Here is a 64,118-nt window from a genome sequence, read left to right on the forward strand (position 1 = left end):
TTTGCCTACAGAGCCAACAGGTCTGTGGACGATGCAGTTAACATGGCCCTCCACTTCACCCTACAGCACCTGGACTCCCCAGCATCCTATGCCAGGATCCTGTTTGTGGACTTCAGCTCTGCCTTCAATACCATCATCCCCGCCCTGCTTCAGGACAAGCTCTCCCAGCTGAACGTGCCTGATTCCACCTGCAGGTGGATCACAGACTTCCTGTCTGACAGGAAGCAGTGCGTTAAGCTGGGAACACAAGTCTCTGACTCCCGGTCCATCAGCACCGGATCACCTCAGGGCTGCGTCCTTTCTCCTCTGCTCTTCTCCCTGTACACCAACAGTTGCACCTCCAGTCATCCGTCCGTCAAACTCCTGAAGTTTGCGGACGACACCACCCTTATTGGGCTCATCTCTGGTGGAGACGAGTCTGATTATAGGTGGGAAGCGGCCAACCTGGTGACCTGGTGCAGCCAGAACAACTTAGAGCTCAATGCTCTTAAGACAGTGGAGATGGTTGTGGACTTCAGGAGGAACACAGCCCCACTCACCCCCATCACCCTGTGTGACTCCCCAGTCAACACTGTGGAGTCCTTCCGCTTCCTGGGCACTATCCTCTCCCAGGACCTCAAGTGGGAACTGAACATCAGCTCCCTCATCAAGAAAGCACAACAGAGGATGTACTTCCTTCGGCAGCTGAAGAATTTCAACCTGCCAAAGACAATGATGGTGCACTTCTACTCAGCCATCATTGAGTCCATCCTCACCTCCTCCATCACCGTCTGGTACGCTGCTGCCACTGCCAAGGACAAGAGCAGACTGCAGCGTATCATCCGTACTGCTGAGAAGGTGATTGGCTGCAATCTGCCTACCCTCGAGGACCTGCACACCTCGAGGACCCTGAGGCGAGCGAGGAAGATTGTGGCCGACTCCTCCCACCCTGGACACTCCCTGTTTCAGTCACTCCCCTCCGGCAGAAGGCTGCGGTCTATCAGGACCAATACCTCACGCCACAAAAACAGTTTCTTCCCTTCCGCTGTTGGCCTCTTCAACAAGGCCAAGGGACCACACTGACTCAATGACTTATTGCTTAAAACACTCTGCCTTTGCACTGCACCACAACATGGTATCTTGTACATTTGTATTTTTTGTAATATTTGTATTTTTGTATTTTTATATTGTAATTTACGGCAACTTATATTTTATTGTATATTTGATTCTATTGTAATCCCACTTAGTACTGCTAGTTTATGTACCCTTAGTATAGTTAGTCCACATATTTAAATTTTAGGTATATGTTTATTGTATGCACCTTCCTGCCAAAGCAAATTCCTTGTCTGTGCAAACTTTCATGGTGAATAAATCCCTTTCTGATTCTGATTCTGGTTCTTCCCTTTGGCACTTATTTTGGTTGGTCACAATGTGTGCTTCATGTTTTGGCTACTCGCAATGTTTTGTGGCTATCTTGTTGTTATGATCAGTGACCTATGCACTTTGTAAAGCTCTCTCTTGGAAGTCGCTTTGGATAAAAGCGTCTGCTAAATGAATAAATGTAAATGTAAAAAAAAGATTGTAGAATGAGCAGTGCTTTTACTGTCCGTTCACTGGGGACGACGAGCAAAACTCACTTGCGCACTTCGATCCTGTATTCTTCAACATGTACGTTGAAAAGCACAACTCTGCTGTGCCTTTGCACGTAAATATGTTATGCCAGTAATCCCCTACGTTACGTATCAAACATTGACCAATATTATACTGGACATTTGCGCAGCTAACGTCATTACACCAGCTACATTGTAAGCGTAATCCCCGCAAAATTCGAGTCAAAATGACATGTCGCGGAGTTCTCCAAGCTCGATTTTATTTTAAAAATTAGTTAATAGCAAGAGGTAGGTCTACACCAGACCTAGATGGACTACTGCAGCAAAAGGGACAACGTTTTCGATCGTTTCAAACAGACTGGTATGAAGAAAAGATTGGCTATCTGGCTGTGCTAACAGTCAGCGGCTGTAGGCTACTGCTTGTACTGTTTACCGCGTTTACTGTTTTGACATAGTAGCCTAACAATAAAATATAGCTGCAAGCAGCAATGAGGTGGCCAAGCAGTCATATGACCCAGAAAACATTTTAGACATCCTTAGAACAGGGTTCCGAGTCCCTATGCCAAGTTTGGTGTGAATCCATCAAAGATTTGCTGAGATATGATCCAACTTCCTGTTTGAAGGCTTAACTGCACATTTTGATTGGCTGTAACGGGCAAACGGTTTCGAAAATAAAAAAAACATGTAATGAGCTTTGTGAGGCTTGGTCCGAAGATAATATCTGCCGAATTTGGTGAATATTGGACAACGTTTGTAGGAGGAGAAGAGAAAACGTGTTTTTTCTGTAATTCAAAATGGCGGCTGCATCCCGTGTAAAGGAATCACTTAATAAAGGCAAACAAATCAACAGTTATTGGCCAAAACACATTTTTGGTTCCTGCGGCCACGCCCAGTGATCACATGACACCAAATTGATTGGACAACCTCAGAAGAGGGTTCCGAGTCATTCTACCAAGTTTGGTGTTGATTTCTCAAGGATTTGCTGAGATATTACCAAACTTTCTGTTTGGTGTCTTTGTTGCCAATTTTGATTGGCTGTACCGTACAAACGGTTTTGAAAATCAAAAACCTTTTGAATACTATAGTGAGGGTTGCTCTGACGATGATGTGTGCCAATTCTGGGGAAGATTGGAAACAATTGTAGGAGAAGAAGCGAAAAAACGTGTTTCCTTAAAATTTAAAATGGCGGAAACTTTATAACCGGAAATTGACGTCATAGTGTGTTGAACTCGTCTTGATCCAGGGAATCCAACGGTACCTCATTTTTGAAAATCGGTCATACGGTTCAAAAGTTACGTGTGTAAACACAAGTCCAACTTTGACCCGTTGGTGGCGCTAGAGTGCTCGAATGGGAGACATGAAACTTGGTGAAAATAAAGAGGGGACTTTGCTTAATGAGTGTGCCAAATTTCACAACTTTTTACCATATGGTTCTAGGGGCTGCCATAGACTCCAATGGGAGAAGAAGTGTAATAATAAATATAGCTGCAAGCAGCAATGGAGGGGCCAAGCAGTCCATGGCCTCCATAGCACTTGTGCAACAATTAAGTCACAACAACCTGTTGCACTCATGCAACACACCAAGTTTGGTTGAAATATATGTTTGCGTTCAAGAGTACTCAGAGTTCAAAGTTATTTTTCTGGTATAACACTGCAGGCCTCCTCTGCTCCTCATGGGAACGATGGAACCCATGTTTGGTGACAATCGCGCAAATGGTTGCTGAGATATGCTCTTGCGCCTCGTTTGGCGGCTTCGCCACCGCTTTTGATCGTCTCTACCGAACAAACGTTTTTGAAAATGGAAAATTCATCTGATTGCTTTTGTGAAACTGGGTCTAAAGATCATCTTTGCCATATTTGGTAAACAATGGAAAAATTGGGGCGTGCAAAAGGTTTTTACACTTTTCCATGAAATCCAAAATGGCGGCCACGTCCATTCGAATTTTATGAGAAGTTATTAATAGTCAGGCTTGATATCTCACAAGACATCAACAGACAAAGAAATTACTTTATTAAGGTAAACACTTCAACAGTTATTAGCCAAAACACGTTTATGCATCCGGCCACGCCCCCTTTTAGTCACATGACACAATCTTTGGAGGACATCCTCAGAATAAGGTTCCGAGGCGGCGTACCAAATTTAGTTTCACTGCCTCAAACAACTGCTGAGATATGACTTCACTTCCTGTTTGGCGGCTTTTCTGCTGATTTTGATTGGCTGTCACGGACAAACGGTTGTGGGTATCAAAATGCTCTTCCATAACATTTGTGCGGCTTGGTCTGCACCTAAACCTCATGCGGCCACCGTACCACCTGCACTGGGAAAGAGGGAAACAGCATGGATGGGGAAAGTGTGTGGGCAGAGCAAGCAGTAGTAGTACATAAACTACACACGTCCTTTACTAAAGTGTATTCTGACTTTCATAAAGTTATTGTTGTAATCAAAGCTTTTAAAGAATGGATCTCTGCATGATGGGCCTGACCAGAGCACAGGTGGCCTGATAGAACACGCTTCAAAGTTGTCACTTTCAAAAGGGTGGCATTTTAACCCTGTCAGTCCAAAATGTGAAGAACCCATAATGTCGGCAGCATGGATATTTCTCTACAGTGACAATTTGTGAAGAATTTCAAAAAATAATTTAAAATCAGCCATTGATCAAATTTTCTTGAAATGTTCATGTATGAACATGTGTTTCAGTGTACATGTATGAAATACATGTCTGTGTCATGTCAATTTTGTAATGGTTTGCAATGCTGAGGAGGAACCCGCCATTGCTGCCTGCAGCTATATTTAGGATTCCTCCGTAAGGAGGAAACCTATTGTTATTGTTAGTTTTATTAGGATTCCTCCGTAAGGAGTTTCCCATTATTTTGAAAACGTACAAATATCTTCTTATGAACCATGACTCCAATTGACTAGAAATGTGGTTTGATGTGTAGGCCACACGTAGTTATGCTTGTTTGCGACCACAATAGCTATGGGAATAAGAGTGAATGCAATGAGGAGGATGTTGAAACACAATACTCTGAGTTGGTGCATGTCAGTTTAGGCAGAGGTAGCCTTTTAAACCTCTACAGCCATGCCCCAATTTGCCTATATTCAAAGTGATGCCATTTGCATCCCATTTGTCCCAAAATTCTGAAATTCATTAGATATGCCTTATTTCTCATGAGGAACAAAAAAGCCTCAAGAACCTATAACGGGCGCCATATTGGATTTTTCTGTACAATAAAGATTAAGGAAACACGTTTTTTCGCTACTCCTCCTTCAATTCTGGTGCAATCTTCCCCAGAATTGGCACAGATCATCGTCAGAGCAACCCTCACTCATGTATTCAACAGATTTTTGATTTTCACAACCGCTTGTCTGGTACAGCTCCTCAGCGCCCGCGTGCTCCACGCCTTTCCCTTGACACACGCGCAAGCTTGGCGAGACGCAAACACAACATTTCAGGAGAGTGTGGGCTGACCAAGCCCCCACTCATTGCTTGGTCTTTAGCAAAGGCCCATGTGGATCTTGATGGTATTGCATTTTCGATTTTTTATGCAATGGTAAAAAGTTCTCAAAACCCTAAAACATTGATAGTATAGGCCAAGAGTAACTACCACACCACAAATGGCCCAATATCACCAATAGTTGACGCTACAGGCCACACCCTGATGCACAAAGATACAAGGCTTTCTGGAATGGGTAGGCTCACCATAGACCCTGAAGCCGACGCCAAGTGCCACCAAGCGGTGCCATTTGAGTTTCAGCCAAAGCTAGCTAATATTTTGTAAGCCAAATTGAGCCACCATCTGATATTTTTTGGCTCAGCCAGCTGAAATTATTTGCGTCAAACAATAATTATATCTATCACATAGAGACATACACACACGAAAAGTAAATGATAAAATAAATCAATTTTGCACACCGGATTCGCCACAGTCTTGTGCTCGTTGCTATGATACACAGGACTCACAGTGAATTGATGACCAATTAAAATTGTGCGTTTTCCGATAGTGATGATCATAGACATAGACAGTAAAAGAAGCAATGCGTTTTTCTCTCACGCTGAGCTGAAATGGCGGAAACAACTAGAAAAGGTAATTGATCTGACAATGCTCGCCATTGGAGAAACAGCTGTTTTTAATTATCCAGTTATTGAACTTTGTGTATTCCATGCCTGGGAATGGCTCAATTGGCTGAGATGTTGTGCTGGTAATCAAGGTTCAATACCAGTCAGAGGCATAGTTTTTAATTTTTTATTCTGACCAAACGGTTTCTAGTCTCCCGATAAATCCTCCGGTTGTAAAACATAGCAATGCGTGTTTATTTGAGCCCATCACAACACATCTGTTTAGCGAGACTGTGTAAACCACTGCAACACAAGCCAGGTTCACCACAGTAGCTAGCTACACATGGTAGTGTTAGATTCACAACTGAGTTAGCTCTAATGAAGTATATTGATTATTGAGGTGGACCCCTTGCCTGTTGCGCAAATTATTTCAGTGACCTAAGCTAGGACACACGGCCACTGATGCTAGGCATGATTTGAAATTCTCTTCCATGACTTATGTTGAGTTATGGCACCCCAAACAACCTAATCTAAGCACTATGAGTAATATATTCTTTACAGCAGCAACCAGGTCTAGCCTGACGTTGTCATACTCATAATTCTAGTCAGAATATGAGTCTGAAAACTCTCCGTTGGGCTGTGACTACGGGGCCTGTTTCAACCGAACTCGTAAAACAAATGCCTCTTCGCTCAATTGGATAGACCTACAACCAATCAGAGCAACGTAATATGTTGTTTGTTGAAAACGAATTCAACCCAAGGGCTCTTTCGTGACGTTGTTGATTACGTTACTGTTGATCATCTGTCCATCATCGTATAAAGCCCGCCCTGGCAATTTCATTGGTCCGTCCAGATCCTGGTTTTATGTAGTTGTTCCCAATACGAGACCCTCCAGACCCAACTTCCCGACCAAATTCTTTTGTGGGCGGGGAGAAGTTGGGCTGGCAGCCAGGCTAAACCAGGGGCCCGTTCTCCGTATGTCGCTTATTACATCCTTGATCAAATGACACATCCAAGATGACATCATCTTGCTTATCATGATCTGGCTAATTCGGTTCTTCGAACACACTTGTTGTTTATGATTAGTATAGCTGGATTGAGTTATACGTTGGTCTAAAAGGGGGTATGTATCGATAGTAGAAACCTTGATCAGCAACGCTGCTATTGGCTGCTCACATAAGTCTATGGCTGCTCACCGTGGCCAAAATGAGCGCCCTGTTTTTTCTGCAACAGAGCCAACAGAGCAACAGCTTGCTCGAAGGTTACTCCGAATTTGAAGATTTTATCAGAACGCCAGGGAAAACCTCAAAGTCTGCAAAATCCAAGAAAGAGGGCTGGCAAAAAGTAGCAGACCAAATTAAATGTAGAGGAGTGACGCGTTTTATCGCTTATTACAGTAAGCTAGGCCTATGTTTTTTTTATTTTCATACTTTCATATTTTCATTTATCATCTTTAATGTCATATGATGTGGTTTCAACAAATGTATTATGTAAATGACACCCTCACAAAAAAACGATAGGCTATCCTCTCAAAAAGTATAGGCTAGCATATCGCGCTGTGCTTAAGGAGCCTATCTATCACGCAATGAGCAATTAATTCGGTTTCATGTTAAATTCTGCTAATTATTCTTGCACCTTCTGCAACAGGTTCCTGTAGTAAAAACGGGAAAGACATGTCTGTGACAGACTTCCTGTATCACCTCTGCTTGTAAAGCCTCAATCTAATCGTGTTTACATAAAATAAACCTGCTCCCAAGCAGGTTTAAGCTTACGGACCTGTTGCTATGACAGCAAGTCCAGGATGAGCTTCGAAGAACCGAACAATCCAAGATAATGACAAATCGTCAACAATCAAATCCAGCTAACTGAGTTAGCGACGTACGGAGAATGGGCCCCAGGGGGGTGTTCCATCAACGTCGCTAACGCAAGTCGCGCTAACACGAATAAGTCTCACTTGGGTAAACGTCAATTTAGACTTAAGCCTCAAGCCGTTCCACTAACGTCCCGTTCCACTAACAGGCAACGCTAATTCAAGCTAGACCTCAATAAGCTTAGACTGTGCAGCCCAGATCAGGCGATCGTCGAAAAGAGGAGTTATGTCGCAAAAAGTATAGCGTAAAGCAGCAGAGGTGTGTTGTTTCAGCAGCGTAAATTGATTTTTTGAGTTGTTTTGTTCTCTAAAAGGGCAATGTTGCCGCAATTAACATGGCAAGGGAGACAACTTGTCAAACCATTACGACCGTTAAAATGCATAAATTGTAGACCTACCAAATCTACTTAACATATATATATATATATATGCATTTAGGCCTACTGATAATTAGCGTAATTTGATGAGCTGTCTGAAACCGTTCTGGCAGGCTAGCCTATGGTCGATATTCTCAACAGGAGATTGAGAATAATAGCCCAAAAAAGAACGTGGCAGCAATTGAAAATTGTAGGATACAATTCAAAACACTGAAGAAGGCCATGGTTAATTGCACTTGATGTGGGCTAATAATGTTTTTGTCTTCACATCTTGAACAAAATCAAAAATTACTTCAAAATAACTTTGCCACACACATTTATTAACTGATAGGCTAAATGCTGAGCTTTAAGATAAAAGGGAAAGATAACCATGACTTAAATGGGGATTCACTGAAATGACTAGTATTGCACAGATCCAGCACTGACTTTTTAGATCAGAAGGTGACCCAAACTGCACACTTTGTTTGGCAGAACAGTCATTTAAAATTGCTCAGCATGACTATCATTATTATATTACGAGTATTTCCAATTAACATAGTCTGCCTCCACAGATCCAGAGGGGGCTTGGACAGTGACAGACTGTGGCTGTGCCAAGTGTTGTCACAGCCTCACTTTGGGAAAGCATGCCCTACTGGGAACATTAGGGGAGACTGTTGGGCACAGAATGTAATTGTCTTCTTTGGAAAGGGCAACATTTGGGACACTGTCATGTAGGGGCAGCATAAAGGGCACTTCATAACAGCACCTTTTTCCATTGGAAGTAAGGGCATGGGAAGTCCAATTTAGGCCATTGTAAGGGCACCTTATAGGGTACTGCATCACATTTTCTATACTATAAAGGAACTCTTTTTACATTTATAGAGGGCACACTGTCATTTATTGCATGGGGCATCCTGTGCACTCAAGCATATTTCACAATGTGAATGGCAGACAGTAGGGCACTTGGTCTAATTTTTGCCACTCTGGGCATTTTAGAAACGCTTTCAACCATGGGGGCACCAGGCAGTCACCCCCTGAGTCTTCCAATGGGCCTGGATATACCCATGGGGACAGTATATTGCACCTGTAATATTGGGGAAGCCAGAGGAGAGGTAATATACAGGCTTGTCAACATATAGGCTACTTTAAACAATGAAAATACTTTATACAATTGAATAAAAAGTCCTCCTTGATTCTTTGTGTTTCAAGATTACCAGAAAAACTGATGATAATATTCAGGTACTGCTTTGAAGCAAGGTATACCCTTCATATTTCCTGGCATAGTTGCCCGTTCAAGAATGTCCCACATGCAAAGACATAGACAGATGCAGACAGACTGAACAGTGTCAAGGCTTGGCTACAGTGGGTTTGCTTCCTTGTGTGTGATTCCAGCAGACTACATAGTCTAGGCCTACCTACATAGACTGCAGTCTACTACCCTCCTTTCTACTATTATAGTCTACTCTCCTTTCTATTACTTTTTACAAAGGATGGTAGGCTGCTCTTATGTGTTCATTGCCATCCTTAAGAGTTGCTAAAGTGTTATTTCATATATATATATATTTATGTATTTTTTTTTTTAAGAATGACAATTACATTTATCTAGATAAACTATGCTGGGCCTGCTGAACCTATACTTCTTCCACAGATACTGGTAAGGGAACCATTACTTCTGTCTCTGAAGACCCTTGGGGCTGGTGGGATAAACGCTCTTTGTATAATCTGAGCACCTTCATCCACCACAGGGTTGTCAAAGAACGGATACGCCATAATTGATTGGAACTTGTCTAGAAGCTCTGCTTAGTTTCTAAGTCCTTATTTATAAAAATTATAAATTATAAAAAGTCTGAATTTACGTTTCCGAACACGGACTAAAGTGGATTGCGCGCAGGAATTTACTCTACGGAACTGTCTTTTGAGATTCTGTTTCCGCCTGTTTGAAATTATTTGCAACACATTTTAGTTTAGCTTGACTTTTAGCCTGACACGGATCAGGCTAGTTCCGAAGTATAAGTTACCTTGGTTACGTAGCTAGAACTAAAATAAGCCACCTTAATGGAACGGAACTCTCGCTAAAGTAAGTGAGACTTGGCGAGATAAGTCTAGCTTTTCCTTAATCGACGTTGATGGAACACTCCCCTGGTTGAGACCTAAGCTTGGTGTTGTGTTGTCATTTATGGTCAGAAGAATGGTTTTCTCTCACAATCTGCAGATTGATAAATACGTATTAAAATCCAGAACTCAACTGAACTTAGTCACTCCATTTATGAAGAGACGGACAAACACTTTCTTCATCAGTACCCAGCATGCAGTGCGGCATGTACAAAAACAACAGCTACGCAAGGGATTTCAGTTGTTGTGTTCGTTCAGTTAGATGTTTGTAATGTTATTGTTTGTTAGTTAATATAATCTTGTTGGTCACCTTGAGTGTGCATGCTGTGTAGTTTAATGGGAACAGGGAGTCGGCCATTTTACTATCACAGGCTATACTTGCAAGGAGCTGAACGTGGACTGTGCCCTAGACCAGACCAATTGCCTATGAGGCTAATCTTGATTCTGGATTGACTGAGATTCTGGAAAGAGATCTACTCAAGAAGAGAGGTAATATCTGTGGTTTTCAAGCCATCTTTGAGAAAGTTTGAAAACAATGTTGCGGTTAATATGTTTTGATTGTGGGAGAAAAACTTTTGGACTACACCTAAACCTCATGCGGCCACCGCACCACCTGCACTGGGAAAGAGGGAAACAGCATGGATGGGGAAAGTGTGTGGGCAGAGCAAGCAGTAGTACTACATAAACTACATACGTCCTTTACTAAAGTGTATTCTGACTTTCATAAAGTTATTGTTGTAATCAAAGCTTTTAAAGAATGGATCTCTGCATGATGGGCCTGACCAGAGCACAGGTGGCCTGACAGAACACGCTTCAAAGTTGACACTTTCAAAAGGGTGGCATTTTAACCCTGTCAGTCCAAAATGTCTAAAAGTTGATACGCATGCCTTTTTTGCCAATGGGGAACAAAGAAGTCTCAAGAAACCATAATGTTGGCAGCATGGATATTTCTCTACAGTGACAATTTGTGAAGAATTTCAAAAAATGACTTCAAATCAGCCATTGATCCAATTGTCTTGAAATGTTGTGTACATGTATGAAATACATGTCTGTGTCATGTCAATTTTGTAATGGTTTGCAATGCTGAGGAGGAACCCGCCATTGCTGCCTGCAGCTATATTTAGGGTTCCTCCGGTAGGAGAACCCTATTGTTATTGGTGGTATTATTATTATTATTATGTTTTACCCATGGGAGTCAATGGCAGCCCCTAGACCAGTACCATAAAAAGTTGTGAAATTTGGCATGTTGAAACTGCAGACCATTACTAACTACCATACCAAACATGGGCCATGTGAGACAATAGGTGGCGCTACAGGCCACACCCCAATATGTCAATTTTCAAATTGATGCCATTTGCAGGCCATAAGTCCCAAAATTCTGAAATTCATTACATTTGCCTTATTTCTCATGAGGAACAAAAAAGCCTCTGGAAGCTAAAACGGCCGCCATATTGGATTTTTCTGTACAATAAAGATTAAGGAAACACGTTTTTTCCCTACTCCTCCTACATTTTTGGTCGAATTTTCTTCAAAATTGCCATAGATGATCTCCAGACTGAGCCTCACAAAAGTTATCGTCGGGATTTCTGATTTTCAAAACCGTTTGTCCGGTAGAGCCAATCAAAATCTGCAACAAAGCAACCAAACAGGACGTTTGGTCAAATCTAAGCAAATCTTTGAGATATCAACACCAAACTTGGTATGTCACGTGGAAGACACTACAACATGTTACCATGTGCAAAGGCAACTTCATACCTCTAAAAATGATTGATATAAAGCAAATCGAATTTATCGCTAACGCTAAAATAATGCATTACACATCCGCCGGCCAAAAACTTATACTCTGATCCAATCACAAGGTCATATGAAGACTCTTGAGAATGTTTAGTATACAAATCTGAGAAAAAGTTGACTGTAAGATGAAAAGTCGATTTTTAGTGAATATTTGAAACATGCATGCTTGGCTAATTGCTCCCCTCGCCTGCTCCAAATTCTCACACACTCAGCCTTCCCTTGACACACACGCTTTCTTGAAATTGTGTGCTGACCAAGCCCCCACCCTCGTTTTTAGCCCCTGTTTCATTTCGCTTCCAATTGCAGCTCGCCGTTACGAATATAAATTCTTTTTCGGCGGCCATTGTTGTTTTCAACTGGAGTCCCGTAATAGCCGTGTTTGAGGCAGCCACTTTCGGTAAGTCCTGTTTTTACACATTTTAAGCTAGAATTAATGATTGGGTTTGTGAAAGTACACAAATCTTGAATTATGGTGAAGGTTTAGCACTTTTAGACCTTTTAGATCGTGATTCTGAAGTGACGGAAAACCGAACTCGAAAAGTAGCTATTGTAGCTCTAGCTTTTTTCCTCTGTGTTTTTAATTAATGAGTCATTTTGCATCTCGGCGAATTGTTCATCAAAAAGGTCGAGGAGAGCAGCCTTTAGGAGAAAAAGCAATTCCCCACAGACCTGTCGGCTCATAATTGTGATTTGGGGCGTGAAAGTCTTTGTAATAAGAGTTATATTGCGTCCCGGGGGTACATTGTTTTGACGTTAGCCTCAGAGTCAGGCTCGGCTCGCCCACTGGCAGTGTGTAAACAATTTTGTATTTCACTCAATTCTACTCCAAAAACGTCAGGGAGGACTGCTTTTTGTAGACAAGGGCCTGCTAAAGATAGTCAGTATATCTGATTTTCAAGGCGAGCCTGTTTCATTCGTCATATGCCCTGAGAAAGCGACCTACGTTAGCCAGGCTAGTTTAGCCAATTTCGGTAAGTCAGGCTATTTAAAGGTCTCTGACAGTCAGAATCACTGTTTACAAGCAAAGGTCGAGCTGGTCTTTTGTCAGATGTGTATATATTGACCAGTTTAGAGGTAAATACTCTTGCCAGAGCCTGGAATCGAACCCGTGTTTTGAGTGACTGCATGGGTCTCCATGAGGTCAACACATTTGGATTCAAGTTCAAGTAATGACACTGCATTTCACAGTCAAAACTGAAGTCTGTATCAAGTGTAGATGGGAAAAGCTTCATTTTTCACAACTGACATGGACCCTTTCTTCACTTTGACAGGTCTGGAGGGTCACGCAGAGGCCTGCTCAACAGAGTTCAACAGAGGATGCAACAGACTCGAGGATGGTGAGATCCACACAGACCCCTTGCTGGACTACCCCTCTCTAGCTGGACAGCTTCTCTTCAGACCTGACCCCAGGACAGCTTCATCCAGCTGGCCTGCCTGCCTGCAGGCCCTGCTTGCCCCTGCCTGCCAGCACTCCAGAGACAGTCACCCCACAGACACAGTAGCTCTGCAGCCTGCTTTTTTGAGGACATTGATGAAAAAGGACAAGCCAGCATTACTTTGATGAAAGTCTAAATGTTTAATCCTTTCCATGTGCCAGTATGCCAAGCTGCTGACTTTGTGTCTTAAGTGATGAAACTAGTTCAAGTGATAGACTTTTGACCTGAATCCAATGATTATTCATCTGAATAAAAACCACTCAAGAGAAGTACTGCTTCTTGGATCATTTGTGCTCCACATCAGTACATCTCACACATTTGCCTTTGTTTCCATGGGATTCATGGAATTGTTAGTTTCTGCTCCACCATTTCCACCCTAGTGTAATAATAAGTATAATTTAGGACAGCAATTACATTTTTGTGTTATCCTTCCGCATTAGACACATTTAGTCAATGTTCTTAAACTCAACCGATTATTGTCATTTTACCATACTGTTCATATTGAACAGACAGTGTTTACTTGGAAAGATTACTGTATATTTCCACTTTTGATTTGTATTTCCATCGTAAGTTTGGTCTTTAATTTCATTTGGAAGTGGTATTAAAAGGTCTTACATTTAACTTGTTTATACCTGTAGACACCCTGTGAAGCCCCCACCCCCCACTCCAGAGACAGTTGGTGACAGAGAGGTGCAGACATTAAGTTAAACATGCCTTAAGAGTAGAGTAACAAATAGAGACTAAATGGCTGTTGAAACTCAGTTCTCCGAGTTGGTGCATGTCAGTTTAGGCAAAGGTAACCTTTTAAACCTCTGGGGCTGGGTTGCACCAACATGGATTAAATTAATCCTGGTTTAGAGTTAATCTAGGGTTAGTAAATCTATGTTTAAACTGGTTTATAATTAATCAGAGATGTGTTGCACATCTTAATTTTAACCTTGGATTAGTGAAACTAGTTTAAACAAGGGTTAAAACAGGATTAGTTTATGTTCAATGTCCGCCATGATGGATTCCGACGAAATGTAAACAAATTCACAACGTATGTTTAACAAATAGCCTACGGAACTAAATAGCCCTAGATGAATGCATGCGCTCTTTTTCCTATAGCAGCTTTTTGAATAAATGCCGTTACTGATACCGTTAGTTACCGTTTATAGCCTAGGCTACCACTACAGCGGCTATAATAAAATACGTTACAAATAGCCAGCTAGCTAGCTATGGCACGTCAAAGAGGGTCAAACTTTTCAACATTTGAAAAGATGTTGCTGACTGAATTGATGGAGGAGTTTGGGGTGATAATTTAGGACAAGAGGACTGACAGCAGTACTCTAGAAAAGAAGGAGCGGAACTGGGTCCGGTTAGCTGAGTGCTTCAATGGCTCTACCGGTATTAAAGAGACGAGGGACAGGGCGCAACTTAAAGCCTGCTGGAAAAACCTCAAGACTAAAGCCAAAAAAGATGCGGCGGAAGAGAGGCGTTGCCAATTTCAAACCGGCGGAGGACCACCAATCAATGCTACGGATCCTCTGTCAAAGAAGATCATTGATATGATCCCGCAGCAGATTTCCCCCCTCCCCAACCCCTACGACGATGACGGCGCATTAGATGACAGTACAGCCACAGAAGCTGCAAGTAACTACGAACTCCAACGCCGTTGGTTGCAGCAATAACGTGACAAAAATGACGAAAATAGGCTATAATGTTGCCTACAAAGCATTTGTTAGAGCCTATGTATTACTGTACATACACCTCAGATGTTAATAATTTTCTAATTGAATAGCACATCATACTACAGAAATAACAGTTCCATGTTCTCTTTAGTAGCCTATGGTAATTTATTAAATTAGTTATTTCCTATGTCATTGGACGTCAGAGACCTCAAGAGTAAAGTGCATTGTGCATAGTTGTAGGTAGCCTCCTAATGTTTTTATGTTTTTTTGTTTTGTCTAGCTGACACTATCATCGTACTGGAGCAAGTGGAGCCTCATGGAAACATCGAAGCAGCAGCATCCCCTGCTAAGCACCCTAAGCTTAGCTCTCACCAGGAGCTTCTCACATTAGAGAAGGAGAGATGCATGCTCGACATATAAAATGCAAAAATTAAAAAAGATCAGAATCAGAAAGGGATTTATTCGCCATGAAAGTTTGCACAGACAAGGAATTTGCTTTGGCAGGAAGGTGCATACAATAAACATATACCTAAAATTTAAATTAGTGGACTAACTATACTAAGGGTACATAAACTAGCAGTACTAAGTGTGATTAGAATATAATTAAATATACAATAAAATATAAGTTGCCGTAAATTACAATATAAAAATACAAAAATACAAATATTACAAAAAATACAAATGTACAAGATACCATGTTGTAATGCAGTGCAAAAAGCAGAGTGTTTTAAGCAAGAAGTCATTTGAGTCAGTGTGGTCCCTTGGCCTTGTTGAAGAGAACAACAGCGGAAGGGAAGAAACTGTTTTTGTGGCGTGAGGTATTGGTCCTGATAGACCGCAGCCTTCTGCCGGAGGGGAGTGACTGAAACAGGGAGTGTCCAGGGTGGGAGGAGTCGGCCACAATCTTCCTCGCTCGCCTCAGGGTCCTCGAGGTGTGCAGGTCCTCGAGGGTAGGCAGATTGCAGCCAATCACCTTCTCAGCAGTACGGATGATACGCTGCAGTCTGCTCTTGTCCTTGGCAGTGGCAGCAGCGTACCAGACGGTGATGGAGGAGGTGAGGATGGACTCAATGATGGCTGAGTAGAAGTGCACCATCATTGTCTTTGGCAGGTTGGACTTCTTCAGCTGCCGAAGGAAGTACATCCTCTGTTGTGCTTTCTTGATGAGGGAGCTGATGTTCAGTTCCCACTTGAGGTCCTGGGAGAGGATAGTGCCCAGGAAGCGGAAGGACTCCACAGTGTTGACTGGGGAGTCACACAGGGTGATGGGGGTGAGTGGGGCTGTGTTCCTCCTGAAGTCCACAACCATCTCCACTGTCTTAAGAGCATTGAGCTCTAAGTTGTTCTGGCTGCACCAGGTCACCAGGTTGGCCGCTTCCCACCTATAATCAGACTCGTCTCCACCAGAGATGAGCCCAATAAGGGTGGTGTCGTCCGCAAACTTCAGGAGTTTGACGGACGGATGACTGGAGGTGCAACTGTTGGTGTACAGGGAGAAGAGCAGAGGAGAAAGGACGCAGCCCTGAGGTGATCCGGTGCTGATGGACCGGGAGTCAGAGACTTGTGTTCCCAGCTTAACGCACTGCTTCCTGTCAGACAAGAAGTCTGTGATCCACCTGCAGGTGGAATCAGGCACGTTCAGCTGGGAGAGCTTGTCTTGAAGCAGGGCGGGGATGATGGTATTGAAGGCAGAGCTGAAGTCCACAAACAGGATCCTGGCATAGGATGCTGGGGAGTCCAGGTGCTGTAGGGTGAAGTGGAGGGCCATGTTAACTGCATCGTCCACAGACCTGTTGGCTCTGTAGGCAAACTGCAGGGGGTCCAGTAGAGGGTCAGTGATGGATTTAAGGTGTGCCAGCACCAGGCGCTCGAAAGACTTCATTACCAGGGCGACGGGTCTGTAGTCATTATGTCCTGTTGGCCTTGGCTTTTTGGGCACAGGGATGATGGTGGAGGACTTGAGACAGGCTGGCACATGGCATGTCTCAAGGGAGGTGTTAAAGATGTAGGTAAACACCGGAGACAGCTGGTCAGCGCAGTGCTTGAGGGTGGCTGGAGAGACAGAGTCCGGCCCAGCTGCTTTGCGGGGATTCTGCCTCTTGAAAAGTCTGTTAACTTCACCCTCCTGAATGGAGAGAGTCGTCACTGTAGAGGGGGGAGATGGGAGGCCTCCTGGGTGGGAAGGGGTAGTTCAAGACTGTCCAATTGTCTTTCAAATCTGCAGTAGAACTCATTCAGGTCGTTGGCCAGGCGGGAGTCGTTAGTGGAGTGGGGGGCTCTGGGCTTGTAGTTGGTAATTTGCCTGAGCCCTCTCCAGACAGAAGCAGAGTCGTTTGCAGAGAATTGGTGTTTTAGCCTCTCTGAGTACAGTCGTTTAGCCTCCCTCACCGCCTTGCTAAACCTGTTCTTCGACTCCTTGAAACTGTCTTTGTCCCCACTCCTAAACGCGGCCTCTTTCTCTGACCTCAACCTTCTGAGTTTAGCTGTAAACCAGGGTTTGTCGTTGTTGTAGCTTACCCTGGTGCGTGTTGGTATACAGCAGTCCTCACAGAAGTTGATGTATGATGTCACAGCCTCTGTGAGCTCATCCAGACTATTGGTAGCAGTCGTGAACATGTCCCAGTCAGTGCAGTCCAAGCACGCCCGCAGATCCTCCATAGCTTCACTGGTCCACTGTTTTGATGTCCTCACAGCAGGCTTACAGCGCTTTAGCTTCTGCCTGTATGCAGGAATCAGGTGGACCATGGCGTGGTCAGAGTGACCCAGTGCTGCTCGGGGGACCGCATGGTATGCTTTGCTGATTGTAGAGTAGCAGTGATCCAAGGTGTTTCCTTCTCTGGTAGGGCATTTGATGAATTGTCTATATTTTGGGAGTTCTTGAGTGAGATTGCCTTTGTTAAAGTCGCCTAGCACAATAACCAAGGAATCCGGATTTTCATGCTCCACACTCAGTATCTGGCTGGCGAGCACACGTTGAGCCTCGTCGACGCTAGCCTGCGGAGGCATGTAGACGCCACCCAGAATGAATGATGCAAACTCTCGTGGCGAGTAAAAAGATCTACAGTTACATTTAGTCATTTTTTTCAGTTAATAATAATAACAGTTAATAAAAAATGATTCCAGATCAGGAGAACAGTGCTGCAGAATCACTGTCACATCTTCACACCAGCCACTGTTAATGTAAAAACAAATACCACCGCCTTTCGTTTTGCCAGAGAGCACAGGGTTACGATCCGCTCTCAGCAGTTTGAAACCTGCTAGCTGTAGCGCAGAGTCTGGGATCAGTTCACTCAGCCATGTCTCCGTAAAGCACAAAACGGAAGATGAATGAAAGTCTCTGTTTTTCCACACCAGTAGCTGAAGTTCATCCAGTTTGTTGCTCAGTGAACGCACGTTGGAGAGAAATATCCCCTGTAACGCTGTGCGTGCCCCACGCCGACGGAGTCGCACCAGAGCACCGGCTCGTTTGTGTCAGTATCGCCCCTTGTGCTTAACAATAAAGTCAATTAAACTTTATATGTGTGTCCGACATCCATCACTGATGCACAAAATTCAGGGTAAGGCCATGTGAACATGTCCCATTGACCTCCATTCATTTTGTCTATAAGACAAATGAATGGAGAATCTTGAAAGTTGAATTCTGAGAAATGCCCAAGTTGCCCAAAGGGCAAACAAACAACTTTTACTTTGATAACCCTATAGAGGAAATCAAACCGGTAACCTTCTGATTACTAGCCCGACTCCCTAACCGCTCAGCCACCTGACTCCCAGGAGGTAAATGTTCGGGCATGACAAAGAGCCAAAAAAGGTGGAGCCCCGTTGGGACGTCACAGTGGGGGATTTTTTTTAAACCTATCGTTTCACAGCAGCAGTTACAAATTGTGAGATTTGCATAGGAAAGAGGCGTCAATGGACTTTGAGGTTCACCGTATGTCTATTTTACACACCAAACTGTCATTTTTGAACTATGACAAGGTAAAATCGGTTTTGCAATCAATCGCCCCTTTAAAGATTGTAGACCAATAGGATGCTAGGGCTGAGCACGACCAAAACATATGGGTTAAGTCGGCAGGAGTGTTTCGACACCTGTCGCAGCTTGCATCTGTGTTAGGGTATATTTTAGCAAGTCTGGCTTTGGAGTAGTGGATGCGATGTAAGATCTTAAACTGTATTATGCTTATTTTGGCACATGAAGTGCTGCCATTCACTCTTAGTAAAGCGCTGTCCCAAATGTCTGCTTCCAAGTCCTCTCCCATTTTTAAAAGAAGATATACAGGTATTGATTCTTGAAATAAGTCCTTTAAAGCTGAAGGTAGTTTCTAACAGATCATCTAAACCAGAAGGTGAGGCTAAATAGGGAAAGTTAGGATCCTGATGCTGAAGGAAGTGGCGGACTTTAGAAGTATCGAAACAGGCTAGACCGAGGGAGGCCAAATTTATGTGATAAGTCATCAAAGCTAGCGAAAATATTGTTTATATATGTAACTTTAAATTTAGAAATGCCTTGCCTTTGCCAGAGAGTACATTTGGAGTCCATACATTTCACTTTTAATAAAATGGCAGAGGAAAATGGCCTGAATAATGTGTGCTTTGCTATGGGGCCAGTTTCAATTACTCAACTTGTACAGTCAGATTCAAAGTTTTGATAACTACTATGCACTGCTAAAAGTTAGTGGTGGTCAGATGGCTGAGTAGTTAGGGAGTCGGGCTATTAATCAGAAGGTTGTTGGTTTGATTCCCGGCTGTGCGAAATGATGTTGTGTCCTTGGGCAAGGCACTTCACTCTACTTGCCTCGGGGAGAATGTCCCTGTACTTACTGTAAGTCACTCTGGATAAGAGTGCCTGCTAAATGACTAAATGTAAACAGCTGTATTTTTTAAATGTGAGTTTCCTTTTGGATGGTGCAATTTGAATATCTATCCTCTCTGACTTGGGTCAAAACAAATTATTTTGTGAAATTCACAGGTGGTGACCAACTAGATAGCCTATGCTCCTTGAACATATTTAGCCAATAAGAAGACTTCTCAAATTTCAGTCCTGCCTATGACCGACATTTTGAGGAGAGGACCTCCCAACACATGTTTTTTTGAACACACTCTTCGATAACCCAGAAGGTGCTCTATCCTAAGCGAAAGCATTCTTCTTGACCTGAGTTTTTTGACTGAAAAAAGTGTAGTAAATAGGAGGGATGGAGTGTAGGGAGAGCTTTCTACAATTTCTCAGCTGGGGATTAATCTTTTGTGCACTGGCATATTTTGTCAGGCAGACCAAGACTCACACTCCTTATGGACGCTATGTGGGCTGTGATGGACCTCCAGGGAGAACATGTCCAGCCAAACTTGCCTGGTTCCTTCAGGAGCTACCTTCTTTCCTGGTGCCTGTGCTCCTAGTCCTAACCACCGACTCCCAGCACAGCCTGGGCAGAAACCTGCTTCTCTGGACCTTCTGTCTGCATTACTTTCAAAGGTACAGAACTTTGTGTTGAAACCATGATTCATCGCTTGAAACAGACATAAATTAGTTCCACATAAGGGAATTCAGTGGGGTTGAAGAGTTATGTAAGTTTTCCTAACTGAAATCTAATATGAAATTCTTAACATGCAGTCATGCTCTTGTTTTTTTGCAGCTGTTTTTAGCTTCATAACTGTTATCAGAGCATTGTGTGGAACTAAACTAGGCACTGCTTTTTACTAACACTACTGTAAATGAGATGCCATTGTAAGAATGTAGTTAAGGAATTTATCATTGCTCTGTTCCGTTTATTTTTGATCACCATACTATCACATGCAATCAGAGCATGTGGACCCAATTGTATGACATGGTAGGCAGAAATAACTTAAATAATTCAAACTAGAGAGGGTACAATTTCTGGGGAAATTGTAGGGTGTGCTTGCTTGCGTCGTTTGCAGGTGGGTCCGTCCCCTTAAGTTTTTCTCTTCTAGTGACATTTTTCAAGCATTTAGCCTACTCATTTTGCGTAATTCATTAAGAACCCCCTTTGAAACAAACTACTGTAAAAACGTTGTCACCGGCAGTATTTCAGATGGAATCGCGATTCAAACAGTACCATCTGCTAAGTGAAAATATGCCCCCAAAAACGTAAATAAGCTTGACATCTATTTAGGGAGAATTGGATAATTCAAAAGAGGTTTGCTACGAGCAAGCTAGTTGCGGTGGCTAGCCAAACTTCACTGAGTGAGGGGATTGTTTGAAAGCACCGGAAATGAGAACGTTTCTTTTGACATAAAGTTTAGTCTGTGGCACTGAAGCCAGCGACGCACCACACAAGCTTGAGTTTAAATACATTACATGTTACATTACTTACTGTAAATGCAAGTCTTGATTTGCTTAAATGTACATGTATGATGCCGCTAGTACACCACGGCACGATACTCGCTGTGCAAGCACATCTATGCAAGTTGTATCCATGCGTCGTTGCTAACGTGTGCTGACGTTGTGACGTAGGCTAGCACTGAGTACCCTTTGTTGACACAAGGCACCTTTTGCCACAAAAATTTAAGTTCAGCCTAAACCGTGCAACGGAACGTAAATCCCAATAAAAGCAACGCAATCGTGACCAAGACGAACATTTTCACACCGATGTTGTCTATGTAGTCCAAATATTGACTGATCCTTAGGGGTGGGAAAAAAATAATAACTAGAGAGGGTACAATTTCTGGGGAAATTGTAGGGTGTGCTTGCTTGCGTCGGTTGCACAGGGGTCCGTTTTTGAATGACATTTTTACAACTGATATTTCTGTATATTTTATATAAAAATTAATACTTATTATTTATAAAGATTACATAGATTTAAAAGATTTTTTTTTTTGCTGCTCATTTACAACTGAAAATACGAGTGAAGTGTAGAATGAAATAGATGTCTTCTCATTTCCCCTGCAAGAGGCAGCCTCAACGTTGAATCAAAAGGAATAAATTTGGCAGACCGGTGTAAAAATTGACCTAATCTCTATGACTTAAACGTCATCTTAAGTTTTTCCCTTCTCATGATATTTTCAGGCATTTAGCCTACTCATTGCATTCATTCATTAATAAAGAACCCCCTTTGGAGATTATTCTACGACGTTACCCGGCAGTAGAAGATGGAATCGCGATTCAAACAGTACCATCTGCTAACTGAAAATATGCCTCCCAAAACGTAAATAAGCTTGACATTTATTTAGTGGAAAATCGCTCATTCATAAAAAGTTCACTGGTAGCGATCATTGTCAGTAACAACGCAAAATGCGATATAGCCCTGTGTGGAGAAGCTGCCCCGGTAAATTGTACTACTACGGTAAAGTACTAGACTACTGTTCGTCTTGGTAGCGATTGCGTTGGTTGAATTGGATTTAACGTTCCGTTGTATGGTTTAAGATGAAATTAATTATTTTCATGAACAGATTGACAACGTTTAGGCTGTGGCAATGAAGTTCAGGTTTGTAGTTAGATAGACTTTTGATTTAAGTAAGGGGAGTGCCGAACATGTTCTGTCGCAGTTTGACTTCCTAAACAGCTGTGTACTGTAGATGTTTTTGTAGTGTGTCTCGCGTAAGCTACAGCGTTGCAGTGAGCTACACTGGTTTGAAACCACAGGTAATGGTAATTTCACCAACAAATCGTTTACTAATGTCAGAATAAATCCTACAACGAAAATGTATATGTGAGGAATGTTTATTTTAACGATTGAAAACAGATAACGCTACATCATAGACCACTGTAGTATGTGTTGCCCGGGCAACACAGGCTAATGTCATGATGCTAATACTTCAGTGAAATAGTAGACTACTGTTTCCGAAAGTAGATGTACTTCCTTAATAATATCAGCTTATACTGTACATTACACATCACAATTGTGTGTCATATCACAAAGTAAAATGAGTAAATAGTTATCACCCTGGCCTCTTTTCTTGTGGCGTTTCTGCAGCTGCCTTGCAGTAAAGCTATAGTTAGCCTAGCTATCCCCCAAGTTAACAGATGCGAAACGAATGTTCTGCCAAAGGTAGTCACGCGTGTTTTCGTGACGTTAGTGACGCAGTGACGTTAGTAACGTCAGTGACTGTGGCTAGCAAATTAGCCACCGTTAGCTTCACTTTTCGCCACAAAAACTTAACTTAAGCCTAAACCATGCAACGGAACGTAAATTCCAATAGAAGCAACTCAATCGCTACCAAGACGAAACTTTGGACACCTACGTTGTCTATGTAGGCCAAATATTGACTGAGTTTTAGGGGGGCAAAAAAATAAATAAAAAAATAATAATATATATGTGAGAGAACAAAGGTTGTTCCCTTGCCGAAGGCAAAGCACACCCAATAAGATTCACGAGTTCAGTAATCACACCATCGATTGAATAGATAGCTTTTATTGAAGCTGGGTTGGTAGCAAAGCCAAGCCTAATGCATTGTGGTACAGGCTGGTAGCAGAGCCAAGCCTGAGGCTGGTAGCAGAGCCAAGCCTAATGCAGGGTGTCGCAGGCTGGTAGCAGAGCCGAGCCTTGAGTGGTTGGTGTAGGCTGGTAGCAGAGCCGAGCCCGAGGCGGTTGGTGTAGGCTGGTAGCAGGGCCGAGCCTGGTGCTGATGGAGGCCGGTAGCAGAGCCGGGCCTGGGTTCCTGGGAGGATGAGAGTGTGATTAGGGGATGCAGAGATGGTGGAAGTGATGTGGATGGTGCATGTATAGTTACCGGGGAGGTGATGTGGATGGTTCATGAATAGTTACCGGGTATGGACTCGGTGTGGCGGAGAGTCCTTATGGGTCGCGGCCGAGCAGCGGCTCAATCGGATCCCCCGGGGAGCCTGGATAGACAGGGAGAAGCAGAGAAAAGGGGAGGGAGGGTGACAAAAACATGCTAGCACAAGGATCAGAGCAACGGAAGACACTTTATACAAGCCTCGTAATTGATACGGGGAGTTTGGTCGCATTCTTCCGTGCTTTCGCTAGGCTGATGCGTATGAAGTTGATTGGAGTTGGTGCGCATTCTTCCGTGCTTTTGCGATTTGCTTGATTGGAGTAGAGGAGGAGTCTTGGTGCGCTATCTTCCCCCCGAACTTAAGTTAGTTAATCTAACTCCCTTATGTGAGAGAACAAAGGTTGTGCCCTTGCCGAAGGTAAAGCACACCCAATTAATTACTACCTAAATTAAAAAATACCCCTCAAATACTTGCCAACTCAGGTACTCTGTTACGTCCCCAAACACACAGGCAATAACAACACGGAAGACTTGGGAACATGAACACGAAGGAACAGACTACATGTTGGAACAGGACAAAAAGACTAACATTCTGACAAGACTGACAAGGGGACCCAGGGGAAGGTGGTCAAAATAGTGTGTGGAAACCAGAGGAAAGATTTACTGACGGTGGGTTTTAATGTGCAATGGTCTGTGAAGCCATGTTGTTGTGCCAGCTGTAAATAAAAAGCATTAACTGAACAAACGTGTGATATGTTTAAGAGCTTGCTCTCGTGGCACAAAGCCATAGCAGCGGGGAAAGGCCGGTCGCAAAGAATACCTGAGCAGGGATTTAAAGGTGTAACAAAAAGGCATGTGAAGCCTTTTCACAATGTCCTATTGCATCCTGTTACATTTTGCAGTATGCCAGCCAGAATGCTTTTCTGGCTATTCTGACCCACAATCCTTTGCGCAGTGGGTCAATTCTCTACACATAGCCGAGCAGGGTAGGGGGGAGTGGCCCAAATTGCTATCTCTTCATGGGGCTAAAAAAGTCTTAGCAGTATGTGTATAGTGCATGGGTGGGGAAACTTGTTCTCATCAAGGGCCATTTCAGTCTTCATAACAACCTTCAAGGGCCACACTGAAGTATTGAAGGGGGGGATGTAGGCGCTCAACTAGCAATATTGATAAATATACAGCTTGACTATGCAGAGGATATGTTGCAATCAACCTGACTGTGACTTGAGGCCTGTTCCATAAAGCAAGTTTACCGAATAAACCAGGCTTATGTCAGTTTGTCTGACTAATTTCGAGTCGATTTGTTTCCATAAATCCAGTTATGGCTTTATGGAACTTATGGCTATATGGTACTTTGTGATATCAAATGGTTAGGCTGATGCTACATATATCCTCAATCTAAATCATTCCACTATAATTATCATAGCTACATATTAGTGAATAGTAGCCTACAATTACGAAACAAACCGAAATCCATACATCTATCTTCCATTTTCCCGACACAAAAACAATGTTAAAAAGTTAGTCTACTGGATAATGTATTGGTTAATAGTATTTATTTAAAGAAATGTAAAAAAAAAAGTCAATTTAGATGTGTTCAAAGGGTGTATGTTTTTTTGTTAAATGAAGTAAAGGTCTATAAAAAAGGACCTCGACCTACGTATCCTATCGTTCATGTCAATTACGGCATGTCATTTTATTTTGATGAGTGGTGTCATAGTACGGGGCTTAAAGAGAACGTTCTTTCGAGAAGAAGTCATGTAGCCGTGAAGATTGCACTTTGCCGTGGTGGATCAATATCATCCATGACTTGTTCCTCCTCTACCTCACTCTAGTGAGTAGTGAGTTTTACTATCATCGATAACGATGTGTACAAAATCCCCAATGATCGTTTTCGTCTTTTAAGCCAGGAGGGTTAGTTAAAATTGTGATTTGGAGCAATCCCCTGATCAACGGCCCAATACTATGAACCGTTGACATTCGCTGGTACAGTGTCACTTATAGACGACTTGAAGACGCAGGTTCCCACATGTGGTCCTAGTTTGGAAACTGCTGCTGTCGACTCATTCAAAGATGAATAGTATGGGCATGGGAGTGGAGGGACACTCATTAACTTTTTCTTCATACTGAAAATTGTATTCCTCTCTTTTTAAGGACATTTATCTACTCCTTGCTTAACAAAGGCCGGCCTTCTCCTCTCTACATTGTTGTCTCTGCAATGGTCTTTTGTACAGTTAACGGTTTTCTCCAGGCCCACTACTTGCTCCACTGTGCCACCTATGATGGTGCCTGGTTGACAGACATTCGTATGGGTTTTGGTGAGTGAGAGAAGAATTAGTAAATACAAGAGTACCAGTGTTCGTCTAATCAATTTACTGTGACACAGTAACTTACATTTTACATTACATTAGTTTTTTTCAGTGTGAAGTTAACAACATCGATTTTTTGAAGCATGCATTTCATGGTTTTGACATAACTAGAGTTGAGCTCTGTACTACTGCATTGTTTGGTTTTGAACAACCACTTATTTATATTCTCCCTTTTTCTTCAGGTTTACTTCTGTTTTTCGTAGGTATGGCTATAAACATTCACAGTGACCACATTCTGCGAAACTTGAGAAAGCCAGGAGAAGTTGTTTACAAGATTCCTAAAGGTACCATGAGACTTCTGGAGAAAGAAACTGTTTGCTGGCAGCTGCACACGTTACAGGCATTCCGGGTTGCTGGCCAGTCCTAAGAGTTATGGACAGGGGGGTCACTATTGGGCCCGGGGGGGCGGGTTCAAGTTAACTTATGAAAGGGGGCAGGGGGTGAGGGCGAGTTACTTATTACCGTGGAGGGGGGAGGGGGTAATGGGCCCTGGGTCATCTGTACCGTTTCACCCCCCCCTGACGGCAGGCCTGCCAGGTTGGACACTGAATGGGGAAAACATATATCTTGCTGTAGGCAAAGAGCTGTAGGTTTTTTCAGGGACATATGTTTCATTATGCATGAACAATGACAAATCGGTCCCCGCCACTTTTCATTACCGTTTTTCTCAATTGCTTTGGTACAATTCTTAAATGATAATGAATATTTTCAGAACAACATGTGCAAACCTCCAAACCCCTGGGCACTTGTTCACAAAATATTTGAATATCTCATTCTTTTAAACAAATTGCTAATGTTTTATCACATCTATCCTAATGAGTAAGTACAATTGTTTACAATGAGCAAATGTACCCATTAAATATATCTTGCTATATTAATTAAAACTGATTGTTGTTTCTCAGTTGAATAGTTGTACTCTCCAAAACATTTACATGTATGCATTCAGCAGACGCTTTTATCCAAAGCGACTTCCAAGAGAGAGCTTTACAAAAGAGCATAGGTCACTGATCATAACAACGAGATAGCCCCAAACATTGCGAGCAGCCAAAACATAAAGCATACATTGTGAAAAACCAAATAAGTGCCAAAGGGAAGAACTATAAGAGCATGCAGTTAAACAAGTTACAATTAAACAACATGAAACTCAAAAAGTGCAAGAGTGTACCTGTAGAAAAACAATCAACAGTAAAATATTTCACAGCGAGTACAAGAATTTAAAACCGTTACAACTAACCAACAAGAGCAACAAGTCTCTCAATACAAGTCATTGTGATCCTGGAGGAAACTAACATCAGGTCCAGCCAAGCATTCCTAAGTTCCGTTGTACTCCCGGAACAAGTGCGTCTTGAGCCTTTTCTTGAAGGTGGGAAGACAGTCAGTGTCCCTGATGGAGGTGGGGAGTTGATTCCACCATTGGGGGGCAGACAGGAGAAGAGCTTGTGTTGGGACCATGTCTGAATTATTTCATTGTGTTTAGTCATCACATGCACAACATTATGCAATAGTCCATTCTGTTGGCTAAATCTGCCAAGCATATTACATATACATTTAGTCATTTAGCAGACGCTCTTATCCAGAGCGACTTACAGTAAGTACAGGGACATTCCCCCAAGGCAAGTAGGGTGAAGTGCCTTGCCCAAGGACACAACGTCAGTTTGCATGACCAGGAATCGAACTGGCAACCTTCGGATTACTAGCCCGATTCCCTCACCGCTCAGCCACCTGACTCCCTTATATATACCATGAACATCATTACAGTCATTTAGATTTTTTGGGGATGTTCGCAGAAATTGGTAAATCACCTGTCAGGTGAAACTTGAACAAATAGGGAAGGAAAATATCAGGCGTGATGTCGATGAAAATCTGTGGTCAGACAGACAGGAGCCACAAGTCATCCAGTGAGGTGAAGTATTTAGTGTATTTTGCTTTACTGTGTTACAGTGTGTTACTGGACATACAGTTCAGTATTTTCCTTGTTTATTTATGCATTACATTGCGTTTTGTCCATTGTTACTGTAACTGGTGTAAGAGTTAATTTACGTAAATAAAAATACAATAACAATTTCCGTGGAAATGTGAGTGAAATGTGTAATGTACTGTCAAACCTTGTACTGTTGAAATAAGCATTGAGTTTGATGCAAAATAGATTCAGATAGCTAGACAAAAATAACATTCTAGTACAGTTAAACATCCAGTGTCAATGAAACATAAATAGGACAAAACTGAAATGTGGATATAAGGAACATTACAATGGTCCATTACCATACTGATAAAACATCTAAACATTGTAGCCACCATTGTTTACACAATACCAAAGAAACTTTTAATTTTCAGGGCTTTCACTTTTTATGAGACACGTTTTATGAGTTACTGAGTTTGTTTTGAAGCATGAGTCAAATGTTTTGGGTGAGTTATGACCTTTAGCAAGTGAGCTTTCGTGTTGATCTGTACCATAGAAGCTATTACAACAATAACCTAGAGCTTTGAGAATGTTATTACTGTTTCAAGAAATGAACCAAAGCAATTGAGAAAACCTGTATGCTGACATGATTTACTATTTCATATATGTTCATGTATTGCAAAGACTGGTCAGGAAACTTTGTTTAATTTTGTAACAATTAGTCATTAGTTTCAATAAAGTATTAACCCAAAACATTTATCAATGGTAAAAGATGCAAGGAAATCAATCATCACTTTCAGCACCTTTTCTCTCTAATTAGGGGGCAACTATTGGAATTGTTAGTTTTTTTATTTTTTATGCTTAGGACTAGGAGTCTATGGCAGCCCATAGAACCGATTGGTGCGGTTTTGAAATTTGGCACACTGATTGGGAACGGCCTCCTGATTATTGTCACCAAGTTTCATGTCGACCACTGAAGCACTATAGCGCCACCAGGGGGTCAAAGTTGGATTTGTGTTTACGCCCATAACTTTTGAACTGTAAGACCGTTTTTCTTAAGTCATTAGATTCCTTAGATGTTGGCGATTCGACTGAACCCTATGGCGTCATGGTCGTCATGAAGGTTTTCCCGTCAATTGTATTTTCTGAAAAGCCAACTTTTTCGAACTCCTCCTAGGCCGTTGCTACGATTTTCATGAAAATTGTAACAGATCATCTTCAGACCATGCCGACAAAAAATCTTTAGAATTTTATCGATAAGTCAAACTGTTCACGAATAACGCGCAAACATTTTTGACAAAGAGCACGCCAAAGCGGACGTGAGGCCTTGTCTCTGCGACGGTTTACCGTACAGAGACGAAACTTTGGAAATGTCATCACGAGCATATCATCTAACCATTTTCCTACCACAATCACCGTGATATGTCAAAATATGACTGAATTACAGCTGTGTATACTTGCTGGCCACGGGAGAAACGGCTTGCTTTTTTTTGTAAAGTAACCGAACACAGCATTTCCCAGCAGTGAGAATAGCTCACTGGGATAAGATGGGCTCCTTTGAAACGCAAGGTGGTAGGATCGAATCCAGCCAGTCATCAAGCATGTCGTGATACAGGATTATCTGCTTAGCGAAGCCAGGTACGCCACAGGTACGTCCAGTGTAATCATAATGGTAACGATAACGTTTCATTCTCAGGGGATTTATACTCAAGAAGAGTCTGATTTATTGTGCTTTGTAGATATACGCTGCTACATGTAGCCAAGCGCATCGGATTTCTTGCATCATAAATTCTGAACGGTTTGACCCCAAATCACAAGATCGGACTCTTCTGATTCTTTGCGTCACGCAAAGTTGTAAAATATTACGCTTTCCCACTTTGGCCATTTTGGACGTCGGCCATTTCGAATGTTGTCTTAAAATGAAATATTTACAGAACGCATCAGCTTATCGCCGTGAAGGTAATCAAAAGTTTCCCGGTAGCGCCACCACGTTGCCAAAAAGTATAATGCCATTTCAAAAAAGCGAATATTTTATAAAAAGTTTTGCTTTGCTTGTTTAGCTACTGAATTTCCATATCGAATGCTGCTTGGCCCCTTCATTGCTGCTTGCAGCTATATTTATCCTTGTTTTTCTCCTAGGTGGAATGTTTGAGTATGTATCTGGTGCAAACTTCTTTGGAGAGATAGTGGAGTGGGTTGGGTACGCCATTGCGACATGGTCCATATCTACATTCTCATTTGCCCTTTTCACTCTATGCGCCATTGGACCGCGAGCTTATCATCATCACAGGTAGTTCTCTCAGAATCCAGAGATATCTGTGTAGGTCTTATAATTAATTTTAACATTATATATATGTGAATAACTCAGTTTAATGCAGTAGTTTGGGTGCATGTCTGCTGATGTATGTCATTAAGCAGTGGTATTCTTTACTCCATTACAGGTATTACAAAGAAAGGTTTGATGAGTATCCTAAGACAAGGAGAGCAGTGATACCTTTCTTACTATGAAGAGGAAAAACTGCCTTCAAAAGCAAAGCTGAGAGCACTGATGCAGCCTCATATTTTTGCAAAATATTTTTTTCGAGTCCCCTTATCTTGTTATTGTAGGAAATTGAAACCTGTTGCATGTGACCCTTGCACTCTGCTTTGGTTTGGTTTTTATAGTAAACATGGAATTATATACCACAATCCACTTCACCATCATAAGGTTTCATGGTTGTTTAATGAAATAGTGAATAATAGATGTGGGGTATATAATTATGGAAGCAAATCGTGACCAAAATTTAAATTAAAATGCATTTGCAGAAATGCTTTTTCATTTTCAGAATGTGGCAGCATCATTTGACTCATGGCGCTCCCTCAAATTGTGCAAACACTGTTATAATTAGCTGAGCAGGTAGAATCTAATAATATATCTGAGTCTGATGCCTGTGACCGAGTAGAACAAGTCATAGAGAGCTTGGCTGCATACTCTGCCGTCACAGATTTACACATTAATGAGGTTGCCATAGTAAACCTCTGTTCAGTCCTGGAACGGCTGGATGCTGTGGAGCCTCAAATGGGACGAGGACGACCAACCATCAACATCCCGTTTTTTTCAATTTCAGGGAGCGCCATGATCTGTGATGCGTCCTCTAAAGACCCCGCAATTCAATCAATTTCCCGGCACATTTGAAATGTAATGCAATGCAGATGTGCACACCGCCCCCTACCGAACAAGATGGGTAGCTCGGTCAGCAGGGAGCTGAAGATGAGCAGCTACTGACGTCACTCCGCTGCGCCGCTCAGATTGCTTTTTCGTTTTCGAATTATGGGCAGTACTTTGCGGGCAGACCACGAAAACGAAAAAGCAATGTCCGCTCTGTTTTCTTTTTGATTATGGCATAAAATGTGCAGTCTTGAAGAAGAAAATGCAAATGCAAATAGAATGATTGATTACTAATTTTATTTATGAGTCCAATAAAGCTAGCCTGGCTCTGCCCTCCTACGTACTTCCGCTCAATTTTATTTTTGCTTCTGTACATAGGTCTGGCCATGAGGTACGTAAGTCAGATTTTTCAGATTGATTTTCTACCGGCGAATCAGCGAACAGAGGGAGTGGCTGAGAACGATGACGTTGATGTCGTGCTCTAGTTTGTGTTGTAGTTCCGTAATGGCGGCGGAGAAAGATGCGAGCAAAGCCATTCGGTCCGTTGTGGCAACGCTGCCGAATATCCAACAGCTAAAGCCGGAGCAAGAACAAGTTTTGCTGAGTTTTGTTGGTGGCTATAATGTTGTGGCCCTCCTCCCCATGGGGTTCGGGAAAAGCTTGATTTTCCAGCTACGGCAGCCAGCTCTGTTACAGTAGTGGTGAAGGAATTGGCTAAGGCGAACGCTAGCGATTGGTTATGGCAGATCAGAGTGGCTCTGGGCAGATCCAATAGTTTTAAACTTCAACAGAGTACCCGCCTACAAGGAAGTCAACGCTTCAATCAATGGAGCGAGGCCAGACTCTCTGTACAAATGCAATGTACGTGAGTCTGGTTAGGACCAGGCTACAATAATGCAGCCACATTCTTAAAATGAAAAAGCATTTATGCAAATGCATTTTAATTTTCAAATTTTACATTTCAAATTAAATTTTGGTATCTATTTGCTGGGGCATATTTTGAAAATTAAATGTCTATTTCTTTTTCATTTTAATTAAGTGAAAGATTGAGCACTCTTGAAGAAAATTAAAATGCAAATAGGATGATTACTAATTTCATTTATGAGTCAAACAATGCAGCCACATTCTTAAAATGAAAAAGCATTTCTGCAAATGCATTTTAATTAAAATTTTGGTCACGATTTGCTTCCATATATAATAGATAGGGTGTGGTAGACAGCGCTTGACATAAAACATTTTGCTCACCAGCCACTGTGGCTACTGGTTTTCCAAAGTTACTAGCCACTCAGTAATTTCATTAGCCACAATTTTGTTGTTGGGAAACGTTTTATTTGAATAAAGTTGACTACGGTTTGCTACAATTTACTTGAATAACTAGTTTTACAATCCTTTCACATGTAGTTTTAGATTACATAAAATGTAGTAGGCCTAGAAAATATATGAACTAAACTAAACTGAATATATGAACTAAACTAAACTGAAAAAAACCCCAAAAAACTCCTTTGTCAACTTAAATATTTATAAACAACATCATTAATCAATTCCGATTCCCAAATGTCCAACAAACAAATGTTTATCTTATATTGTATGTTTGTGTATATGTGAAAGTGAGAATGAACGTTGAAATGCGTGTGTCTCACGGTCAATGCGTGAGGCTTGAAAACCCTGCAATGAGTTTATTATTTTAGATGTGTTTTGAGAAGACTAGCCTATTCAACAGGGTTGAAAACTTTTCAAAAAACCTTGGAGTGAGATCCACCCGTGCAGGGTTTAGATCTCGGCACAAGGCAACACAGAAGACTAGTAGAGGCTGACGTCCAAAAATATATTTTATTATTTAGTAAAAACAACATTATTTAGTGGGTGGGTGCTAATGTCATGCCCTGGTGGTATATATTACACATATAACATGGTTTGAGCTGCAGTTCCATTTTGACATTTGAAATCCCGACTCGGAACATCACACCTGAGTTGTCCAAGTTGATTGCTTTCCAAAAGTCCCAGTCGAATACCTGTCATAAATTAAAAGACGAGAGTCAAGAGCTAGCCGTAGGCTACACGCTACTGCAAGCAATTGTTAGCGACACCAGTTGATAAAAATGCATTACGCTGTACTTCATGCATACTTACACCATAGCAACATTTCCACAAACACAAGTGGCTTAAAGTGCAATACCGCCGATGGCGGTTCTAAAAAAACTCTGCCTCCGATGACTCCCCTTCAAAAATCGCCAACTTCTCTCATGAAATAGTAAGTCAAAATAAATTGTTCACAATTCATCATGGTGCCATAAGCTAGATTCCCTTCTACTTATCAGTGTCCTGGTGGTACATCTGAAAATAATTTGATAATTAAGTAGATATTAGGCCTCAAAGATCGGTATATTTGGGGGCGTGGCTGACTTGATTGACATGTCCAGTCTGGAGTGATTGACAGCCCGTTTGGACAACGGGGGTCTTCTCGATGGAAGCTAACGATGTTTGCAGCGACTTTGCGCAGTCTACTAGCCAGGGGCATAGAGGCAAGTAGAGGAGAAAGGCTGTTAGCGAGGTGGCTTCTCAATGGGCCTCATTCACCAAATGTTCTTAAGAACAAATTTGCTCTTAAACCCCACTTACGCATACGAAGATTCTGCCATTCACCAATGTTTTCTTATTTGGGATTTGTTCTTAGGTAAGAACAGAATGTACGCACACCCAAGAGCACTCTTACGCACAATTGAGAGCTGACATGTTTGCGCAAAATGTTATACGCTTTATAATCTTGCAGCTAATATTTTTATTATTTTACACATAATTAAATGTCTGTTTGTTTTAATAAATACACACTACATTTACACTTCTGCTCATTTGTAAAGCACTTTGAATTGCCATGGTGTATGAATTGTGCTAGGCCTATTTAAATTAACTAGCCTTGCTTTGCCTTCAATTTACATCAACTATGTTCACGGTGAACCTTGCCATCCAATAATAAGTGACTTATCATGGTATTTATAGGCCCAAGTAGTCTTATTCCGCACACTAAGACAACATCACACAATGGCGTGTTTATTGCTGATGCAAAATTTTGCAGATCGTCCCCTGAGGAGGGAACGCATCTTCTGTGACCATACCGATTTATTTATTTGGGACGCTTTAGGCTACCAAGATCAGTCCTCATGGATATTTTGTAACAGTCAACTGTCTTTTAGGCTATGTTTTGAAATATGTTTTTTTGCTTCAGAATTCAGATTAAAGTTAAACCATTTCATTTCACTTCATCAGTTCTGCGCACTTCTCCAGATACAGCGTTCACTGCATGAGTAATTGCATTCCATGCATCGGTTTTATTTACTGCTTTGTATCCACAGCTGACGCTATTAAATATGATGTGTTGTTTGTCGCTAACTTCTTGCAGCTGTACCTCCACTTCAGAATTATTAAAGTTTTTCTGTCTTTTGTCGAGGCCTCCACCGTCTTTACCACGTCGTTTTGACATTTTTCTTAGTGTGCACACGACCCTGCCATATCATGCCCTTTTATGGGAATTAATGGGCCGTTTACCTATGCTAAATAGGAGCAACGGGGCACAAGCTTTCAACTTACGAAATATTGGGATTCATCATTCTAAGAACACACCTGCGAACAATTCTGCTGTTTAAGAACACGTCATGAATCACACGTAGATTTCTCTCAGGAACTTTCTTAAGAACAAATATAAGAAATAACTTAGGAAGATATTGGTGAATGAGGCCCAATGGCGTTCCATTTGACACTTCTGACTAGCTCCCAGCCCTACAAGACACCTACACTGTAAAAAAAAAAAAAAAAAGCTTGCGAAAACCTAAAATTCACTGGCAACCTTATGCATTCAAATTTTCGTGTTTTCCCAACAAGGTTTTATGCATTGGCCAAACTACAAAAATGCTCTGTTGTCTTTACGAACAATTGTTCGTTCTACCAATGTGCACAACTTAAAATTCATCATTCTGCCAATGTAAGATTGTTTGTTGTTAGTTATGCCACTGCATACTTCTCTTCTATTTAAAAAATAATAATAACATAATTATTCATAAGTATGCAGTGGCATAACTACATCTCTGACGTTGATAACAAACCCAACGTTTAAAAATCGGTTAAATCGACCAAGTTATGGTTATTTAAAAAGTACATGTAGCACCAACACAATGTTATGGGTGAGCGAGTTGACTGTAGCAAGATGGCCGCCATGTGCGGACGTTCGACTCCGTTGGCCGGCAACGCGGACGAGACATCTAGCCTTTATATATATATATATATATATATCTATGGTCAGAGCTGACTCGAGTTTCTTCATTTCTGAAGACAAAGCTTTTTCTTCAGAGACAAGACACGGTTTGAGCATTTGGGGCCAATCTCCATGAAAATCTTTTGCAGTGTTTCCAAGGTGTACTTAAGGCCCTCCGGATAAGAAATGTTCATAAAGGAGGCCGAGAAGGTAGGCCAAAGCAGAGGGAGTATCCGGAAGGTCCTTAACGACGATAGATTCCTCTAGTATTAGTGCAATATTTTGGATCTTGGGGGATGAGGCTTCAGCCACACAGTCCTCAAGGACATACAGGACTCCCACGGTGACTCCCTTGGCAGCCATGTCACCTGGATCAGTTTCCTGTTTGAGGACATAAAGAAATATGATTTTCAAATCAAACTCATGTCATATCACACAAACACACACTACATGTCTTGTAGGGAACCAGGCATCCCCTCTACATCTCAAATTGGATTGTCATGTCCAATATGAAGTCGTCTGTCATTTTATCTTTGTTCTTGAAGGACAATTCCGGTGTATACTGATCCATAGCCCCGTAGTTCAAGCCTATATGGTGCTGTCCATGGGAAAAATAATGAGAGAATTTGGCACAACCTAAAGCGAGTTACGAAGAGGGAGGTAAAGCTGACTTAATGGGGTAAAGAACCTTCCCTTTCTGTGCCCCATTTGGTCAGCTTTACTTCTTTGTCCATAACTTTATCCATGTTGTGTCAAATTTTCCAATAATTTTTCTTATGGACAGTATGCAATTACTTCAGACAACAGGGATATGAATGACGTTGGCTCCTCACTCTAGTCACAAAGAACAAGGCTCTGGGATTCAACATCTCACTATACAATTGGAGCTTCCTAACCAAACGATCACAGGTTAGAGTAGGAAATGTGACATCCACTATCCCTCAGCACAAGTGCTCCCCAGGGCTATATGATGAACCCCCTGCAGAGCAACAATCACACCTCCATCATCAAATTTGCTGCTGCATTTGCTAACATCTGCCGACAACAACCTGTATATCAAAGCAGCATCTTCCACATGGTATTATCTGAAACCCCTGTCAAAAGCTTTTATATAAGACAGGCGATTAACTCAAGCAGTCCAAGGGCGAAACAGAAATAAACTGTCCGATTTTTTTACTTTTCAATTATCAAATGTTTAACTTCAATTACAGTATCTACATTTTACAATTGTATCTCTATGCTTGTAAAATCAAAGTTCTATTATTGACCATTAATACTTACAAGACACTGCTTGAAAAGTAGATTAGGATCTTCACGTAGCAACACAGGAAGTCCTTTCATGTCTGCTTCCTTGCGGTGTCTGACGATGTCGGTGGTCTCAAAGAAAAAAAATTGAAAGATAGCTCTAATAACAGCAAGACTAGTTGTAATTAAACAGATTAAATGTCATCATACTGGGCAATAGTATTATTTGGTACTGTAGTGTACTGTGCATCCACCTCATCATCAAGCTTTCTCAGTATCTCCTTCAGGTCCTTGCCAAACTCAGTTTTCGGGTGCGGTACAAACTCAGCAGTAGGGGCGCATACTTTTCTACTGCAGGTCTGAATGTTCCAAGTAAATCTTTATTTGTAGTACGGAAAAACTCCTCACAAATCTGTAAAATGCAGGAAAAAACTAATATGTACAGAGGAATAGTAAGTAAATTGGGAGAATTTGTAACCTGTAAAAAAATTCTATAGCCATTATATTTTTTTAAAACATGTACAGCCACTCCTACCTGGTCTTTAAAGAACAAAGTGGGCCATCTATCTTTCAACTCTGCCACCATGGGCTGTTTGTCGACAACCTCCTTTCGCCTCATTGAGAAGGTCACATCCATTTTTGCTTTGATAAGAGACTCATCTACTCTTGCCTTCTTGGATGCCTCCACTAGAAGCTGTCTCTGTTCCTCCAGTGAGGCTTCATCTTTGTCATTTGCATGGTCTGGACAATGGTTGATTTCACCACGTTTAGGCCTCTTCAAGACAAACTGGGTTGTCTCTCCATCTCCCCTTCGTTTGCTATTCAGAAGAACCTCAGTGCAACCAGCATCCCGCAGCTTTGCTCTGTAATTGTTGAACTTATTCCTGATGGAGACAAGCCATCCGCCATAACCCTTCCCATCATCCTCCTTCAGGCAAGGGTACTTTGAAATCAATGCAACAGCAATTGATTCAACCTCATGAGGCTCAGGATAAGCCCTTATACTAAAAACTTGCTTGAGAAATTTTGTTCAGAATATCACTTGACATGTCCCTGGGCACCTCACCTATGCCTTTTTTGGTTTTTGCATATTCCTCATTGGCCTTTTTCAACCTCAGTTCAACGTCATGAGACAGAGGAGGAATAGGAAATGGAGATGGCCACACTGAAGCACTGCGCATGTTCCCAGAAGTTGAGGGTGATTGGCTAGGTGAAGGGTTGGTAGAAGGGCTAGGTGAAGGGCAAGGCGAAAAGACAGGTGAAAAGCCAGATGAAGGCCCCCCCGGAGATCCTAAACTTGCCGTGTCCAGAGACGATATAGATCCAAGAGACTGAATGTCACATTCATTAGGTTCTATAACACTTAAAGTAATGGCAGGCACTTTCCACTTTATGTGCAGGATTGCACGATCCCTTGGTAGTTCAGCTATAGCTGATAAATCACACAGCGCGTTCTCAAAGTCAGTGTCCTCAAATTGTAACGAAAAGTCTCCTTGCAGCTGTAGTTTTCTTTTAAGAAGTCAACCAGTGCATCTACAGACTGTGGCTCTTCGGTAAGTTTGACACGTCGTGCCTCATTAGCAGATATAATAACACGAAGTAGCAATGCCTGCGGAAAAGAGTTGCTCAGGTTAGTAAAGAAAATCTTTTTAACTTTTAAAATTCAAGCAATGTAAATATCACTTACCATTTTCTCTTAACTTAAGTGTGTCCTAGGGGTCACCCAGAGCTTTCCTCCGACGGAACAGACTGCCAAGGGATAGTAATGATTCAGGTCATCGATTTCAACAATAACCACTTCACTATAGTCACTGTACTCAACTTGAAAAGACCTATAATGTTCAAAGTACCATGCTGTGAGCTTTTTTGACAAGAATGATACCTTGTCAGCATTGGCTATAATGCTCACAATCATGAAAAACTCTGGTTGGCCATAGCACTGCCCTGCTGAGACAACCATACCTTCAGCATATTCCGTTCCAAACAGCTGCACTTTGCTAGTGAGACAGACTGTGTTACTGTAGGGATATTTTCTTGACACAGCAGATTTCTGTGAACTGTTCAAAGATCCAATCTGAACAGTGCTAATTTTCTCAATGTAAAGGTCAGACTGAAAGAGACTTTGTCCATCTAAGTAGTATTCCATAAACTGCTGATGCTTTGTACCTAAAGAGAGCTCCAGATTCTTTGTATTATGCAAATCACGTGCAATTCTTTTGAACACACTGTGTTTGGACTCGAACCTCATGGTCCACAGATCCACTAAGGGACCAAAACAGCGAATAAGGTGCGGATAATGCAAAATAAAATGATGCTTTGGTTCTAAGGAAAAATTAGGAAATGTGTCTCTGAGAAGTAAGTGGTGATCTTTGAGCTTGAATGAGAGGTAGCATAATGTTTCCTCTGTAAATTTGTCAGATACAACAATTTGGACAATCTCTTTTAGATCCATCAATATCTCCCATGATGGATCATTCTCTGCAATATAACCACCCACCATGAGGGGAAGCAGTCTCAAGAATGCCCAATTCTCATGGCCATTTCCCCCAATGGAACCCTTTTTAATGGCTGCTTTTCTAACAACCTTAGGTTTGTTGACTTTATCTGAGTGCTTGTACGGAAACAACCTGATGATGTGATTGAGCTTGGCCAGTGTGAAGTATCCTTTAGAAATTAGATCTGAAAGGCACAATGCCAATTCTACTGGAATAACCCCTTCAAAAAAATTGTGCAATATATCCGGGGGGAATCCTGTCACAGGATGGAATGAAGTCAGGTACTTACTTAGAACACAATCACGTTTCACCCCATTTACACTCTTCAGAGTTGGGTTTTGTTTGAGCTCATCCACAAACTTATCATGCTGATTGACAGTTCTCAAAAGGAATTCTCTTGGTCTGGAAGTCCCTATTTCACCACGACTAATCAAACAAAAACTACAAAATTTGTCTACAATGAAACTTTCTTGGAACCCCGCTAGACTATGCGCTCCAAGATTATTTGCACACACACAGAATAGTTTTACTCCAACAGAGGTCTTTAAAGCATCAACATGAATTCCATTTTCCTCAATAAGCTTTAGATCCTTAATGAGTGGCTCTAAGAACCTCTCATAACCAAATTCTTTCACATCATGACTATTTCCTAATGCAGCCAACTGAATGACCGCCCCTAAATGTTGCAGGTAAATTTAGGATGACCCAATACACTGCAACTATCTTGTGGATATTCCGCGAAGTTCCCAAAGGATTGGCGACCTCAAACCCATCAATGTACAGGGCTATACTGATTTCTACCCCTCCATCAGTGCTACCTCTACTCTGCCTAAAGTACTGGCCATCCTGGAAAGACCTATAAACACCAGCAAAGCGTTCTTGTCTGAAAACTAATGCCCTTAAAAAATCAGGACATCTCAACAGGCTTTCAAGCCCTAATGGCAATGGTACATAGACAAAAGTGTTTGTACTACCTTGCCTATACAGGTACTCCACTGGCTCGATCAAAGAAAATTTTTGCTTAAAATAACAGATCCTTCTGTAGTCAGTAGAAAGACAGCCTTTTACAGATGTCCCAGTCACTAATGGACTGGATGTAAATACAGAATCAACGATATCCTGAACTAGATTGTTTTCTGTTGAAATGTTGTTCTTTTCCAGAACTTCTGCAACTGACCGGAAAGCAAGACATTTTGAGCATAGGAATATATCACAGATTTCCTCAACTATTTTTTGAATTGCACTACGTGTGACATGTAGAACCGTCTGCATAGAGAGGAAAAGACATGCAACTTTGTGTTCAACTTGTTCAAAATCCAGATGATCTACTCTATCTTCCTCAAACACAAAACTTGAGTCATCTTGAAATGAAGTTGAAGCTACACTTTTATCAGCGATGCCAACTTCAGCGCAAACAGGTTGAATGACTGTCCTAAAATCTTTCACTGTATATTGTTTGTGCTTTCTACTTTTATGTGAGCTGAATGTTGAGTATGTGTTTGTTTTGAACTCACAACCTAGAAACGGACATTGAATAGTTTCTTGAATTTTAAGGTGATTTCCTAGATGTTAAAAAAAATCCTTGTGAAAACATATTTCTTGAAAATCGCAACATTCACATCTAAACGTAAAAGACTGTTGACCAATATGTGCAGCTTTACGATGATTTCTGTAAAGATGTGACTTAAGAGCACCTTGAGTTTTGAAGACACACACCCAGTCAGAGTAGACACACGGCCAATGGTGACGTCTCTTGTGGCAAAGTTGGTGATGTCTGACAAGGCCGTCTTGGTCAGCAGAAAAACGACAAATCTTGCACTGCATGGAGATTCAATCCTCACACCTGAAACATAAACATGACATTTTAATTATTTATATATATATATATATGGACAACACAATAAAGAATAGTCTGTTTACATTAATTAGGCTGATGCTTGTGTGCTCATTCAAACAAATACATTTAACTCAATGTGCTACCACCTACAACTTCAAGGACAGAGCTGGTGGTCTGATCACGTGCTAAGTGCATGATGCCTGTTTAGTGCTAAGGCGAACACGAGAAACGGTGTCAATACCACTGGATAGTGTGTGTAGCCTATCTATGGGCCATTAAAATGCGTAAAAAGGGCATGTTGTATGGATAATGAGAACACATTGGGCACCTACATCTAATAGAAAGTAGTGACCTATGCACTTTGTAAAGCTCTCTCTTGAAAGTCGCTTTGGATAAAAGCGTCTGCTAAATGAATAAATGTAAATGTATTAATCGAAAAGCAGGCTAATCTAGCCTTGACTAGGCTAGTAAAAAAAAAAGACACCTGTGCAACTAGCCTAGCTAAACACCGCTTTGTGTTTCATTAAACAACTTGCAATTGGAAAGTTGTGACACTACGATAATAAGAAATTAAGTGAACCAATAAATTATGTAGTTGGTTGCATGGCTGAAACTTTTGAACACATTTGTTTAATAACTGTACGTTATTTGGATAAAGCCCAACCGTCATTGAGATGCTAGCACTAGTCTAGCTAACTGACTTAGCAAAAGCAGTTTCTAAAAAAAACACTTCAGTTGAGATGTATTTCATGAAACCTAACAAGGTTATTCAAAAATCACCTGATAACTAGAATGCAATATAAAAAATCGAAGTAACTTACATTTCCAAGCTCAAACGCCACGATGTCTTCAATTGAAGTGAGTCTTGCAGATTGAAGACCGTTGTGCGTTGACAACGTCTAACGAACCCCTTCAAATGTCTATGGGAAGCCCCGTGTGTGTCAATCATTAGGCGTCACAGCTTGGGAACTACAGATTCCAAGTTCAGTTTACTCACAAATGCATGTTTGGTTACATTTGTGAGTCAAACTGTTGGTGTTATGTGCTTTTCTTTATTCTTGTATAGTCATTACATTTGTTCATGGTAATGATTCAGGAAATCATATTAACTGGATAGAGCTCATTTCTATTTTTTACAGTGTACCACACACGATGCCTCAGGAAAGCTGGCAGGATTCTAAGAGACTGTTACCACCCATCTTTCAGTCTTTTTACCCCGTTGCCTTCTGGCAGGCGATACCGAAGCATTCGGTCTCGCATACGCAGACTAGACAACAGTTTCTTTCCAAGGGCCATCAGGCTTCTGAATGGACACTGATATGGACATAGCCACTTTACACACTCACTTCAGCTACTGGTTGCAGCAATATTGCACTAATTGTACCCCACTTGTCTCTAGGTTAGTATAGGTTTATAAGGTTGGTATAGGTTATTACGTGTATTACAGGTTTAGTATACTCTACTGTATTTATTTTGTATATTTAGGAGGTTTATTATATTTTAGCTTATCATAGATGTAATCTATGTTAAACTGAATACTTATATGTTATGCCAGGTTGCTTTGCGTTGTCTTGTCCAAGAATCTCAGTGTCCAGTCTCTTACCTTGTGTTGTTCTGTGTATCTGTATAAAAGACTTTAACTTGAACTAGGAGGTTGGATATCCTGACTTGAGTGTCAAATGGAATGCACCAATAAGCACGATGCGCAACTGAATCACACCACTAGAGGGCACTAATGCCTATCTTTTACACTGCAAACTTGTTACAGAAGTGCAACTCCTAGATACTCCTAGAATACTGTACATTGGGCCTCATTCACTATCACAACTGTAAAAGTAATTTGCGCACAAAATGAATGCTAATTACCCTTGGAATCATGACACATGGGCACAGACCAATTGTGTTAATTACCCAGAATCATTCTAAATTGACAGGTGCGTGCATGCATGCTATTTTTATATTGTCATACTGCTACGCCTCCATTTCTCCATACGGAAATATATTTGCCTAAAGGTGTATCATGGAGAAAGCGGTGAAGTAAAAATGCCCCTCTAGAAATAAGCCTAATATTCCCAAATCTAGTCAAATTATCTTGTATTGAGCAAAAAAAATCTGCCAATGGGGTAAGAAAAATTTGCTAGGTTAGAATTCTTAAAACTAGCAAAAAAGTCTAGCCACTGAAAAATCTGAATGTGCCTTAAAACTAGACAAAAAGGCTAGAATTCAAGCAAACTGATCTTAATTACAAGCTATGAAATCATATTTATTTGAGACAGAGTAACTTAAAATAAGCATTTTATTCTCTTAATTGAGCTCACAATTAGAATTTATATCTTGAAATAAGATTAATAACTAGCATACATAATCTTAGAATAAGCATTTCATTCTCTTAATTGAGCTGACTAAGAATTTATACCTTGAATTAAGGTTAATAACTAGCCAAAAAAGGTTAAAACATGACACAATATCTTAAAACAGCACAATAAAAACAAGTTAATTATCTCAAATTAAGGCACCAGAAGCATCGTCTTTAGCATTTCTTTCTTTATTAAGAGATGTTTTAATCAACGCTTCAACGCAATTTGAAAAGTTTTTCTTTCTTAACATGCACTGCATCCATTAATCCACTCCCTGAGTCAATGAGTACAGGGACCAAGATTTTCATAGTCACATAGACCAAATACATGAAAAATATGCAGGTATTCAAGCAGCAGAACAGTTAAAATAATTTCTTCTTAAAACAAAAAAACACTTCCATTCCAGCTGCTAGTTAGAATATATGAAATGACAGCATTAACACGTATCTTTCTCAAAAAAAGAAAAAAACAAACATTTTCTCAGTGACGCACTTACCCAATGACATCAACAAACACGTGGCTAATATGGGTCTGCCTCTCAAACTTTTTTTTTTCTTTCTTAGAGATATCAGTCAATTACTCAAGGAAGGACCTCCACTCGGCAATGGCTTTTTTGTAGGAAGCAGTTGAATCTTGTTCATGCAGGGAGTCCTGGAGAACCTCAGTTTGCAATACTGAGAGCATGGTGGAAATGAACTTTGGATAAGTGAGGTGCAGGCAATAGTAATACCCCAAGAGGTAGAGCAGGCCTTCATCCAACTTCTTCCTGTCAAAGGTGGTCACTGGTGTGTTTCCAATGGCGATCATGCAGTTCTCCTCACAGACGAGTATAACTGGACAAGACAGGGGTCTCTTGGTCAAGTATGCAACAGGGTCCTCTGAAGCCTAGATGACAAGAGTGGAAGTTTAGGAAATCACAAGTAACACAAACTTGGTGCTGGACTGGGATACTTCCAAAAAAATGCATACCGCTCAAAACCAACATGAAAACAAAGTTAGGTTCCCTCAGGTTTCCTCCCTTGTTTTGTTGTTAAACTGTATGTAAAATGAGCAGGGACGTTAAAGGAGAATTCCGGTCGATTTCAACGCATCTCTGTTGAAGAAGTGCCTTGCCCAAGGACACAACGTCATTTGGCACTTGCCGGAATCGAACCAGCAACCTTCTGATTAATAGTCCGATTCCCTAACCGCTCAGCCATCTGACTCCCACTTCACATGGGTAGGCACTTGTAATGACATTTCGTAGATGTTAAAAGGCTATATGCACGTTTAAAACTTGCCCTGTTTCAGCGTCCTGGGTGCAAACTTTAGCAGGAGGATAACACGGTGTAGGCAACACCGATTATTTTAGTTTTTTCCCTACTAACAACACTCCAAATTTACAAACAACAGAGCTACGTGTTGAAATCAACAGGAATTCTCCTTTAAATCAGCTACTTCACGTAACATTATTCTAAGGTACCTTCTATGTGCTGGATTAGGTTGGATTAGGTTAGCTAGCAAATAAATCCACTGACGGCAACATTATTGTTCATATTTGGGCACAATGTTGAGTGGTGAGTTTAGTTCCAAAGACTCTTTCTGTGAGATAAAGGACACATTATACCCTGGACACTATCTATTATATCCAAAGCTTAATGAGTAATCGTGTTGAATAATCGTGATTTCAATATTGACCAAAATAATCATGACACATTTCTTTTTCCATTATCGAGCAGCCCTAACCTGATGTGCATGAGAAACAACTGAAAATTTAAATGCTTTGTCTCACCGTAAGGACATGGAAAACAGCCTCGCTGCTTGCACCTAGCTTCTTAGGTGGCAAAGTGCTGGATGGAAAGAGCAGTGGCAGGACTCTGAACACAGCAGTGGCATGTTCCACTATTTTGACAGAAAGCACAACACAAGGCAGTATGAGTAACCACTCATCAGATCTCAAAATATAAACTTGGACAAATCAAGGTATACAGTGATCTCACCTCCATCCAATGTTTTAGGGAGTTTCATCACTTTTTTCATCGCCCCATAAAATTGGACCTTTGAATAAAAGTCGTTCCATCTAGTCTTCATCTCTGAGACGTAGTGGGCATTGTTTGGCTGTATTATCCTTTGCAACTCATCCAAGACCTGAAAGACATTAAAAAACAGGTGTAAATAATTTCCATTGCTGGTCCAACATTTTGATGACTGATGTCTCTTCAAATAAGACCTAATGGTGATAATAGAATGCCTTTATTGTCACTATACAAATGTACAATGAGATTAAAAGCAACTCCTTTTCCAGTGCCAACATATACGTAGAGAAAATATAACAACATGGAATTAAATAAATAGTGAAGTAAGTGGTGGTGGTAAGGTGCACAGTTGAGACACTATAAAATATAAGTATGGTTTTATATACAGTGTGATATGCAGTGTGGATTATTGCACATCATTTGAATATTGCCCAATAGTGGTGAACATAAGTAGTAGATATGTTAAAGGACCCTAGTAGCCCCAAATATGTACTAAAAGCTACAAAAAGGTTTCGAGGGGATTCACTTACGTGATCCAAGTCTTTGAAACAAGAATATGCCTCCAGAATCTTGCTGGGTCGGTCTTGCTCCTTTAGAGTGTCAGAGGTTATAAAGCGTCTTCTCGACTCAAACTCCAAGTTCAGCAAATGGGTTACTGAAGCTTTGTTTGGCTTCTTGGACCGGCACATCTCTTGCAGTGTCTTGTAGTGCCTTGCCTGGGTTTTCTGGCTGTCCAAGATGTCACCGGAACCACCTGAAGGAATAAAAGGATGAGGGTGGGGTTAGAGGTGTAAAACAACATTAGGTTTCCAAATAAAGTAGGAGGAACATAGCAGGTAACAGGACTCAGTCAGTAACTTTTTGTTACAGTATTGCATTGTTAAAATACTAACATCCCTGGACTAATACTTTTGCCTATTTTTTTGTTGTTGTTGCACATTTAGCATAGAAATCTCTCCCACACATCTCAGTAATCAAAAATGCATCGGGACAACTTGAGACTAGCTGTTACTTCTCACAAAAACTCATGTAAACAAAGTGTATTAAGTTTAATACATACATTCATCACTGCTATCCAGGTGTTGCACTGGGGTGCTGGCTCTGACTGGGGACCGTTGAAGAATGACCGTAGAAGCACTTGAATCCCCGTCGTAGTCACTAGTTGATATTTTGTCGAATTCACGCCGTTGTTTCTTTGCAGGAGGAACGCCCTTCTTTGGGCTTTTTACATTCGATAGCCTCTTCACAAGCTTTTTGGCCACATGCTCCTGCCGGGTAAAAACAGTAAACATTCAAATATGACACATGACAATGTTTTCACAAAAAAAATAAAACCACAATCAAAAGGGGAGATAAAAAAAATACTTACCCAGTCTTTTACCATTGGATAATACTCCACCAATCGCTTTGCCATGGCATTGACCTCTGGTTTGGTAGGGAATCTGGCATCTTCTATGGCTCTTGCAATTGAGATCATATTACACATAGTGTTTCTTATGAGCCGGCAGAAGAGCTCCTTAGATAAATCCACAATGTTCTCAGTCCCCATCCGTTTCTGCTCAAAGTAGGAGCGTCGCACCTGTTCAAGTTGACTGTCTGTGTAAACTATGAATTCTGGGCTGGACATAACCACAAACTTAGAAGTGTTGGGCACTTCTTGTGAAAGACCACTGCCTCCAGTCACTGATGGCTGTGGTAGTTCCGCAGCAGTCTCCACCTAAAATACATTCACAATTACATATTTCATAGGATAACTTTCTGTCATTATGTATTCCCAAACTATTTGTTTTTTGCTCTGTAATAATCATATGGCCCAGCCAAAATGTAAAGCCCATACAACAGAACTGACAACACCCCTGTGCAATAACTGAAAATTTCAATAAATTTAGGTTAAATATGGACTTACTATTGTTACACTGACTGGTCAAACCTTTTTTTTTTACCAAAGAATTAGCTAAAATAAATACATTTTAAAATGAAACGATTTGTAAATTGATGGTATCACATAGGCCTATGGATGCACTTCACCTCATCTTAACTTAATGTGCATAACTTTGAACTGACCGTTTCATCTTTATTTACAACAAGCCATATAGCCCGCCGCCTGTGAAAGTTTTCAGGACCAGGAAACAGATCCTTGATTTCATCCCGAGAAAGGGAAGGCAGTAAGTCTTCTCCAATCTTGGCAGCTATAGAAAAGAATAGTTAGTGCCAAGACACTGAGCCAATCAAATATAGACAAGTGAGTTTTGTGAGTTTGTGACAATTAGAGACAGTTAGAGAACGTTAGACAAAGTTATATATATATATATATATATATATATATATATATATATATATATATATGAATATGTAACAACTTTACACTGAGTTTATCGTCTCAAACAGTTGAAAATCATATTTGGACTTATGTGTATTGTTACATGAAAGCCATCGCTCCTGTGTTCGATACCACGCTATCTGCCTTGCAGGATGGCAATAACTCCGTTCAACTACAAGGATCCTTAAGATCACAATGTGGAACTAGAGAGGATACAATTTCTGGGGAAATTGTAGGGTGTGCTTGCTTGCGTCGGTTGCACAGGGGTCTGTATATTTTATATAAAAATGCATCGGGCCTACTTATTATTTATAAAGATTACATAGATTTAAAAGCATCTTTTTTTTGCTGCTCATTTACAACTCAAAATACGAGTGAAGTGTAGAATGAAATATGACGTCTTCTCATTTCCCCTGCAAGAGGCAGCTGACAGGCTGAATCAAAACGAATACATTTGGCAGACCGGTGTACAAATGGACCTAATCTCTATGACTTAAACGTCCTTTTAAGTTGTCCCTTCTCGTGATATTTTCAGGCATTTAGCCTACTCATATTGCATTCATTCATTAATAAAGAACCCCCTTTGAAGATTATTCTACGACTTTACCGGCAGAAGATAGAATCGCGATTCAAACAGTACCATCTGCTAACTGAAAATATGCCCCCAAAAACGTAAATAAGCTTGACATTTATTTAGTGGAAAATAGCTCATTCATAAAAAGCTCACTGGTAGCGATCATTGTCAGTAACAACTCAAAATGCGATATAGCCCTGTGTGGAGAAGCTGCCCCGGTAAATTCTACTACTACAGTACAGTACTACTAGTAGACTACTGCTGTGTTCGTCTTGATAGCGATTGCGTTGGTTGAATTCGATTAAACGTTCCGTTGTACGGTTTAGGCTGAAATTAATTATTTTCATGAACAGATCGACAAAGTTTAGGCTGTGGCAATGAAGTTCAGGTTAGTAGTCAGATAGTTTCCCTACTGAAAGACTTTTGAGTAAGGGGAGTGCCGAACATGTTCTGTTGCCGTTTGACTTAAACAGCTGAGGAGTTGTTGTTAGCTACTCACACTAGTGTCTCGGGTACAGTAGGCTACAGCGTTGCAGTGAGCTACACTGGTTTGAAACCACAGGTAATGGTAATTTCACCAACAAATCGTTTACTAATGTCAGAATAAATCCTACAACGAAAATGTATATGTGAGGAATGTTTATTTTAACGATTGAAAACAGATACATCATAGACCACTGTAGTATGTGTTGCCCGGGCAACACAGGCTAATGTCATGATGCTAATATGTCAGTGAAATAGTAGACTACTGTTTCCGAAAGTAGATGTACTTCCTTAATAATATCAGCTTATATTGTACATTACACATCACAATTGTGTGTCATATCACAAAGTAAAATGAGTAAATATTTATCACCCTGGCCTCTTTGTTTGTGGCGTTTCTGCAGCTGCCTTGCAGTAAAGCTATAGTTAGCCTAGCTATCCCCCAAGTTAACAGATGCCAAACGAATGTTCTGCCAAAGGTAGTCACGCGTGTTTTCGTGACATTATTGCAGACCGGTGTAAAAATTGACCTAATCTCTATGATTTAAACATCATTTTAAGTTTTTCTCTTCTCATGATATTTTCAGGCATTTAGCCTACTCATATTGCATTCATTCATGAATAAACAACCCCTTTGAAGATTATTCTACGACGTTACCCGGCAGTAGAAGATGGAATCGCAATTCAAACGGTACCATCTGCTAACTGAAAATATGCCCCCCAAAACGTAAATAAGCTTGACATTTATTTAGTGGAAAATTGCTCATTCATAAAAAGCTCACTGGTAGCGATCATTGTCAGTAACAACGCAAAATGCGATATAGCCCTGTGTTGAGAAGCTGCCCCGGTAAATTGTACTACTACGGTACAGTACTAGGCTACTGCTGTGTTCGTCTTGGTAGCGATTGCGTTGGTTGAATTGGATTTAACGTTCCGTTGTACGGTTTAGGCTGAAATTAATTATTTTCATGAACAGATTGACAACGTTTAGGCTGTGGCAATGAAGTTCAGGTTAGTAGTTAGATAGACTTTTGATTTAAGTAAGGGGAGTGCCGAACATTTTCTGTCGCCGTTTGACTTCCTAAACAGCTGTGTACTGTAGCTAGATGTTTTTGTAGTGTGTCTCGCGTAAGCTACAGCGTTGCAGTGAGCTACACTGGTTTGAAACCACAGGTAATGGTAATTTCACCAACAAATCGGTTTCTAATGTCAGAATAAATCCTACAACGAAAATGTATATGTGAGGAATGTTTATTTTAACGATTGAAAACAGATAACGCTACATCATAGACCACTGTAGTATGTGTTGCCCGGGAAACACAGGCTAATGTCATGATGCTAATACTTCAGTGAAATAGTAGACTACTGTTTCCGAAAGTAGATGTACTTCCTTAATAATATCAGCTTATATTGTACATTACACATCACAATTGTGTGTCATATCACAAAGTAAAATGAGTAAATAGTTATCACCCTGGCCTCTTTTCTTGTGGCGTTTCTGCAGCTGCCTTGCAGTAAAGCTATAGTTAGCCTAGCTATCCCCCAAGTTAACAGATGCTAAACAATGTTCTGGCAAAGGTAGTCACGCGTGTTTTCGTGACGTTAGTGACGCAGTGACGTTAGTAACGTCAGTGACTGTGGCTAGCAAATTAGCCACCGTTAGCTTCACTTTTCGCCACAAAAACTTAATTTAAGCTTAAACCATGCAACGGAACGTAAATTCCAATAGAAGCAACTCAATCGCTACCAAGACGAAACTTTTGACACCTACGTTGTCTATGTAGGCCAAGTATTTACTGAGTTTTAGGGGGGCAAAAAGAAATAAAAATTATAATAATAATAATATATATGTGAGAGAACAAAGGTTGTGCTCTCGCCGAAGGCTTGAGCACACCCAATTAGCTGTAAGACTGTTAGTTATGCCATACTCGTAGCTGCCACTAGATGTCGCTATTGAGTAAAGGTTTCGAGCGTTTAAAAGACCCCGACTCCGATGTTTCAATTGTCTCGGTGTTTCGAAAAGCCTCGATTTGCCCATAACTAGTTAACAGTTAGAATTTGGTTAATTTTCTTAGTTAAACGTAATGCACTAAAATGGCATCAAAATAATGTTGAATGATAAAATGCACAATATTAACTGTAACGCTAGATAGTACATAAGGATATCTTGAGCTATGCTAGCTAGCTAGCGTTAGCTAGCTAACTTCATGGGTTTTTAGCACACAAGCCAACCTAGCAAGGCAGGTTAGACAAATCAAATATAAACAAGTTTATGTTAATGGAAACAGATAACTTAACAATATATCGTACCTCTTAGTGTAGCAATTGCAACTTCGTCCAGTTGATCCATTAGCTCAGCAGGCTACCGCGATTCCAAAAATACTCGTTGCAACAGAAATACAACTGCATTTGAAATCCAGCAAACTGCCGTTTAACGCTGCGCGCTCAGTTCTCCACAGAATGCCGCCGAAACATTTGGAATGTACCATTTCCAGTGTGCGGGGTGCGGCCGGTCGAAATAGCTTAGGTTTGCCGAGATTAAAAAATAATACAAAATAAAATAATTTACATATTTGTACTCCAATATATTTAATATTAAGCCCGTGTATGAGATAATTAATTAATGACTGGTTGCTGCTCTTATGAGACACAGATTTATGGTCACTTCCCCTTGATGAGCTCATGTGATAAACCAAACAGGTCGCTCCAATGAAACACTGCGCTTTGGCTTCACTTATAACAGTGATTGGGAAGAGGGAACAGAATTGTTTATATCTGCTTTATCAAGCCAGCTAGCTTAGCTAGCAAGACTACAAAAAATCATGATTTGGCGCTGCGTTATCTGCTTTGTTTTTGTAGGTCTAACCCTCAAATCTTTATTGAGTCATATAAATTCGGCTCATAGTCGTAGTCCAGATTTCCGTGTCGTTTGTGGAATCGATGGTTGTAGCAAAGAATATCGCGTCTACAACTCACTTTGGTATCATATTCGAAGAACCCATTCTGAACACTTTGACAGTGGCAGCACCAACTTAAGGAGAGAAGGAAGGCCAGCAACCTCAAGACTGGACCTCACATCAGCGATGGATCGAAACACTAACAACGTGTGGGAATATAGGTAAAGCACCTACGTTACTTAAGTCAGCGGTTTTTAATTGGTGAGGACCGCATTGCCCATCCCCTTGGGAGTGCCCAAAGGGAAGTTCAGCGCGGCTGGGAAATATAGCCTACAAGCAGGCCAGCTGACAGTCTTGCCTGGGCCAGGGACGAGATAATCTTAGATGAAATTATATGTAATTATAATATTATAATAATTTAATGAGGGCCCAATTCTGGCCTACCCTGGGCCCAGGACAACAGACCCCTTTGTCCCCCCCTATCGGCGGGCGTGCCTACAAGTATACGGGGAATGCATGTATACATTTTTGATTGATGATTGAAGTGCAATAAGATAGAGACTGGTTGAAAGATAGATAAATAGATAGATAGATAGATAGATAGAGAAAAAGAGAGAGGTTATTTTCAGAACCAACCCCATTTACGGGTTAGTTTAAATAGATACATTTTATTATTCCAGTGTAGCAAAAGTATTTTGATGCACAGACTTTTATGAGTTTGGGCCCCTGCTCTTCTAATATTTTCATGTCCACAAATACAGGCCAACGAATGCAACGGTGGAAAACAGAGAGAATCCAGCAGAAGATGTGGTGGATAACGTAGAGCGACCAACGGAGGATGCAATGGTGGAGAACAGAGAGCAACCCTGTCCTGATCCTGTCATCCCAGAGCATTTTGGTGCTTTTGACAATTCAGTGTCATTGTACTCTGGCTTTGACAACAGCAACCTCACCTCTCCACGGCACCCTACTACATCCCAGACTTGTGACTGTACCATACAAACAACTTTGAATATACCAAGAAATATCTATGTGATTAATTCATCATTGTATTGTTTTGAGTTCATGCCGTACAACACCATTTGTTATGATAGAGATTATATGGCATATCAAATAGAGATCCCAAACTTGGCACAAGCAACTGAACTGGTATCTGTCGATAACCTTGTAGATTTCACTCCGTATTGCAGCTTTACTCACAAGGATATGGTCTATGTCCCAATGAAATATTACCTCGGGGATGTGATTGGGCTACACAAAGCCTCATCTGATGTGTTGTCTTGTTCCTTTGCTGGGATAATTTAAAAAATATGTCCACACCTTGTTACTAGTTAAATCGAGCTTGATATTAGTTGGTAAATCTTATTAAGAAAAAGTTAGATATATTTTCTCAAAATAAGACTATTTTCTTATGTGAAATATGCTTGGCAAGATTTTTCTTCTTTTTAGTCTAGAAATAAGACAAACTTTCTAGAAATAAGGATTTTTTTACTTTCTTAAAAATCAGTTTTTGCAGTTGGAACAATGAATTGCCCCAAAATCAAAATAATTGTCAATAAAAAACAAAACTGTTAACTTACATGTTGACATTCTCATAAACTTTCTTGTAAGCTTGGACTGGGACACAGTTTTTATAAATTTATATTTTAATCAAGACACATTAAGAATTTATGAGGATAAAAGTGTGTCAGTTCCAAGTTTATGTAATACTTTTGGCAAATGCATTAGTAAATTAGCAGTTTACATTTTTTTCCATTAAAGCTTTTTTTAATTAATGCAGTTTTAATATGCTAGGCATTTAGTTAAAAGGTGTTCATATTTAAGACAATCGGGCCTTCATTATTTATTTGTTTGAGTGGTCTGAATTCTACATTTGTTTGCAGAGTACAAACATTCTCAGATAAAAAAGAATTGATAGAACATGGATGCATGGGTGCATAAAACATCTGTATGCATGGTTTACGCACAAATGTACATACGGACTGTTTGTCCGTTTGGACTGTTTGACTGATGTAAGTGCACTGCAATACAGTGCCCTTACATCTATAGTGCACTCCGTCGCTGAGTAATGCTGTCTCAAATGGAACACTTAAGTTAAAAACTTGGCGGGAAGTGACGGACGCAATCTGATTGTGAAACCCGCGAATCTAAGGCGAATCTGCTCGCGAGTCATTTCGTCCGCCATTATTTTAGAAATTAAATGAAAAGCTGCCGAAAGGGCTCCTCCTCTTACGCTACGTAGCCAATATGGCGCCCGTTTAGGGCGAATAGTGTCCATCGTTGTACACTGCATTTTTTGACCGTTTGCAGTGCGTCATCCGGGTCATTTCAGTGCACTGAATTCTGCTGGTTCTGTCAGTGTAAGCGCCCTAAGCACTGAAAGTCAGTGCTCGAAGTGCACAAGTGCGCGGTAGTAGACACAGCCCCAGTATCTCTACCTGCACTTTTATTCTGTGTTTAATTGTTATATTGTAATTACTGTAATTATTATGTTTTGCTTATTCCATGTGTAACTTGTTCTCAACTAGTTTACCTGGCTAAATAAAGGTTAAATAAAAAAATAAAAAAATTGTACGTACATAGAAAACAATGAATAGTTAAATTATTACTGAACAACAGAAAATATCACTAAGATTCACATATTGCAAACGCTTTCATACAAATAAAATAGAGTAAGAATGTGGATGCACTTGACCACAATTTGTCATGCCAGAGCAAAGGCTCTGAATACTTATGTACATGAGACATTTTAATCTTAGATTTTAATTAGTTATTTTTCTAAGAACATATTTTCACTTTGTCATTACGGGTAATTGAGTGTAGGTTTAGCTACACAATAAAATGTGCTAAAAGTGAAGGGGTCTGACTACATTATGAAGCCACTATACACATACACACAGCTTATGTTAAGAGCACACCGTTATGTAAAAAGAGTCTTGACTAAAAGTGCCACCCCTTTAATTGAAGGAACACAAGCAGCACAAAAACAAAAAACTCCACTTAATTAGAGAGTTTCCCCCATTTCCAAATATAATCCCTGATATAAATACCCCAAATATTAACACATGAAACAGATGTCCACTGATACGGCAGGTTCCCTTCACAGTCACTCATTATCAGCCTTATCTTTCACCGCCATTTCAGAGCGAACGGCACTTCTCATAGTCCTCTGCATGAGCCACGTTCCTATATGGATGCTTAGAAACGCCCCTCCTGCCACCCACACCCAGTTCTTCCTCAACCAGCTCTGAGTCTTCATCGTTTCGTCCACTAAATTGTAGATGTTGAACTTCCTTGAGGAGGAAACACAGAAATCAGAAACACCAAATTACTATTAACCAACAGACCTAGTTTTCTATGTCTGCTTTTATTAAATTTGGCAGAGATTATGCAGGCTACATCATCAACATGCCTTAACAGGACAACCACAATGAAAAAAGTAAACTAAATAGCAAAATCTTAAACCCTATTAGATAAACGTGAAGGAACATACACACCTCTTTTGTCCACACACTACTTTGTCTTTGAAGGAGTTGGTAGTGGGGCAACAAAAGCCACTATGCCTGGCTCAGGAGTATAATTGTCTTTGTCCTTTCGAAGCAAAGGGTTAGACTTGACAGTGTACCAACCCCAGTGAATGAGTCCAAGGCTTGTGCCCATTACAATCAGGACTTTGTAACTATTCCAGATTTCTCGTACACCCATGACTTTAAACGATTTGGCGGGACAAATAAGCAAAGGAAGAATAAGTATCAGTAACAGATTCAAGCATTAAATGTAAATCCTTCATCAAAGCAAGCAAATCCTAAACTAGGTTACACAGGTTTTTTGTGTAACAAGTTACACAGTAGCCTAAAGAAAAAGCAATTCAGAAATGGAGCTGAAGTTTGTTATAGGTAAGAATAGGCAGCTCATTCCTACATGTTATAATGTTAGATAACCGTTAGCTGACCATACTATCACTATTGCCATTCGGATTTAGTAGCTTACAGTACTACTTACACGTCTAAATAACCCACAGGAGATTGAATAATGTTGACTAAGCAACGTCTCAACGTATTGACTACAACCATTCATTGTTCTCCTTGTCTAACCAAGTACAGTTGCATAAAAGTTGTTTGCTATCAAGTAGCTACAGTAGCTGCATCGCTCGCTAGTTCGGTCCCTAGAACAGCTCGCCAGTTTGCTGCATAGCTACTTGGCTTTCAATGCAGATATTGCTTCTGACAACATTCGTGGACGTTCAATTAGCTATGTGAATTGAATGACAGTTAGTATAGACTCATAACAACCTCACCTTCAAAAGATTCTCATGCATCTACCATGTTGGGGTCCTTCAGTTGAGTTGAACGCGCCTGTACATTAACTAGCTAGTCTGTAATATTTGGACTGATGGTATGACAGGGCTTTAGCGCATTCTATCTTAAGGTGTTAACACTATAAATGTATTTGTGATATATGAAGCAACGTGAATGTAACCATTCGAGTATTTTATAGGCAATATGTTAGACGCCTAAAGGATGAACATTAGTCATTTTTGCATGCATAAAGTTACAGAGAGAAAAGAAGAAGATAAGAAGAACATTTGTGTTCTATACACGTTTTGTGAAGTATGGACTTTAAATAAGAAACCTTATCATTACGCATATTGATGCACCAAAATGTTTTTTATCCAACCTGTTTTTAATCTTTTAGTGCTTTTCACCAATAGGGGGCGGCATTAGACTGTACCTTAGACTGGGCCATGCGTGTATGAGAGAGAGAAAGAGAGAACTTGTATGTGCACGTTATCCAAAATGCATAATTTGCTCAAAATATACACAGCTATACATCAGATGTGCTCTACATTTCAAATACGTGTGAAACTGTGGAATCTTGATCATCATCTTAGAACGTGAAAGTTAGGGATGAGAAATTGTATGGCCTGTCTGCACACTCAGCAGTTGAACAGTAACACTCTTGTGACAGCGTTTAGAGATAAGGCTTGGTGCGGCTCGAACCGCTTCTGACATAGACCAGATCCTAGTTGGGGATTAGTTAGGAATGAATGAGGCTTCTGCCTGCCTACACTTGGCAGAGGGTGAGTGAAGAGAAGCAGTCATTGAGTGGAAGCCTCCCCACTCTTGGGTTTGATTCAAGATTACTCTCCATTCAAATATATATATTTTTCTGGTTGACTCAGTTCAAGAACAGTTCAATTTGTGGGCCTAACTTTCGTGCAAGAACATTGCAATAGCCACCGAAAAAGGTGAAAATAACATCTGATGTCTGATAATAAATCTAGGAGTTTGATGAGAAACATTGGCTTCAGTGCATGTTGTTTTGTGCATGGTGGCACAAAATACACCTAATAAAAGAAAGGAACTGGACCTATATTGGAAATGACCTCTAGGAGACCATTTCTTATAGTATACACTACTAGAGAACCAGCAACTCAACCGCCTTGCCACATTTACAACACAGTTTCTTTTAAAGCGGTCCTTTTAAACTGTTTTGGGTGTGACACAATTAGCCTATGTGTTCTTGCCCTTTGATAAGCCATTTAACTAAATCCATCTTCCTCAATGGGTTTGTGTGTGTGTGTGCGTGTTTGTGTGTGTGTGAACGCAAGAGAAAGCAGACGTGTGTGTGTTTGTGCATTTGGATGCGTGAAGCCAACACAAGCTTTTGAGATATCTAAACGGATACATCTTTAAGGTGTGAGACAGACTTGATGGATGACAACATCTGATTTGGTTTATTGTGCATAATTGTGAACCAGTTCTGTAACAGTATCTTGATTTACAATCACAGTGGAAAAGTTTCCAGTGGAGCAAAGCTGTTTTAGGCTGCTATTGTCAATATTCAACCTGATTTATTCAGATACAAATCCCAGACATCCTTTTTCAAATGCAATTTCTTACACTGTGCAGCTGTGGTCACGCAAGAGTACCTGGAGGGAGTTAAAGGGTGGGCAGACCATTTCTTGACTGGACTGTCCTCATATCGGTCTGGCCAATGTCAACGTGCAAGGTTTCAGCAGGGTTTGTGTGTGGGTGTAAGAGTGTCAATGGGGTAGGATGGAAATCTGTACCAAAACCATTTTCCTGATTTTGGACCAACAGTATCTGTTGTCATAGATAAATATCACGATGACTGTCAATATCAACGCATACTGTGTTATGTGTTGTAATAGAGTAAAGCCTGTTCAGCAAAATTCCCAGTGGTTTCCAGTTTCTAATATTAGTATTAATCCAAATAACTCATGGCATGGAGATTGTGAGGTAGGAGAATGTTGTCAGTGTTGTTAGGTGCTTATAAGGTAGGAATTAAAAACATAGTAATGGTTAGGAATTTTGCATCAGTATGTCAGTTATAAATGAATAAAGATCTTCTTCCTAAACTTCCTCACATTGATTTGAGAAATATAACAATACACAAACATTTTAAGACGATTCTCATATTGCCCAAAAAATTAAGCTAAAAGAAGTGACATGAGACACAGGTACTTTCCCTCAGTCAGCTTGTTGATTTACTTCTTTAGTACGGCCAAAAGATCTTATATCCATGACCCACCCATGAAATTCTACGGCTAACAAGGTTTGCTACACATCACATTACTTGAAGCACAGCAAAATGTTGCTGATGCAATTCCACTCTTATTTTTGGAAACCACTTACTGTGCTGGACTGACACTTAATTGCCACTCAATAGAAACTCATCTCATAATTCTACTTGATTACTCAGAAACAGAACAAGTGGAACACAGTAGAAAGGAGGAACATTGGGAGCAAGCAAAATAGAGATTTGTTGAAGACTTTGTTGTTTGAGAGAGATGTGAACATTGCTGCTAAACTGTGGCAGTCATTGTCTGACTGTGTTAGAAAATGTTTGAGGCTGCATGTTCCCTTAAGGGAAGCCAAAAGAGACGAGCTATCTGAGCCAAAAACATAAGAACACACCACTACAGACATGGGGTTAAACTGTAGGTCAAATAAATTACTACCATAGCTCTTCTGAGTTATTTCATCATATAAGTCAAGGCATCATGAGGTCAAAACAGATCAAACAAGTGCTGGTGGTGTATCTGATTGCATTACAACAACATACATTCAGGTGAAATTACAACCAATACAAGAGCAATTGGCTGGGAAAGAAAGTGTCTAGAATTGGAGTGATCTAATGTTTATATAGTGAGTGTTACTACGGTTTGCTCATGCAAGCTAGACATATTCAGTGGCAAAATAGTGTCTGTGCAGGTAGTAACATGATGACACAGATCTACGTGATGGCACAGTCCCCCCTTGTCCACGGTCAGGTCTACTGACTCTTCCTTATGTAAGGTTGTCAAGGAGATGTAAATAATAGTGTATAATTTCAGCTGTCAGTAAATTATAATATCCTATAGGAATGAAAAAGAAGACTCAACCTTGGAGGGAGGGTGGAAATATTTTTATTGATGGCCTGGAGCAACATGATGGTGTTGAGTTCCCATTGAGTGTTGGCATGAGCACCCTAACACAGACGAGCCAACAGCAGCAGGCTGCAACAGATGACTCAGACAATCACTATACTATTCACAAGAGCTTTATAGTTCAAACTCCTTGTAACTGAACACTTCAAATACAATATTATCATGCTGGAGAAATGCTATTAGAATTTGGAAGAAATTTGATTTAGCTAGAAAATGTTGAAAAGAAGAATAGGATTAACATTGAATGTCCACTGGAAAATATATTGTATAATGAATGGTCTGGAACTGTAAACAAAAAAACAATATTTTATTACAAAAGATTTGGTACAGAATTGGTATAGAACTGTATAGGAGTGTAGTTCAAATCCTGCATTAGATTAATCTTGGTGGATTTCACGGCACCACCTACACCTTGATGCTTTGTTGTTTTACTAGTAGAATTGCCGTGTCAAATGTGGAACACACATCAAAAATATCATGATGATTTGCTAGATCTTCCAATGCTAAGCTAAATCTGCCAAATGTATCAGGGATCTTGTGAGCCTCTCGTGGAATGTGTGGACTAATGTTTAGACTTTGTGTTTGAAGAAGGGGAACACCATTGAGAGAGACCAAACATCATACATGACTGTAATATAGTTGATTTCCTACTAATTCCCTCTCAACATGTTCACTCAAAGGGTAATAACGTTGAGATTATAGACCTGCGATCATTTTCACTACACTTGTATTTACAGCAGTCTGATCTTTAAATGTACAAAGAATGACCAAGCTAGTTCATATTTCTGGGTAAAGGGGAGAGAGAAATGAATCAAGCATCTAGGACCGCTGATTCAAGGTTTGAACCTTATCCGCAGCGTTGGGTGTCAATATAGGAAACAGACCAGTCCAAATGTGTTATTATGAGGGATTGGGTTCCATTACATTCTGTTGTCTTAGGCATGGAGTACATGACTAAATCCTCTTGAGTTTATTTGAGCAGTTAATGTGACATTGAAGGTGGTCAAACTGAAGGTAGCTATGTTAGCTATGTCCAACTACTAAGTAATTTTTGACTTACAGCATTTAAGTGACATTAAAGTACTACTTAGAATATAAACACACCTTTTTATTTTTATTAATATGATTATTTTTACTCAGTTTAAAACAATTGTTCTTACTCAAGCTCAAAACTCAAATTGTTCTTACTCAAGCTCAAAACTCAAACTACCCTCTCAGATTTAGGAAAATATCTACACACTGGAAATTTGTAATTACAATTAAATTTTTTATCAAGACTGACACAAGAGATAATGTCAATGACTGGGGTCTCTTTAATGTTTTTATTTTTACTTAAATTAGTATCCTTAATAATCAGTTACAGAATGTTAACAACTATACCACAAAGTGTGACAGTGTGATGTTCACGACCATGCCCAAATGTTTTCCCTGCAATCCCTGGTTCGAAGCTCCACCAGTACACCTGCTCCGCGTTGCAATCAGCCCACCTGCCTTCCATCCGCTCATCAGCTCAACAGTACAAGAACTTTGCGCTCAGTCCCACACTTCACCAATCATTGCTTCTACCGTGTGGTAGTATCACCAGTCCAGCCAGTTATGGTGTTTACCTGAAGTTAGTTCCAGTGTTCTCTTGAGTAAGCTCTGCACTTTGTCTTTCTCCTCCTCCCTCTCTAATTCAGGATCATTCGCCAACCAGCCTGTCTCTGTTCACTGCAGCTGTGTTGTCCTGCCCGCACCACAATGCAACCTCTTCTTCCCCCCGTCACCTGCCACCACCATCGTCGCCTCCAGCATTTAACAAACCATATTTAACTTGACAGTCCCATCTCCTGAGTCTTGCATTTGGGTTTTCCTTCACTCTCACATCGCTAGTGTTGAATGTTGCCATCTAGTAGGACATTTTATCACATTTCATCTCAGTTTGGACCTCAATATGGACCACAGTATGGATCACAGTATGGACCACAGTTGGATCACAGTATGGATCACAGTATGGACCACAGTATGGACCACAGTTTGGATCACAGTATGGATCACAGTATGGATCACAGTATGGACTTCAGTATGGATCACAGTTTGGGTCACAGTATGGACCACAGTATGGACCACAGTTTAGATCACAGTATGGACCACAGTATGGACCACAGTATGGAAATACAGTATGGAAATTCAGTATGGACCACAGTATGGACCACAGTATGAACATTCAGTAATTTGCATAATGCCCTCATACCCTGTGTAATATCTACAATATACATTTTATTGACTCTAATCAAGTCTTGAGTGGATGGATGCTTCGTTATAGACATGAATATGCAATATATAAATAAGAAACGGGCAAAGTCTAGGGTTATGTCTCATCTATTTGTCAATTTTTTTGGATCTCAAGACTTCTAGTTTACTTTCAACCTTCTAGTTTATCTTCTAGTTGTATGTGTTTACAGAGCACTGACATTGAATTATAGAGATTTGCAATTCCAAATTTGAATCACCAAAACTTGAACATGCATATCAATCCAAGGTGCTCATGTAAACCTAGTGTTCATCACTAATGGCACCATTGATTTTCAATAGACCCTGTTATGTTTGTCTATTGGTATGCAAACTGAAAGTTCTTTTAAAGCTTGTGGATTTAGATAAGGGAGCTAAAGGGACGTGACCTCAGTGCACTGGCACGTGTACGTTTCCACTGTCATCAGTTCTTATCAGGACCTATCTATTTGGCTGCATTATAGAGAGCAGACCTTTATCCTTCAGATGACCTTGGCGCTAAGAGGGTCAATACCATTTAGATATTGACTGTTTTAGTAAAACATCTTTAGAAATGATCTGAATCAGATGAAGTTGACAACCAAACGTAATGAAGAAGTTAATTTAAAGCAAGTGGCTTTTATTTTAACCTCCTTAGAAGGTCTGAAATATTTATTGTACAATGAGGACAATTAAATCTCAAAGTCTCAAAATATTGCTAATGTAGCCTGCTTGTTAAATTAACTTCACCAAAGGCATTTGGAAAGTGCTTGCTGGGACTCTTTAGTGCTGAAACCGTCAAAAAGCAAACCCTCCAATAATTTAATGTTTTTCAAGGCCACCCCGTGCGTTGTGCATCGCCTCCTTAAAGTTTGACACAGAGTGGGCAGAACAACTTATAGGAGTGTTGGGAAGAAGGAAGATTATCGTAAGGACTGGGGCATTTAAAAATAAGTATGACAATAGCATAGACAATTTGCAATGCAGTCATAGTATAGTAATATAGTCATAGCTTGTAATATATTTTTCTTATCATAAATGTGGATTTTTGATCAGAAATACCAATTTATGTCCATTTTGCCAGCACCCTTAGTCATGTGACAATAGTGCTTGTACCCCATTGCAGAGGTTTACTGTTTGAGGTGGATGTCACCAGATGCCAGGGTGCATGCTGGGAAGTCAAACACATGCCAGGGTTCTCTCTCCCTGTATTCTATTGATCACTGTTACGACTCATAGGTGCCCAGGCTCCTGGATGAATGGTCGCTAATATCCATGGGAGATGGCTGCTTAAGAGGGCAACAGCGAAGCTTAGGGGAAACACAACAATGCACAACACCACCATCCCAGCTGCTGCTGACTCTGCCTGGTAGTCTTGTGAGTGCCCTGGATTCACAACCCCACTAGGTGATGGGGAGCATTCACAACCCCACTAGTGTGAGAAGGAGAGAAGAAAGAGTCAGAGGATGAAAGACTGAGAAAGAATGAGGGAGTGAGAATACATGTGAGAGACACACTCATGAAGACACAATTTGTAGATTTGAGTATTGAGGAGCGATAGTGATAAGTAATTGCCCTGGCTTCACCACCTGAATAAGTTTGCAGGTATTTGTTTTAGCCAAAGGCCATTTTAGACACAAGCACTCTCTGTCATAGTAGGCTTCAGAGTAAGGTGAAAGTTTTTCCCTCAGGTACTTTTCACTTTATATTGTGCATGTCGTGGCCAGCCTGTCCCACAAGGCTTTGCTCCATGTTTACCAACCCTGAAGCACGGGAGAGAAATAAAATGGTTGCAATGACAACGCCTCTTTCACACCGCAAACTATTTACATGGAAGAAGAGCAGAAAAACGGCATCACAAGCAGTCGTGTTTCACTCAACACCCCATGGCCACACATGAACTGCTATGAACCAAGTCCAGTGGACTCTGAGCAATAGGTTTGTCTCTTTCAAAGGATGGACCACACAAAAACACTGATCCACAGCAGCCACGCGTGGTAGTTGTTAAACATATAAAACTTAAATTGAGATGCATGCATGGCCAGTCTGTGAACTGAATTTGGAGTGTCTTTGTTAAAAGTTTGACAAAAGTAGGAAATAAAGTTGACTCCAAAATGACTGGCACCTCTGACTGTCAATGCACAACCGATACTCAAACAAATATTAACAATATTATTAAAGAGAAAAAACTCAAAATACCAAATTGTGAGAAATACTGTACTATATTACTGTTCTAATAGAGCACATACAAATTATGTGTTGATTTCATTTAAAAGTAAATTTCCCCCAAATTAAGGTTTCACAATAAAAAATAAAGATTATTGCAAATAACATTCACCAAAATTAAACCCTGAATTCAATTCTACTTTTTGGCGCTTATCTCATTCCTAAGGAACTATGTTGAGTCGTGACATCACTTCCTGTTTCACTGGAGTATAAAAATGTATGCTTTAACCCTGTTAAGAAGAATGAGGTTGATATATGTTGATATATGATGTTGTTATATGACAACAGTAATACCAACTGACGAATGCGTCCCTCAGCGCCTACAGTCTGAAAGTCAAGTCATCATGGACTACCGTCGTCATGGACTACCAGTGCAACAGTATTACAGTGCCAAAGAAATAGGCAAAGCTCTTTCTGACTGGAGGCCAGTCATCCATGACGACAAGTCGTCCATGACGACCAAAGAAATAGGCAAAGCTCTTTCAGACTGGATACATGTCCACACATGAACTGCTAGTCGTCATGGACGACTCGTCGTCATGGACGACATGTCGTCATGGACGACTCATCGTCATGGCCTACCAGTGCAACAGTATTACAGTTGCACTGTATGACAGTATTACGACAGTCCATGACTGTTGCACTTGTAGTCCATGATAATCTGCTGCTCTCCCTATAATATATACACTATTTCTACGTTGCTCTGGATAAAATGTGCAAAAGATGAAAC

At 40.7% G+C, this 64,118-nt stretch overlaps 1 protein-coding gene and 1 long non-coding RNA gene across 2 annotated transcripts; one reads left to right on the forward strand and one right to left on the reverse strand.

Moving 5' to 3' along the window:
• Positions 1–20,002: 20,002 nt before the first annotated feature.
• On the forward strand, positions 20,003–32,355 carry LOC136965509 (3-oxo-5-alpha-steroid 4-dehydrogenase 2-like). The gene is made up of 5 exons (XM_067259686.1): positions 20,003–20,352; positions 25,728–25,891; positions 26,125–26,226; positions 29,982–30,132; positions 30,284–32,355. The coding sequence occupies exons 1-5, from the start codon at positions 20,075–20,077 to the stop codon at positions 30,348–30,350; spliced, it is 762 nt and encodes a 253-aa protein (XP_067115787.1). The 5' UTR covers positions 20,003–20,074; the 3' UTR covers positions 30,351–32,355.
• An 11,413-nt stretch (positions 32,356–43,768) lies between these two features.
• On the reverse strand, positions 43,769–50,951 carry LOC136965718 (uncharacterized). The gene is made up of 4 exons (XR_010879328.1): positions 50,873–50,951; positions 47,250–47,374; positions 44,942–45,051; positions 43,769–44,055 (listed from the first exon to the last, which is right to left on the reverse strand). It is a non-coding gene; the product is annotated as an uncharacterized lncRNA (long non-coding RNA).
• Between the last annotated feature and the right edge of the window lie 13,167 nt (positions 50,952–64,118).

Source organism: Osmerus mordax, chromosome 21 (assembly GCF_038355195.1).
Source record: "Osmerus mordax isolate fOsmMor3 chromosome 21, fOsmMor3.pri, whole genome shotgun sequence".
Taxonomy (NCBI): Eukaryota; Metazoa; Chordata; class Actinopteri; order Osmeriformes; family Osmeridae; genus Osmerus; species Osmerus mordax.

Coding starts and splice junctions, on each gene's coding strand:
- LOC136965509 (XM_067259686.1), top strand. CDS start 20,075: ATGGAGTGTAGGGAGAGCTTTCTACAATTTCTCAGCTGGGGATTAATC. Junction 20,353..25,727: donor TGTCTGCATTACTTTCAAAG/GTACAGAACTTT, acceptor TCTCTTTTTAAG/GACATTTATCTACTCCTTGC. Junction 30,133..30,283: donor CGAGCTTATCATCATCACAG/GTAGTTCTCTCA, acceptor ACTCCATTACAG/GTATTACAAAGAAAGGTTTG.